Source organism: Danio aesculapii, chromosome 5 (genome assembly GCF_903798145.1).
Source record: "Danio aesculapii chromosome 5, fDanAes4.1, whole genome shotgun sequence".
NCBI classification, from domain to species: Eukaryota; Metazoa; Chordata; class Actinopteri; order Cypriniformes; family Danionidae; genus Danio; species Danio aesculapii.
The window spans coordinates 42,789,102-42,861,190 of NC_079439.1; the positions used below are offsets into that span (position 1 = coordinate 42,789,102).

The 72,089-nt window shown below is 37.4% G+C and overlaps 1 protein-coding gene across 2 annotated transcripts; it reads left to right on the forward strand.

Annotated features, from left to right (window-relative positions):
• Nucleotides 1-589: 589 nt before the first annotated feature.
• Nucleotides 590-38,229, forward strand: npr3 (natriuretic peptide receptor 3). 2 transcript variants are annotated; one of them, XM_056458262.1, is made up of 8 exons: nt 590-1,625; nt 12,926-13,048; nt 13,469-13,644; nt 27,802-27,937; nt 30,441-30,535; nt 33,038-33,149; nt 34,061-34,148; nt 36,452-38,229. In XM_056458262.1, the coding sequence occupies exons 1-8, from the start codon at nt 956-958 to the stop codon at nt 36,561-36,563; spliced, it is 1,512 nt and encodes a 503-aa protein (XP_056314237.1). In that variant the 5' UTR covers nt 590-955; the 3' UTR covers nt 36,564-38,229. The 2 variants fall into 2 exon arrangements, with proteins under 2 accessions (XP_056314237.1, XP_056314238.1); XM_056458263.1 differs by having other exon boundaries at nt 34,064-34,148.
• The last annotated feature ends 33,860 nt before the right edge of the window (nt 38,230-72,089 follow it).

Consider the following 72,089-nt stretch of genomic DNA (forward strand, 5'->3'; position numbering starts at 1 on the left):
AATGGCCTTAGTCATACTTGCCCACTAATACATCTGTGACCTTTAGTTTCTACTATATATTCCCCCTTGATATCAGTCTCATCTCACAGTAAACTTTCTTCTAGGCTTCAAGAACCTTTTCAGTAGTAACCCCTATTTTGGGAAATTTCTACTTTTCTAATATTTCTAGTTTGCTTTTTAGTTGCTCATTTTAAAATGTAAACTTTGTATTTTTCTGCTTTTATTGCTAATTAAACGGATGTTTTCCTTTTATTGTTGGATTAATGTCTCTGTTGCATTGAATAGTATGCAATCGCATAATTAATAATTAACAGCAATGTTATATTGCACAACTCTGCATCAGGAAGTTTTTTTTAAATATGTTTCATAATTTAATAATTATATAAGCGCGTAATATTATATAAGCATCATTAATTAGCTAAAATCGTAATGTGAGGACTGTACCTTGACCGCTTGATCCAAACTGAAGTTGTGGGCTGTCATGATTTGGGGCACTGTCGCTTTAAGGAGGGGGCGGGTAGCGCAGTGATGACGCAGGAATAATAATGAAAGGATGCTTGAAAATTCCTCCTAGACTGCAGCATGTGTGGTGACCAGCCGAGCCGCACACTTCACACATCCTACCAAGAGTAATTACACAGGCAAGCGGACAGTTAGACAGAGACCCAGAGAAGACTCCAAACAGGGGAAGAGAAAGAGAGAGAGAAGGGCTCTGGACACACTTGCAGGAGAGACACACACACGACACAACTCACTCATAAACTGAAAGAGTGGGATTTTACCACACTAAGTTCAATTAAGGATACGTCTTAATTTATATAGCAATCAACTTGGGAGAGAGGGAGAGAGAGGGAGAGAGAGAGAGAGAGAGAGAGAGAGAGAGAGGGGGAGAAACTTTCAACAGCTTTGACAGAAAAAGACACCCTGTCAGTTACTTCGTGCATTGGTGTTAAAGATGTCATGTTTCATGCCACTCTGTCTGTCCATTTGGGCAGTGCTCATGATGCCTGGCAGGACAAGTGCACTGAATGACAACATCACCGTGATGGTTATGTTGCCTCGCAACAACACATACCTGTTCTCGTACACGAGAGTTTTTCCGGCTATTGAGTACGCGAGAAAAGCCCTCAGAAAAGCAGACGCGTATGCGGGACTGAGATTCGATGTGCGCCATGAGAACTCCGCGTGCGGGATGGACGCTCTCTACGCGCTCGTGGACCGGCAGAAAGACGAGCGTCCCGACCTGGTCATCGGTCCGGTGTGCGAGTACGCGGCTTCGTCGGTCACGAGGGTGGCATCGCACTGGAACATCCCGGTGATCTCGGCAGGTGCTCTGGCCACGGGCTTCAACGTCAAAACCCCCGAGTACTCGCATCTGACACGAATCGCACCAACATACCTGAAGATGGCTGAGACCTTTCAGGCGATATTCGGACATTTCGGCTGGAGAACCGCTTATTTGATTTACGACGATGATAAAGATGAGAGAAACTGTTACTTTACGATGGAGGGAGTTTTTACGGTGCTCTCTGAGTACCACATCTCAACAGATTTTGCCGTGTTGAACTCCAACGAGGAGAAGGTAGACCCCGACGGGATCATCACCTCCATCTATGGGAGCGAAGGTAAAGTCCGTCATTAGTTCCCGTTTCATGGCAAGCCACATTAACATTTATTTCCTACGAACCTTTTTGATCAGTTACTTTTTCGTTAGGCATTCGTATTTAATACTGGTAAACTTATGTATGTAGACTATTTAATAGGCTACTTAGTCAAACATATTAAGTATATTGTATGTTTTGTTCAATGGATTGTTTGGAGATGAGATCTGTTTGATTTCAATCACTTGCTTTACAGCTGTTGCTGGAACCTCTTACAGTTTTAAAAATGTTTACTATTCAGATTTGTTTCAATCCCATATTCTCTAAATATTAGCTAAAATAAATCAAATGAAATGGCTTGCCATAAAAAACTAAAGTTTATTTTGTATTTGTTAAAAGAACAATCTCACAGAGAATCTTGTTTTCCAGGAGGTGTTAGTTTGCACAAGTGGAATAGATGGCAGTTTGTGGAGCTATTATCTTTCATTTACCAGCCTAGACCCTAACTTTTAGACTACACCAGTGGTAGTAATCCACATTGATGGGGATAAATCAATATAACTCCTTTCCATAGCAAATGACTGATGTATTAGGAACATGGGAGTGGGTGTGGGTTTTGGGATAAAATCTGTCATAGAACCTCTATGATATTCAAAGCAGAGTAATATTTTTTCCTTTCCTTTGACATTTTACATTCCTGGTTACCTGTCAAACACTATTAAGGGTACATACCTGACCTGTAGAGAATATTAGCTTGAAAACCATTCTGAAAATTCAGTGTAGTCAGATATTTTTCACCAGCCGCTTGTTTTCTGCAGTAAGCTGTGACTCAACTCGGGTATTTGCAGGTCAAGAGGGTGGATTTTGCAAAGTATCGCCCCGAGTCAACACATTTCCTAATGTTATTAAGCCACTTTTATTATTAAACTGGAAATTAATCGTTTCTCTAAGTGTTTTTTAACAGTACATGGCAATTCATGTAAGGGAACACCATTATATGTTAGGGAAGGTTACATTCAGAAAATATAGAAAGATGTCAAAAGAGGCTATGTAAGTGGTGTTTTAATCCCCCTCTGATCTCCTTGGGGTTCCAGTCAATGCAGACAGGCAAGAGGTCAGTTGAAAAGAAAGAAAGCTTGTGGAAAAAATGATCAGAATTTTGACAGACGGTCAACACTGAGCAAGAGCTGTTGGAATTTTGGGGGGCAATTGTGGGCTTTAGCACTCCTCTAGACATCCTCCAGCACTTTTTAACAGCTTTTCTCATGGCGAGTAAAGTCATGCGCTGTCTGCCTGGCTGATTCTTAATAACCAGAGAGGATACACCCTCCCCAGAGCTCACAGCTACTATTGCTGTTGGACACATTGTGGCGCTAAAAGATATGCCTGCTGTCAAAACTATGAACTGTCTGCTGTTTTAGCCTGCTTTCAAACATCATATCCGTCTGCCCCAAATCTGTGGCATTTCACAGTAAGTCTGACTGTGCACCTCCTTACTGATCCTGTTTCATAAACAGTGCATTTCTCACATTCTTAGCAAGGATGTTGTCGATTTTAGAAAATATACAGATATGCCTCAATACAGGGGCCCTGCACAAGGCCTAGTCCCCTGTATCGCTTTCCTAAGACAGTCCTGTGTGCTGAAACGAACATCTTAAGTTTCTTAAGCTGAAGCATATTGCCTGAACGCTGGTCATTAAAGGAATGTTCCACCAATTCTCAAAATGTCAGTATGGAATGACTGAAACGGGGTAGGAGGTTAATGCTGTCTTGGGGCTGTTTTAACACCAACAATGTCAGGGTTACAGCTCTCGAGGCCTTTTTATATCATTCTTTCCCTTTTCAATTAGTTCACAGCAGCTAGAGGTCCTCAACATGTTGTGATCCTCAGCAGCAGCTGTAAAGGTACAAGTATGGAATGCCCTTCGTATGATGACACGTATCTCCTTTGATCTGTGCATGCAGAGGTGGGAAAGTGGAATCTCAGTGATGGGATGCATTTTTCAGGCCACCACCCAAACACTCAGGGCAAAACCTGACAGCTGTTTTAAGGCTTTTCTGAAATCTAACAATGAAGTTCACATTTATATTCACAGAATCCACCCAAAAGTGTGATTTCTCTGCATAATTCAGAGTATTTTAAAAGAAAAGTCTGAAACAGATGAAAATAATATACGCAAATTTTGTATAACTTGCTGTGCTGCAAGTCTCATGCAAGCAACTTTTCAAATCCACCTATAGTAATGGAGTACTGGTTTTTTGTTGGGCAAAATGACAGGTGACAACAGAGTCACATACAATCATATTTATTGTTTCTTAAACTTCAGTGAAGGGTCAGTTGCAGAGCTTGCTAAACTATATCCATATCATTGGATTCTTTCTTGCTGTTTGTCATTTTTGTTGTGTGTGTATGCAGATTGTTAATAAAAGCAAAGGGCACAGCACATCTTTAAAGTCCCTGTCCAATCAGAAGTAAAGTTATTCAGGCGTTACAGTAGTAGTTATTTATATGTATTGTTATTTATAAACACTGACAAAATTAAAATGTGAAATTTGAAATTTTGAACATGACATGGCACCTTAAAATGGAAGTGAAGCACTCAGTCAAGTTTACATTATTTTGTAAATTGGTTTCCACTTTAATGAAAATATAGTAAACAAACTCAATTAATGTAACCTTTTAAAAAAAACAGCATGTTTTACTATAGATTTTAGACCTAGGGTGGCACCATCTTGGAATGTCGCTGTGTCTGACATCACAGGATTGGTTTCGTTCCCTCAGCTGAACAGATACAGTGGAAGTAATGGACTGAACATGGAGCCTAGACAGCGTAATTTAACACTATGCGTGAAGTTGTGGGTTTGGAGATGTGTGTCTAATATATTCAAAAATATTTATATGTTTTCTATTTTAGATATTTTCATTAAAGTGGAAACCAGTTTACAAAATAATGTACACTTGACTGACTGCTTCACTTCCATTTAAAGAGGCCTTTCACATATCTCGTCTATGCAGCACTTCCTTAACAATTTCAATGAACTTTTGAGCTCGCTTACCCATGGTGTCTGCTGTTGCTAAGCAACCATAAACCTTGCAGACACTAGCTATGTTTCCATCCACCTACTTTTATGTGCATTTTGCTTATGCGCATTAAAAAAAATGGATGGAACCGATGGAAACGCCATGAAGTGCATACATTTCGAAAATGCGCATAAAAAATGTATGCGCATAACAGAGTAGGATAAACTTTTTAATCGATAAACTTTTTTATTCGAAAAGATGCGCATAAACTACGATGGAAACACTTTTACCGCACAAATTTCAGTATGCACATTTAAAAAGGTCATGTGATTTTGTGATAAGAGATCATGTGATAATAAAAATGTGTGTGAATGGATAAACCAGCAGGCTGAGCACACTGTAAACCATCTGAACTGTTGTTTTGGTCATTCTAAAACGACTTACTGTTTAAGTATTAGTGTTATTATATTATTAATGACCTCCAGAATCAAGAGTGTCTGTGCTCCGCGTCTGACACCTTCAAATGCACTGCGCGTTCACTGCGTGTCAGGATCGCAAGTCATTTATTAGATGAAGAAGAGATTGACACAGCATCTCCCACCGCAGCAAATTCAGTTTTTACTGTTGATATTTGGCGCCAGTTAATCAGGAAGTGACGATTTTGTTTGCTTTGACTTGTTGGATGAAAACGCTGCTTTATTCACACGTCTTTAATGCGATAATCCAGTTTTGGGCCATCTCGCGTGTACATAAACCACATGCAAAAGAGCAGTGACTGAACAAGAGTTGTCCACTGCACCCACTGTTGCATTAAAAACGGATGGATCTCCCATGCTAACATTTTCATCAAAAGAGATTTCAGATTTGAAGCTTACTGAATCTTAAAATGTAATGCACAATTATGGGTCGAATGTGCTTTTTGCGTTGAGAGGTGCACCTTTTGAATGGTTTCGTGTGTTTGCCCTTGCACGCCGTGTGCTCGCAGTTGAAGAAAAAGTAAACTCTTACGTCAGTCGCGTTTTTTTCATTCTCCAATCAAATGAAAGCAGAGGCGGTGTTTCCGTTGAGGTGACAGCAGTGTTTGTGTTGTCAAGAGGACTACAAAGACTTTTGAAGATAGAGAAGAGAGTAGTGGGTTATTGTTTTGAGTTATCCGGAGATCTATGACTTTACAAATGTTGAATAATATCAATATCAACAGCAACACTCGCGCACAGTAGCGCAGCTGATTCAGTCATTGCCTAGTGAGATAAAAAGCGCCACTGCAGTGCGTCAACAAAAAAGCCATTGTGGTGCGCCTCTTGTTTTCGGAACGTAAAAGCGTGTTTGGTGTGATTGGCCCCTTAATAGTTTTTTTTTTGTTTTAAAAGAGGATTGAGCATAACCTTTGAAAGTTTAACAAACAGTTTTATCTTTCATTATTCTATCTATGTTGTACTTTTGTATCACAAGAAATTTTCAGTTATGTAGCTGATTGTGACAAAACACTTCTAGTTAAAAAAAATACAAAATACAAAAACCAAGCTGTGTGAATTTGTTGCTCATTCCTGTTGTACTGACCTAATATCAAATCATGACCCTAAAACCGAGGTATGTACCGAACCATGACTGTACTGTTACACCCCTACTAAACAGATGGAAAAAGCCATCACTACTCCCATAACATCACTTGAAACAGGAGTACTGCCGCCCATGTTGAAAAACTTGTGTCCAAACACTGTACAGTTTCAAATGCCAAAATCAATATTATTCTAGCGATGAATGGCTCTGTATTTACTTGCATTGTATTGCTTGCATTTGGCATTGCTACCAAAATAGATGTCTAACCAGTAATAATATATAATTTTTTAGGAGCGTGTGATTACTACTAAAGTAGCCATTTTCAAAAAATGTAATTTGGACAACTTTTTTTTTTCTGCTAGAAAAAACAAATACATTTTTAAAGACGTTTTTACAAAGTTGTAACCAGCTTGCTGTAGCTCTATAGTCATAAAAGTTAGTGTTTATATTAGCATAAATTATACACATAGCCACTGTATAAATTAGCATATATTTTGAATGCTAAATGGTGCAGCCTGTTCCATGAGGTAGATTGCTGTCATCAAAATCAGTATTCTAGGCATGGACACTTCATTGTTTTGTTTTGATGGGCTCATGAAAAGTAGAATAGCTGTGTGTACTGTACTAGTGAGTATTTATACAGTACAGATGCCAAAAGTGCACGCATCTAGGTTTTAAACTGATTTTCTATGTATACACAGTATTTTTAATACCCACTGCCATTCACTTCAGATGCATTATTTATTTCCCAGTTGTCATTTTAACTTCAAAATGCATGCTGCAACAGTGTTTGTCAGCTGAATTGGTCAATGACACAATCATGTAAGCAAGTTGATTTATGTGGCTGCTTATAATATCAGCATTCATCGTTATCTACTCTCTCACACAGTTTATCATAATAAGATTCCAGCACAGATTGCCAAATAGTTTTTGTTTGCCTGCAGTCATCTTTAGAGGACGTCATTGGGACATTCTCCAGCGCCCGTGACGGCTGATTTGATTCAGTGGTCATTGCGTTGCCCTTGTTTTTGTTGTTGTCAGTCTTGGTCAGGCCAGTTTTTAACCTGTTGCATAAAGCTGTGGCCTGCCGGTTGGCATAGCTGAGGCAAACATAATAAAATACAGATAAGTTTAATGGCGCAGCCCAGTCTGCAAACGATCGCTGATTTAAAATGATGTTTTAGTGCCTGTTTCTTGAAAGACTGTGGACTGACTATGCTTTGGGCTCGATATCAGGTACTAAAATCTAATTTTGAATGTTAGAGATAATAAGGTTGGCCAACTTTAAATCGTCCATCTTAAAAAATACTTAGGCCACAGTTTAAAGGGCCTATATTTATAAATGTTTATTTTATGATAAAGTCAGATTTTAGCTTAGCTTAATTTAAACTATAATCTCACAAAGCTAGATCTATGCTCACTGGCCACTTTATTAGGTACACCTGTCCAACTGCTTGTTAACACAAATTTCTAATCAGCCAATCACATGGCAGCAACTCAATGCATTTAGGCATGTAGACATGGTCAAGATGATCTGCTGCAGTTCAAACCGAGCATCAGAATGGGGTAGAAAGGTGACTTAAGTGACTTTGAACATGGCATGGTTGTTGGTGCCAGACAAGCTGGTCTGAGTATTTCAGAAAATGTTGATCTACTGGGATTTTCACGCACAACCATTTCTAGGGTTTACAGAGAATGGTCTGAAAAGAAGAAAATATTCAGTGAGCGGCAGTTCTGTGGGTACAAATGCCTTGTTGATGCCAGAGGTCAGAGGAGAATGGCCAGACTGGTTCTAGCTGATAGAAAGGCAACAGTAACTCAAATAACCACTCGTTGCAACTGAAGTATTAAAAAGAGCATCTCTGAATGCACAACACATCCACTCTTGAGGCAGATGAGCTACAGCAGCAGAAGACCACACTGGGTGCCACTTCTGTCAGCTAAGAACAGGAAACTGAGGCTACAATTCGCACAGGCTCACCAAAATTGGACAATGGAAGATTGGAAAAACGTTGCCTGGTCTGATGAGTCTTCATTTCTGCTGTGACATTCAGATGGTAGCGTCAGAATTTGAGATCAACAACATGAGAGCATGGATCCATCCTGCTTTGTATGAACGATTCAGGCTGGAGAGGCTTGTGTAATGGTGTGGGGGATATTTTCTTGGCACACTTTGGGCCCATTAGTACCAATTGAACATTGTGTCAACGCCACAGCCTACCTGAGTATTGTTGCTGACCATACCCATCCCTTTATGACCACAGTGTACCCATCTTCTGATGGCTACTTCCAGCAGGATAACGCACCATGTCCTAAAATGCAGGATGACAATGAGTTCACTGTACTAAAATGGCCTCCACAGTCACCAGTTCTCTATCCAATAGAGCACCTTTGGTATGTGGTGGAGCGGGAGATTCGCATCATAGATGTGCAGCTCACAAATCTGCAGTAACAGCTTAATGCTATCATGTCAATATGAAGCAAAATCCCTGAGGAATATTTCAAGTACCTTGTTGAATCTATGCCACGAAGGATTAAGGCAGTTCTGAAAGGGGGTCCTACCTGGTACTAGTAAGGTGTACCTAAAAAAGTGGCCGGTGATGTGTATGTAGTCTATAGATTCAAGTGTATTATTCAAACCGTTATAAGAGTTTAATTACATTTCCAATTTACATTTAATAGTCATTTTTAATGACAGCCATCCATATCACTATGATCAGATGCTTTCCATCTTCTGCTGTTTCCTCACAGTAGGGGAACATTTTGAGAAAATGTATTTTTAAACACTGCTTCTGTTCTAAATTAAAAGAACTAATTAAAGAAAACATTGATTTTCCCAGTAGAGGCTGTTTGTTTACATCAGTGTTCCAGCCCTGTGTGAGAGTCAATATTGCATAATTCATAACATAAAATACCAAGTTATTATTATCTGCATCTAAAATATAGCTTTTGCCTTTGATGCGCACTCTCATTTGTTCGTAGATATAATACTAGACGACACATTCCCATTTGTTTAACTTATATAATCTTTTTAAACATCTTATGTCCAAGCTAAACATAAACATCGACATCTCCTCACCAGGGCAGGATGTTAGACGTTAACACTCCTTATTGAGGATGGCGTATGATGTTTTGACAGTGAATGACGTGAGCACCAAAGCACAAACTGGCAGTGCCGTGGCCCTCGGGGAGTGAATTGACCAAGCCAGAGATATGTCATTATACTACTGCTTATTTTGCATTCTGTGCCATGCTGCCAGAGTTGGACAGAGAAGCGAGACAGTAAACCCTTATGCTCGGTAGCGATATAGCATGAGTTTGCACAGCGATATTATTTCCATGTGCACGTTCACACTATGCTTCCATACAGACCCCCAGGTGCATTAAATGCGGCGCAACCAACGGTAAGTGTGCCATGTGTTGCCCCTTTGCATTCCTCAGCTCATTTGTAACTAGTGTCAGTGGGAAAATCCAGATTTTTGAAATATTGCTGGCTGGAGTTGTACCCCATGGAATCACCGGAGAGCCAACACAGGGACTGTAGTGTGCTGCGCGCTCTGTAATTAAAGGGTGCTATAGTGCAGGAGTACTGAGGTGAAGTTTGTCCCACTCAGCTGAGGATATTTCAAGCGGCGCATTACACTGACTGAGCTGTGGGGAAAGTTCCAATCCTCTGAATCTTCCTATTTATGGGACACTTTGCGACTTTAAAAAAAAAAAACTCTGTTTGCTTGCTTGTTTGTTTATTTATTTTTGACCCCCTTGCTCCATGGGAAAATATTTTATGCCTCAGACTGTGTTTCTGTAGACCGGGTCAAAAAGAAGTGATCCTATGGTGCTTATGGGCCTGTGCTTACATAATTGAATCAATGCCACATGTTCTTGTAAAGCTGGCCCATAGTGTAAAGGTCAAGATTGATCTTAAATGAACAGCCCTGAGCTCGTTCTCAGAATCAAGACGATAATACTTTAATGTGCATGTTGGATTCATGGCTTGTAAAAATCTTACAAGAATTGAGTCCTTTATTTTGTCTGCCATAAAGAAAATTGGCATATGCATGGAAATGATTGATTCTGGTTGTGGTGCACTTGGTATTGGCTACATGCACAGCTAGTGTTTTTCAGCCAATGATAAACTTCTGATGAAAGCTTAATGTGACTATTTTCAATTTTACAAGGATGTCTTTACAGCATCAATGTTGTAATGTAATTAAAATGCATTCAGTTATATAGACTTAAGTATTCATTTAGTTGTTCAAGCGTAAAACGAGATGAAAAGACTGTAACCGCTAGCGCTGTCAGGATCAGCAGGCGATCGCAGAAACTCCATTGGACATACTGAGGTAAAATAAATAGTCAAATTTTAAAGACATGGCAGGGGCAAATGAAATTTAACGCAGTGCTTTATTTCCAGTCTAAGACCCACTTCATATCTATCAGGCAGTGAAGTTCATTGATTCTTAAAGAAATCAGACCTTAAACATGGCCATTTTATAATGGAAAGAAATGTAAATGACAAGTCCATGTGCATATACCCCATTATCATACAGACAACCGAAAAGTAATGGATCTATGTTTTTCAAGTCTTAACTAGTCATCTTGAAGTCAGCACAATCTGGAAGTCACTAAGACTTTAGTTTCAGTATGTTGATGCATTTCCAACTGAAACGGTGTATTGAGTAGGGGGCGGGGCTTTCTTTTCGAGCATCATTCCCTTGATCTAACGGTGAGAGTGGCGTGTTTAAGATTATTTAATTAAAGCCATAAAACTGATGTCAACAAAGAAGAACTGCCACTCCAAATGTAGAAGCAAATGGTCAGACTTTGATTACCAAAACAAACATCTTTTTCCAGCGAATTAATTGTTCGTCTAAAGAATAGCAATGTGCACTAAATAAACGTTCATTCATTCATTTTCTTTTCGGCTTAGTCCCTTTATTTATCCAGGGTCGCCACAGCGAAATGAACTGCCAACTTATCCAGCACATGTTTTACGCAGCGGATGCCCTTCTAGCTGCAACCCATCTCTGGGAAACACCCATACTCATTCACACTCATACACTACAGACAATTTAGCCTACCCAATTCACCTATAGTGCATGTCTTTGGACTGTGGGGGAAACCGGTGCACCCGGAGGAAACCCACGCGAATGAGGGGAGAACATGCATGCTCCACACTGAAACGCCAACTGACCCAGCGGAGGCTCAAACCAGCGACCTTCTTGCTGTGAGGCGACAGCACTATCTACTGCGCCACCCCCTAATGCAAAAGATATAAATCTAAAAGCTTTGTAAAGTGACAATGTTGCAAAACCTTCATGTCGGCTACTAAATAAACAATGTTAACAAAATTAACAATGTAAATTTTGATTTCGCATACACTGTAACAAATACTGGGATCCACAGAATTCTCTCATGTTGTTGCAACATAAATTAATTAAAGTAACTTAATTGTTTTTACAAATTTAAGTGGATTGAACATTAACCAATTATGCTGTCCCCAAAAAACTCAAGAATTATGTTGATTCAGCTCATTGTATACAAGTAGTTTGAACAAGCAGCAAAAATCTTTTTTTGAGTGTAGACTTAACATTTTATCAGCTTTGAAGTTGTTCATTATGAATGACGTTGTATGAAATTCATTTCTGATATTTTATATTAATATACTTTTCTTGAAGTAAAAAGCAGGAGAGTGTACATTACATTCAGTCTGGTTTTATGTCCTTCTCAGGAATATTTTTTTAAATGACACTTGTCTACTTGTACTGTACAGAGAGTACAATCTAATTTTATTCGTCCAATGCTTGTACTTAATGTTTTGTCGACATATACTTAAAAGTACAATTAATTAAGATTTGTAGCTGTACTCTTTTGATTGAGTAGCCTATTCTATTTCTTTTTTGCATAGTTTTACACATTGTCTAATAAATGTACATGGCCATGTTTATTTAGTGACTAGTCAGCTTTGGGTGGAATAGCTTAAGTAAATAAAATGTGTGGAACTGTACCAAAAGAAATTCCATGTGTAAAATATTTATTCTTTAATGTTTTTTTACAAGTGATAGTAAACCGAAATTAAATTTAAAACCTGTCGAAATATGTTACTTATATACATATTAAAAGTTAATTCAGAAAATCCCATTTAAGATACATCAACATCTTGAAGGTGTTTCTGTTTTTGAAAATGGTTTTATTAGATATGTGCATAGACTGAAATCATACACATTTAAAAGTGTAATCCAACAAAAAAAGAATTAACTGCATGGAATAAAACTTGGGATACTCCATCCAAAGGATCCACCATTTGAATCTTTCATCACAAGGGAAATGAAGGACACATTTAGAGGCTGCATTTGAAGCCTTTTGACTCAGCAAAAGGAACCAGTTTGAAAGAATCATTTGTACGAGAACTGAACTGGTTGTGATGTATGGTTTTGATTCAGCAAAAAGAATTGACTCGAATCGACTCTTTCTCTCTGGAATCATAATTCACTGGTTGTACTCTATACAATTGATTGTTTTTTGATTTTTCTTTTAAATTCAAATAGTTTTTTTAAATTGCAATGTTCTGTCCTTGCCGTAATCATTAACCATCAGCAAAACCACTCAGTAATACCATTTTTGCTCATTACTTTCTCCCCCACTGTAGGCATAATTGCTTTTTTGACATTTAAATGTGAACCAGGTCCTAAAGTAACTGTTTTAAATGACAAGTACCATTCTGTTCCTTATTGTTTTGCAGTGGTGATCATGTGCTCTAAGGCGGACATAGTACGAGATCTCATGCTGGCAGCACATCGGCGAAAATTAACCAGCGACAGCCACATCTTCTTCAACATCGAGCTCTTCAACTCCTCGTCCTATGGTAAAGCCCCACCGCTGTACACACCGTTAAGTGCACTGATTACAAAGCTTATCTGTATTCCCAAGATGAGCCATAGTGAGACGAGATTGTCCTATGACCCTGTAGCACAACGAAGCTATCTGAAGTGAACTGAGAGAGGCCCAGCTATCCTGCTTGATAGAGATTACATTCAAGAGACATTTGGCTCAACACAATAGAGCCTGGATATTGTCAGGCGCACAAGTTCAGGATGTTCCACTGATGTTCCTGTGCATATCTAAAAGGCCCATTGTCACAGAAGTAATCGAGTAGATATTTCAGCCACGGTCTTTCAGGGTAGATACAGGCAAACGTGCTTATCATGAGAGGCATTCTTTTCTCATTATGTGAACATGATTTTTTTTACATAAAAAAAAAACGCACATTTTTTTCTTTTTACAGGGGATGGATCCTGGAGGAGAAGAGACAAATATGATGATGAAGCCAGGGCTGCCTACAGCTTTCTCAACACTGTAACGCTGCTCAGGTCCACCAAGCCAGAGTTTGAGGACTTCTCCATAGAAATGAAAAAATCATTACAGCAGTCCAACATCCCTATTTGTGAAGATTGCAGTGCTGTACGTGAGTCTTTGAAAGAAAATTACTGAATATACTAAAAGTACATATTCTTTAATCAAACTAGAAAAGTCAAATACTGTCAAATTTAAAAGGGAAATGAAAATCAGACTTTTATTGGATTTCAGATTATTTCGGTCTGGTATTGTATAAGTGATAATTGAAAATATATTGATACTATATTAAGAAAAATGCTATTTTAACATAATTAATGGATTTCCTATAACATTAAAGGTGCAGCATGTAAGTTTGACACCCAGTGGTTGAACTAGGTAATGCATTCCTAGATCAAAACAAACGCAAGCACTGGTTGCCAGACTGAAGACAAACAGGAGTGAATCTGACTAGAGCCTAAAGGCTGATTTAAGTGTTGTTCTAAATAAAAGCAACAGCACGCGATTGAAGGAATATTCTCCATATTAATAGGAGTTTTTGTCTTAACCAATACCTCAAATTGATAAATTAGAAATGGCTTATATTTCTTGCAGCAGAACAACAGAAAACTGACAATGATCACCTTAGGTACACCTCATGTGCTTTATTCAGTGTTAAATGCTAATAATGTGAGTTTGAACGCCATTTTACATGACATTTATTGCCATACTACTGAAAGCAGCAGCAGATAGTTCACCTCAGATCTTGAAAATAAAATAAACAGTTTGAAATTGAACTTCAGAGTTGTGACTCAAAACCAACACATATCAGTGATTCAGCATCTACATTTAATAATGTTAAAGAGGTTTAATATGTATAAATTAGATTATAAACCTTACCATTTCATGAGTGAGTGCATATTCTGAATGGCTGTATTTAATTTCTGGTTTCAAACAAACCAAATTGTTTATAACGGCCTACAATGTAACCTGCTCACCAAATGTTTACGTTATATTTATATTATTTGCTAATTAATAACCTCACATGGAACTCTGAATCTGGTCTTATTTCGGAGTCTGCTACTGTCCACCGGATGTCGCAATTCAGTCACGGGTGCATGCTTTGAGAGCCTTTCTGAACAAATGAATGAAATACGCTGTTTTCAAACAAGGCAACCCAGGGTGCTGAAATACAATTGGCTAAAGTGGCATTGGGCAGGTTAAAAGAACCAAAACAAAGACAGGGTGCTGGCACGTAACACACATTTTTAAAGCAGAATATCTGACTTTAGCATTGTTTTTCAGATGAACAAGAATGTTTACTTAGCATCTTTCTTAAATATCTGCAAAAATATTATGGTATTTTTATGCTTTAGAAGAGTCAAAAACTTACATACAGCACATTTAAATTGATTAGTAATGAAAATGCAAAATAACAACTACAGTAACTGCATGATTTAGTTTATACAATGCTGGGGCACAATTAACCCTGTATGAGTTTTAGTGTCATATATATATATATACATATATATCTCGCATGATAAACAATATACAAAAATGAGTGCAGTATTATCAAATTAATTAAACAACACATCATGTAATTGATTAGATTTAAAAATATACAAATAGTTTTTGATAAATGAAATATATGTTTATGTAATGCAAAAGATTCAATAATTCATTTTCTTTTCGGCTTAGTCCCTTTATTAATCCGGGGTCGCAACAGCGGAATTAACCACCAACTTATCCAGCATATGTTTTACGCAGCGGGTGCCCTTCCAGCTGCAACCCATCACTGGGAAACACCCATACACTTTCATTCACACACATACACTACGGTCAATTTAGCTTACCCAATTCACCTATAGTGCATGTCTTTGGACTGTGGGGGAAACCGGAGCACCCGAAGGAAACCCATGCGAACACAGGGAGAACATGCAAACTCCACACGGAAACACCAACTGACGAGGCTCGAACCAACGACGTTCTTGCTGTGAGGCGAAAGCACTACCTACTGCGCCACTGCGTCACCCCCTAATGCAAAAGATATAAATCTAAAAGCTTTGTAAAGTGACAATGTTGCAAAACCTTCATGTATATTTTCCTATCCACCTTTTTAATTGTTCTCTATTAACAATATACATCCAAATCAGCCAGTCAATCAATCAAATGCCTTCTTACAGTCCCCTCCATTTGTGGACTGCAATAGTCAGAGAGCAACCAATTCATTTATTCAGCCAGTTTAACGTCAGAATACAGATTATAAGTGCTTTTGAATGGGGTTCCTTGGCTTTCCATACAGGCCCCATATTTTGGTCAGACTCTTTGTCCCCATCATTTCAGCTTCTTTTGAGAAGCCGTCAGAGCTTTTCTAAAGAAGACAGCAGGAACTGTCTTTCTGAAACAAACAATAGTGCACAAATCGAAGTGCCAAGGTTAATAACCTCAGTGGGGGCCCTACCACTTTTGACTGGCTCAATTGCTGTATCAATAGGGGCCACAAAAGACTGGAGCTGGACCTTTGTGGGGGTCCATCACTATGTAGAATAAAACATACTCAGACAAAGGCCCTTCTCGTTCCAAATATGAATGTCAAGGTTTCAGTGTGCCGAGTACAATTATTTAATTGTACGAGTACACTTCCAAAGCCATACCTGATAGAAGCAAAGGCTAATGTGATGTTTCACAAACTTGGCCTTCTCCTTGTAGCTGCCGCATGTATCTGACAGCGGTGTTCATGCTGAATTAATGAGTTGGATGAAGAATGCTCACTTTATTCATTAAGGAAGGTGATACATTTTTGGAATTGGCTTGGAGTGAGTGGTGTTCTTATGAGCATCCACACAGACTTTTAGCAATTCATACTGGCTGCCAGGAAATGCAGCCATACTCATTTGCAAAAGAACCCCCCATTTGCAGAACGTAAATCTGCTGGATAAACGACAGTTTCCACTGTTAACATTCTAGAGGTCGACTGTAGAATCCATCTACAAAGTAAGACCTTTGAAAGATTGGTGAAATATGGATATTGAAAAACTGCTGTTTTAGATCCAAAGGCTCTGTCAACTGTATGATCTTAGCGACTCTAAAATGAGCAAGTCTGTCAAAAATGCTAAGTATTTTTATGCACCGATGACCAGTAGGTGGGTGTGTTGGATTACCACAGTCATTAAAGAACATCTTTTATGTATTACACTATGAAGTCTTTTATGTTATGTCATGTTCAATTGGATTTCTCCAAAAGTTTCCAGTTAGAAAAATGCTTTGAAATGATCCTAAAAGCAGACTGCATTCTTCAGCATTATTAACCGTTTACCAGCTGAGAAAAGATAAGTTAACCGAAAATATTATTTTATGGCACTTAGTAATAGATGTCATCTGTTGGCACCTTCTGTTACTTATTTTCCTCTTCGCTGTGCATCAGGTTATCAAATTCATGCACGACAAATCTGAGGCTCAATTAATCTCCAGAAGTTTTAATCACACAGATTTAGCATTTCTAAAATTCCAGTCTCCTCAGGACTGTATAATCCAATCATAACTTCTTGTATCAGGTAAATGGTTCAAGTGGAGGGTCAAGTTTCAACTTATAAGGTTTTAATGCTTGCTAACGTACATTTCTGTCGGTACTTGAGCAGAACTGCTTCAAAGTTCTAAAAACCTGAGAAGTAGAATCAGTGAAGCGACTGGGCATATAGATGTTCAAACTCAATGCACTGCATATGAAATTATGGCCACCCATGATTGCCTCTTTCCTTTTCTTCTTGACAACTCTTATCTAGAACATGATAGGCAGTCAACCGTGTTGCTGACCATTAAGGGCCCCTAAAACCATCTCACAGGATCTGAACACACTGTGTCCGATTGGCTACACTGAGACAAACAAAGGAAGTCTCAGACCTATTACAGACCGTTTGTTCTGCTTCAGTCAACTCCATTGATCAACAATGAACGGTTTCGCTGTTTTTCAGAACAGACACTTCACACACAAGTTTGACTGAACCTGCAAATACAACCGTTGAAATGCAAAAACTTTATTACTTTTCTCTATATAATTATAGAGAAATATATAATTATATATAATTCTCTATATGATTCATTGTAATTAATTAATTAAGAATGCAATATGAAGGACTAAACATAAAGCCACTAAAATCTATTCACCTTATTCTCCGCGTATGTGTGGGCGCAGACATTTGAATCATTTTGGCTCGAGACTTCCGGTCTCATTTACTTCCATTAATTTTTAAACCTTAAAGAGCCCATATTATACATGAAATAGGGTCATATTTAGGTTGTAAGGGTCTCCAACAACAGTCTAATATGCATGCAAGGTCAAAAAACACTTTGATGGTCTTATAATATGCATTTATTTTTACCTAATTATCCCAGCGACTCCCATTTGAATCGTTCAGCGATTCATTTGTTCTCAAACCCCTCCTCAGCGCGAAGCTAATCTGCGCTGATTGGACCGATGACAGCCTGCTGCGATTGGTCGACATGGACAAGGCTTCAGCACGAGGCAGAGTGAAATGCCCAGCTGCTAATCTACAATATAAAAGTAGTCACAGTGCACACGCGCTTCATAGTGGATTTTGGCTGCCAGTGGGTGAATGTAAACACAGACGATGGACTAGAAAATACTGACGACTAACTATTTTATTGAGCAAAAAGTCCAAGAACTGGCGAGGAGATCTCCTAGCCTCCTAGTCACAGTCTTCTTGCTCTTTTCACACACACACACACACACACACACACACACACACACACACACACACACACACACACACACACACAGACACAGACACAGACACACAGACACACAGACACAGGGCCTGCGCGTCCATAGAGGACCGGCTGAATAGAGAGGGCGCGGCGCTCAGTTATATCCGCGAGTAGCCGTGCGTTACACACACGAGACGACACAGACACACACACACACACGCACACACACAGGGCCGGCGCGTCCATAGAGGAGCGGCGCTCAGTTATATCCGCGAATAGCCGTGCGTTACACACACGAGAAGACACAGACACACACACACACAGGGCCGGCGCGTCCATAGAGGAGCGGCGCTCAGTTATATCCGCGAATAGCCGTGCGTTACACACACGAGGAGACGGAGACACAGACAGACACACGCACACACACACACACACACAGGGCCGGCGCGTCCATAGAGGAGCGGCGCTCAGTTATATCCGCGAATAGCCGTGCGTTACACACACGAGGAGACACAGACACACACACACACACACACAGGGCCGGCGCGTCCATAGAGGAGCGGCGCTCAGTTATATCCGCGAATAGCCGTGCGTTACACACACGAGGAGACAATAACATTGAGCTGAAATATTTTGAAACTTGTCCGTTGCATGTGTGTAAACAGCTGACGATCCGTAATCAAAGCGGCACGCGTCGCGTTTTCAACGTGGCTTTACACGCGATATGAGAATATAAAGAGTTAACCTGATACAGTACACGCAGTTACAAGTAACAAAACACAACTAAATACATAATTTGCAAGCTAGAGTAAACGAGGCAACAATTTTAATCGCACTTACTTACACTTGTGAAATGGGGGTAGAAACTGATTCATGATGCACTGATCCATGTTCTGACAGTCTATACTGATCCTTCCTTTAACAAACTGATGAAGTCTTCTTTGAAAGCATATAGTTTTCAGAAGCACTCAGAACTGCTCAAGGCTGAGATATATTGCTGATGTTTCATCTTTGATTTGACTGTCCATAATATCCATCTGCACAGCGTGACTTCATTGACCGGTGTCTGTCTGTGTGTGTCTCTGTGTGTGAGACTTTTTTTCTGTTAGTGGGCGGGGCCGCAGGTTTCAAATCTCCCGGGTTTGCGCGCCCAACTACTTGTGTTTCGTAGCTGCGTCATCGCGAAACACCTAATGACTCGTTATCAAGACGACTCGTTTGAAGCACTATGAGTCGACTCTTTTATAGATGAATCAATAATTTTAAACACTGTACACTTACAGATTTAAGCCTTAGCTGGATAATTCACTTCACTTAGAGCTGTGTTACACACTGCATGGAAGGGCATTTTCAAAAACCCATAATATGGGCTCTTTAAAAACAGCTCGTTCTGCTGCTTGGTGTTGCAAACTGATCTTTTCTTATTGTATTATTCTACTTTGTCTGTATTGTCATGCAAACACTTGTTTGTAGAGTAAGTAGTTTGACCGTTTTCTTCCGTTTATTATTCCTAGTCATTTCTCCCATAGGCAACTGAATCAGAAGTTCTAAAACAATCGCAAAAACGAGCGCACTTCCACATTGAAGAATAAGGTCAATAATTGAGGAATTTCAGACTTTAAGAAATGTAAATGTTTATTTTAATTTATTTGCCTTCTAAGTTTATATATTTATGTGAAGTTCAGTTATTTAATTCATCAATTTATTTCTGTTGTCATTTTTTTATGGTGTTTCTTCATTTCTTTATCCAGTATGATAAAAGATCTATGTATTTTGAATAATTTTTTGTAGTAAATCTTCCATTTTTTTATTGTTTTAAGAAATATTCAGTAGGTTTATTTATTCCATTGTTATTTTTGCATTATATATATATGTATGTATGTATATATATATGTATATATATATATGTTGAATTTTTAATTTAGTTTTACTTTAAAAGTTACAACATATTTAATTCAAAATATTTCCATAGTAATAAGCTAAAATAAATTTTATTTCAGATATTTTTTATTTTAAATAGAAAGTTCACCCAAAAATTCTGCCATCATTTATTCACCCTTGTTACAAACCTTTATGAGTTTCTTTCTTCTGTTGAACACAGAATAAAGGTTTGGAACCACTTGAGTGAGAGTAAATGGTGAGTAAAGTTTTCTTTCAGGGTTAAACTATTTCTTTAAGTAACAAAAACAATTTTAATTTTACCATTTTAGTTTATGGTGCGTCTTGCTGCCTCACTTGTTGTTTTAAGTAGTGCAGTAAAGATAAAAGGGATAGTTTACCTAAATATGACAATTTGCTGTTAATTTACTCACCCTCCCATCAGTCCGTTCGAGATGTTTTTTCTTCAGTGGAATATTTAAGAAGATTTTTAGCTGATACTTGTTCTTGGTGATCGATAAAATGCAAGTCATTCATTCGTTCATTCATTTTCCTTCGGCTTAGTCTGTATTTCAGAGATCGCCACAGCAAAACAAACCACCAACTATTGCAGCACATATTTTATTTTATTTCCACCTCAACCCAGTACTGGGAAACACCCATACACACTCATTCGCATACACACTCATAGACTACGGCCAATTTAGTTTATTCAATTCACCAATAGCTATGGACTGTTGGGGAAACCGGAGTACCCGGAGGAAACCCACGCGAACACGGGGAGAACATGCAAACTCTACACAGAAAGGGCAACTGACCAAGTCAGGACTCGAACCAGCGACTTTCTTGCTGTAAGGCGAAAGTGCTAACCACTGAGCCACCGCCCAAAATGCAAGTCAAATCTTTAAAAAAAAAACAAATGCAGATTAATTGATTAAAATGAATATCCATGGCTACTTATGATTAAAGAAGTTAGGTGTCTGTGTAAAAAAATTAACATTATTCCCAACCTTATTTTTAAGCGCTGATTAAGTTTTGGCAAACAATCCTGAGTACCTGTGCAAATGTCTGGAGTGGAGTTTCCTAATGGCAAATGACAACGTGCCGGTAGCTGTTGACTTGCATTTCAAATCACCAAGAACCACACTGTAAAAATTATATGATCAATTAGATATATATATATACATATGTTTTTAGGTTATTGTAACTTATTAAACTAAGTTAATCATGTTCATGTATTTTATAAGTTACACAAGCTGTTTTAAGTCAGTTTAACATAATATAAGTTCAATGGAGTCATGAGGTTAATTTGATTCAGCTTAAAAATTTAAGGCAACTAGTGTTTTTTTACAGTGCATGGTTTCAGCTAAAAAAAAGTTTAGTTACACAGAAGACAAAAACGTCACCTACCAAATATTCAGTTTTTTGCAAACTACCTTTATTATTAAGCAACATTATTGTAGTGAAGGATTTCATGCGAGGTCATCACAGAATATATAATTCAGCTAGCAATTGGACTTTGATTTTCATCATCTGAAGAGGTTTTACCACTCAACATAAAGGCTTCATCATGTAAGGTTTCGAGTGGGCTTCAATCAAAGATAACAAGTCCTGCTTCAGCCACTGAATCCTAAATGGCTAGAATCACTTCACATTCAACAGATGATGATGTCCCCACATGTGCTCACCTTTTATTCTATCATTGCAGCCCATTTGCAATCATTGCAAACCCTACATATACAAATAAGTGAAAGACTTAAATGTTTATATATTTATGAGTAAATACAGTTTATTTAAAAAGGAGTGAAATAAACATTATTCCCGGGTCTTTATTCGTTTTTCGGTCACACTTTATAATAAGATTTCATTAGTTAATATTAGCTAATGTATTTACTAACATTAACTAATTATGAACAATGCTTGTACAGCATATATTTATCATAGTTCAACATTTACTGATGCATTTTACCATCCAAACTTATGCTTGTTAACACTAGTTAATGCACCGTGAGTTAACATGAATCATCAATGAACTGTATTTTCATTAACTAACATGAACAAATACTGTAATAAATGTATTGTTCATTGTTTGTTCATGTTAGTAAATGCATTAACTAATACAACCTTATTATAAAGTGTTACCTGTTTTTCTAGCAGTAGATGGAAAAGCTCTGTTCTGGGCTTTCTGTCATTGCAGTATTGCCTAGTAGTGACAGTGAGACTTCAGTGGGTCATTTTTCACCAGGGTGAGGAAACTGACATGCGGTTGCACCTTTTCATGCCAGAGCCTGAAGTTAATCAGCCCAAATAAACAGAAACAGGCTGATTGGTAAAAACAGTGAGTCCAGTGAGCCCTGAGGATGAGTTACTGTACATTCAAGTCTAGCGTGCTGGTTTAGTCACAGCCGAGATCAGTGTGAATTAGTGATTATACAGTTCTCCCTCTCACCTCCATCTAAACATGAAATAGTTTACCTCAGAAATGTTTATATTGTTGAATAAAAAATTAGTTACATCGATAACAAATTTTGGTCAATAGAGATTTTTACTAATGGCTGATTCTGATACCAGAATCTCTTGCATATTTTTTTAAACATCACAACCTTTCAGTTTTCAGTCAAAAACAACCCCAAGTACTTCACATAAGAGTCAATCAGCTGTGGAAGGTGTAATTTTCTCATTACAATTTGTTCACACATTTGCATTTAAACAGAAAATAATACATGAAAATTTGTACACACAGTATTAGGGCTGGGCAATATAAAAAAAAAATCACGATATATATATATATTTTTTTTTTTTATTTTATTTGTTTATTTATTTTCCAATCCATTTAGGAATATTAGTATTTTTTTATTTAACCACTTTATTTTAATTGGCCAATATTACTTGTCAGATAGTCCAATACAAAAAAAAAATTTAAACAAAATATCTCATCTCTTTATAACTTCTTAAACTTGATAAATAACATGATATAAAGTGCATGCAATATTAAACCGTAAATACTGAACAAAGCAAACTTTAAGGTAGATCTACATCTGTAAGGTGTGAATAATAATGATACAGTAAAAAAACTCTGAAAAACCTCAAACTCTGTAAACAAAACAAATTATGATAATCAAATCTAAGCTTATCAAGTAAAGGAACTTACTAAGTTACACGCCTCCATCGGAAATGACAAATTTACACCCTAAGCTTATTGAAATTACTTCTAAGATGAACGCTCGGCAGCCACATTTTAATAAAACTTCAGCGCGTCATACAGAAACTTCATATCGAATGTTTTTTTATTGATATTGACAATGGTGTTCGGTCAATAAATATCGATACCGATTTAATCGCCCAGCCCTAGTACATATGACCGCTTTAATTGAATTAAATTATCACATTCCAGATATTACGATTTGCACTGGTTCTCTGTCCACAACAACATACTCCTTAGCAAATGTTAGTCTATCCTTTTCATTTTTTCTGCTGCCTAGTGGTTTGGTCACCCATATTGGGCTTTCAATCCAGATTCTCTTAGGGCCAGAATACACCATGTCGATGGTCGGACATTGGGTAATGTTAGGCCAATGGTGAACATCTATCAAGCTAGTCTGCTTGGTGTGTTCCACGTGTCTCCTTATGCCAGACTCACATCAATGGGAGTTTGACTAATTAAGCATGTAGAATTGACACTGGCATCTTTGGGGCCATCAGCACGAGATAGCAATATGATTGGCTGTTCAGTTATGGTTCAGAAAGCAAATTGCAACACACAGACAAAAAAAATGGAAGAGACAAAACCAAGCAAGCAATCAAAGTCAAGAGGGAGAACTCAGGGCCCTATCATACATGCGGCGCAACACAGCACCAGACGCATAGAATGTGATTTGTTGCTATTTTCAGATCAGCAAAACTGTCATTTTCACATTTTGTGCCACATTGTTTAAGTAGCAAATCCATTTGCACCGCTTTGTGGACTCATGAGCATGCTGCTCTAAAGAGGAGGTGTGTTGAAGTCATTTAAAGAGCAATTTAATTATGCACCTATACAAGTCCAAAACAGCTACACATTGCTTAATATACACAGGATGTAGAGCAATACACGAATATCTTACATATGAGAAATAAAAAAGGATTAAAATGTTAAAAATATATATTTTCTACATAAATATAAAACGCACTACCTCCATCCCTTCTTCACCTCGGGGAGCTTTGGAATATGGCTCTGTCGTAGTCAGTTCATTCATGACAATTTGCATTTGTATAATGTTATTATTATTAGCAGTATAATTTATTAAATGCATATTTATATTTGTTTTAATAAAAACAAGTTTAGATTTGTCCACCTGTCAGGTTTTGGAGACGTATACATCACCATATGGGGAATAGGAATAGGACTTGTGTTTGGATATAACATTTTGTTATTATTGTTCATTTAGTCGTTTGCTGGAAGTTGAACTGAATTTAGAAATAGTTTTGAAACAAATCTTTCCGCTTAACAAACAAAATTCCGAAATTAAATGTGTAGGCTAATGGATGTCTTCAGTGGAGAGAGTTACCACTGTTTCCTTATCCACAAAAGTAAAGGAGTAAAGTAAAGAGTAAAAGTAAAGAGAAATGAAATAAGCCGAATTGAGAAATTCTTTCTTTCGTTTAATGCACATTAGGCTCAAAACACACCCATAAGTCATTAAGAGAATAAGCATAACCCTGTTAGACCATGCGGCAGCACAAACACCGTATTTTTCTGTCTTTAAAATAGCAAAAGTGGATTCAGACACGCCCTTTTGCTTTTGTGCCATGCCCTTTACACTTTGCGCTTAGATGCCAGCTGTCATTGCATTTCTCAAACATTTGCAAAGTATATGGATTGGATGGATATGGAAAAGTACATCCTCTCAAACACAGCAGATGTTTATCACCACTATTTTTTTGATGTTGGTTTGGTGTGTCCCGGGCTTTAACATCGAGACAAAATATTAGCCAGTTCAGCACTAAACAAGTAATCAATTCCTGCTGCACTGTTGAACCATCCGACATTATCCTCTTGTGCCATTTGCTTTAGTGGACCACTCTTTTTGGGAAACTTGAATGAGTTTGACACTGTAAAGATGCAATATTCTAGAAATCATGGTTTTTGCATGACCATATTCTCTTTTCGTGGCTAAAAGGTACAACCCTTTGACCTTCATCCAAACAAATAAAACTATCGGAGGGTTTCAGTCTCTTTAGAACAACTCACCATCTTTCATATAAACTCAAATCATTGGCTTCCTGTTAAATAGAGTTCATGCAATGATAAAAGAAATGAGTTACAACCGAGTGTCACATTAACACCAACAAAAGAAATGTGTGGGACGTCAGCAATATGAACAAAACGAAGTGAAGAAACAGTGAAACCTTACAACGAATTTATTTATTTTGTTACATAAGAAATCATTTTATCGTTAAAAGGCGGTGCAACTTTGAGAGAAAATCCTAAATCTCAACGTGGGTGACAGACCTAGAGCCCTCTCTTTTGACTCCTGAGTTAAAACAATAGAAATTTAATCAAAATCTCCTCTATATCCCTTTCATATTGCATTCTTGAGCCGAGATGGCATCAGTTTTACACAAACTGTTAGCAATAATGCCTGATCTTAAATATCAGCGGGGTTTGTTTCGCAATGAGAAAGCATGATATTTTTTGCATAAGGAATGTTCAGTCCGATACATTGTGTTGCTGATTCACAAGCTGTGCTCTGTATGAAAACACGGCAGGGTTTGTTATGCTCCGAATGCTTGGAGATTTCACCTCTGTTCACGCTTCCAAAAATGAATATGTATATAAACAGTCATATGACTATATCAGCTTTTCCTGCTGTTTCACTCTTATTAGGCAGTTGAGGGTGAATGTAAATATACAGTAATCTTGGCAACCGGTTATCGAATCTCCCCGTGGGCTGCAGACTGACTAAGCCCCAGGTTTTACTATTGTTTGCCTTGGGCTGCGCACATGCTGCAAACGGCTCTGCGGCAGGAACGGACCATTAATCCGTATCATAACATGAGCATCTATTAGTTCGTGCTTTTCAGTATTCATGGCAGCTGGGTAGTTAGTTTTTAATTGGTTAACATTTCATTAAACAACACAGCGCTGTTCATGGGTCCATCTTATTCACTGTTCGTGTCCTGAAGACAGTGTATGCACTTGTTCATTTATTTTTCAGCTTAACTCAAATTTTCAGGGCCAAATGAAAAATAGGTGCATGTGTACTGTATAAGTAACATAAAATAATGAAGACAAATACGTATTTTTCATTAGATTTGTTATAGCAAGCATCTAATATATAAATATTTAAGTAAATGTATTTATTTCAGTGATACTTTAGTGTTTTTCATCAAAAGTTTAATTCTTTTTTTAGTTTCTATTTTTATTTTAATCAGAGTTCACCATTTTGTATTTTATTTTTATATTTTTTTGGTATTATAGCATAGTTTAACTGCAAGTTAAAATATATTTTCTTCCAAATATTTTTTTGTTTTAAGCTGAAAATATTTCCTGTTATAAGCTGAAATAAATTAACTAAAATATTAATTTGATATATTTCATTTTATTTCAGTTTATATTCATTTTAAGTAACAAAAATATATATAAATAATAATTTTATGATTTAGTTCAAATAATGTTGATTTATTTTTATATTTACACTACCGGTCAAAAGTTTGGGGTCAGTTTTTTTTTTTTTTTGCATGTTTTTTTTTTTAAGAAAATGATTTATTAACTGTAAAGAAAATTGTTAAATATTTATAAAAATTTTAAATAACTGCTTTCTTATTGTATGTAGTTTGAAATGAAATTATGACTCCAGTCATTACTGCTTTTATTAATTTTTATTACTATAATAATAATTTTAAAGATTGATTTTTTTGGCTTTTTTTATTAGATAGGACAGTATTTAGACAAGAAGTTCGAAAGAGAGAAGGGGGGGGGTAAGCAAATGTCCTCGAGCTGGGTTTCAAACTCGGGACGCCCTGACATGCTACTGCACCATTTGTCAACGTGCTAACCACTAGGCTATTGCGCCGACCTACTATGATAATAATAATAATAATAATAATAATAATAATAATAATAATAATAATAATAATAATAATAATAATAACAACAACAACAACAACAACAACAACAATGATAATGATAATAATAATAATAATCATCATCATCATCATCATTAATATTAGAGTGATTTCTGAAGGATCATGTGACTATGAAGACTGGAGTAATGAAGCTAAACAATCATCTTAAATCACTGTAATAAATTATTAAATTAAATTATAAACTCTTTTTGAACAGTTATTTTATAGCGTAATAACATTTCACAATTTTACAATTTGTACTGTATTTATGATGAAATAAATACAGCCTTGGTAACCAGGATAAGCTTATTTTAAAGCCTTTAAAAGTCTTACTGGCCCCAAATTTTTGACCATTTATGAAAAATATTAATTACTTATTCCTTATGAATATTTAAATAAATTAAACATTTTATATTCCAAACACCATTGTGTTACTGTTTCTTCCTTCAGTATTATAATGCAAGATTTAAGCCTGGAAAAGCTTGTGTTTCTCTGACGCAAGCATTATTAATTACAAAATCTCTGCCTTTGCCTTTTGTTCCTCAGACCTTACTCTTTTATTTCATTTTATTTCAGGTCAACATGTTTATGGAGGGATTCCATGATGCTTTGCTTCTATATGCAATTGCCTTGCGTGAAGTGAAAAGTAAAGGTCTGACGAAAAAGAATGGACTGGAAATCACACACAGCATGTGGAACAGAACATTTGAAGGTAAATCAATAAATCTAGTATTTTTTAGTCTCAAAATCAGACAGCAAAGTGTGGACACCAGATTTTATTTACATTTATAACACATCTAAAATGAAAATAAGCAATTGTATCAAAGTTGGTAATGGTAAACAGTTGGCAATGGTAAACAGATGGCAATGGTAAACAGTGGCTGCAAGCTCATCAGTAATCAAATGAAAGCACCTAATTAGCATGTCTGGATGATGTGTCAGCCAGACAGTGTCAGAACATGATGAACAAACAAACATTACATCCCTCCAGTTATTCAGGCTGATTTTGTGTGTGTGTGTGCATCCTGGGTGAAGGTGTAGCAATAAAAGAATGTACATAATGAATAAGTGTATTGATATCCCAGTGCAAATGAATCAAAATGCATTTAAATGGCTAAACACATGGTTTAACATTGCTAACATTGAAGAGATTTGAAGCATTATTATTGTGATTGTAATATGAACCTCTTTATTTAGCACTAGAACTACAGTACAGAGACAGTCATTTTGACAGTCCTTCAAAAATGTTGTGTTTTAATAACTTTGTTAAAATAAAACACTATTGCACACTAACTTTTTCTAAATGTACACTACCAGTCAAAAGTTTGGGGTCAATAGGATTTTTAAATGTTTTAAAATAAGCTTATCCTGCTTACCATGGCAGCATTTATTTAATCTAAAATACAGTACAATTTGTAAAAATTGTGAAATGTTATTGCGCTATAAAATAACTGTTCAAAAGTAGTTTATCATTTAATATTAATCATTTATTCCAGTGATTTTAAAGATGAATTTTTTGCTTCATTACTCAAGTTTTCAGTTACATAATCATTCAGAAATCACTCTAATATTAATTATTATTATTAGTATTATTATTATTAATGGTAACAATAATAAAAGCAATAATGGCTAAAGTAATAATTTCATTTCAAACTACATACAATAAGAAAGCAGTTATTAAAATGTAAAAAAAAAAATAACAATAATTTTACATTTAATAAATGTAATGAACAGAATAATTTTCTTAAAAAAAACATGAAAAAAAATGACCCTAAACTTTTGACCGGTAGTGTATATCCTTCATTCTAATGTTGTTTTATTCAAATGACAAAAATCCAAAGAGTTTTGGGTATTTGTACCTTGAATGGTCATAATGGTGAAATCGACTGCATACATTTTAGCATCTGCTACTTTTTCCTGTGCCTTTGAATATGTTACAAAACCATACATTTCTGTTGACAAAAACATCAGTCTTTCAAACTTTTAAAAACAACATTTGGCAAGGGGAAGGTGCTTCAAGGTGCATTAAACTAAATCACTCTAAGCTGCTTTTAAAACTGATGTTGATCAAAGAATGCAGAAAAAAAGATTATTACAATTTCCACAAAATGTTAAGCAGTAAAAATTTTGAACATTAAGAAATTTCTTACTACTTATGTACTATTACCATTTCACAATAATAATAATAATAATAATAATAATAATAATAATAATAATTAGGTTATTCTGTTTAGAAATTAAGATTTCTGAAGGATCATAAAAAAAAAACTAAAAAATTTGCATAAAATGTTTTCAGGAATATAATTTAACCAATATTTAACAATTTGGTCCATTTTTTTTCTTACAATGCAAGTTAAAGGATTAAATAAAGAGTTAATGTTCAGAACTGAAGTATATTTTTCTTTTGTAATAATATTTCATGATATTACAGTTGCTGTTTTTGATTCCAAATTTCTTTGGCATTTCCCAGTGATGGGTTGCAGCTGGAGGGGAATCCGCTGCGTAAAACGTATGCTGGATAAGTTGGCGGTTCATTCCACTGTGGCGACCCCAGATTAATAATAGGACTAAGCCGAAAGAAAATAAATGAATGAATGAATTTCTTTGGCATTCCTATTTTTTGAATGGTAATGTATTTTGTAAAGAATTTTGTTAACACTGGTAACATTTTGTCCTTTAACATTTAAACATCCTATTAAATTTTGCACACTAAGTTCATTACTAAAAAAACAGTAATGCATATTTTGTGGGAAAAAAAGCAAGTTGGAATCTTAAGACTGACCAAGTCCCATTTGATTCCCATTATTGTAGTCATGAACAGAGGTCTCGCCAGTGTTCTTGCCACTGTAATTCATTAAACTTCCCTTACAAAATAAGGGCTCAGACATGTCTGCCGCCCAGACCCGTCTCAATGACCACAGCAAGACAACTAAACGTGAAATAACAATGTTCCACTCAGCCAGAATCATCAGGAACAGGGTCATGTTTTCCTGTTAAATGAAATAATATTTTAAAAATCTCAAGAATTCAGCAACACAGATGTACAGATGAAATTACCATTTCTGCAGTCAAAGCCAACAAAAACGGCAGGAGGCGGATGAGATTTCCTGTTGTATTGCCCACCCGGAATTTGTCGACTCTTGCCGGTGTTTTCCTTGGAATGTCTGACTCTTCAAACTAATTAATTTTCTCATTCCTCACATTCCGTTATACAGGCATTGCTGGCCAGGTGTCTCTGGATGCCAATGGCGACCGGAATGGGGATTTCTCTGTTGTGAGGATGACCGATCCAGAGTCAGGAAAACATGAGGTATTTAACAAAAACCTCTGGACCATTCAGTCATTTGAAACTAAGGCCCTGTTTACACTAATACCTTTTAGTTTTAAAATGGTGTTTTGGAATGAAAACGATCCATGTCCACACTGGCGTTTCTGCAAAGTTCTCCGTCCACACTACACCACTGAAAACGCACATCACGTGACCGCACACACAGTTAGCGGGTGCTTTGAGCACACCTCCCCAGATGAGAGCAGCGCACGTCGGACAGTTCATCAAGAATCTTCCGCTGGATCTCATCTCGCTATAGTTGTTAAACGTGATATTGAAGTCATCTTGTCTCTATCTAACGACTCTTTGGTCTTTTAAATCTATTACTTGTTCTAAGGTAATGTGTTTTGTCTGAGCGCAAAGATAAGTTAATATATAAATGTAACTACATACACTGATTCTGTATATTGATCGCTTGCCTTTATTTCCTATAATGTATAAAATTATTATACATTATACTTGTATAATGGCCATTATTGATTATTAAAACTGATATTCAGCGAAAGAGAGGGTATGTTTCGTATTTTGCATGAAACCAGGCAGTTATGTTATAGGCTTTGTTTTGTTATAAATATGCATACAGTGAAGATGACAGTCATATAAATATGTAGCTATATGGTGCATCAACATTTTTGGTGTCTGTTAAGTTGTTTATATCAAAATAAAAATAGGCAGTCCGTTATGTCATATTGTTATTTTATTGTTAAGATGAAACAATGTAGCAGGGTAATCGAATGAGGTTATAAAGTACACTGTTCCCTTTGAAGATTTACCCGATGTGTCCTTGGGAGTTTGTTTTCCATATCAAACTTGCGAAGTCTGAACTCAAGAAAAGGATGCTAGACTGAACTTTGTGCACCTAATATTGAGGAAAAAGATACAATCAGATAGACACAACGCCTTCATTTTCAGATGTGTGTTTTCTAGGGCTTCAACAACGAATCAATTAAATCGATATAAATCGATTACTACAAGCGTTGGCAATTTCATAATCCATTCATTGTGTCGCACGACACAGGGACGTTTGATTATTAAAAAAACACTATTTCAGTGCGGAATGGAGTGAACACGGTCTCTCTCGCACATTGATACAAAGTTTGGCGCCTCATAGACAGGGATGAGGAGAAAGGGAGTTCAACAGCAGGGTCCTACTTTTGTTCCATTTTGAAGTGAGGACCGTAAAGTCCCTGGTGCTGATGTTTTACTCGTTATCCAGCTTGACAAGCATGACAAGTTAGCGTTAGCTCATTTACCTTTACAGCGGCAACTGAAAAAAAATCAAACTGAGCTTTGGCGCGGTGTCTGGCCTTAAACCAGAGAGAGCTCGCGCTGAGCAGAGCTTTCAGTAAGGGACCGTCGGAAAAGTTCTTTTTTTTTTTTCAAAAACAAAACCAACTTAACCCCACTGAGAAAGACATGTCATATTATCACAATTATGCAGCGTTTTAATGCCTAATGCTTAATTTATGTTTGAGACATGTAAATACACACACGCACTATAGTAAAACAATACATTTAGAGTTTGTCAAACACACAAGGAAGTCTAACAATCCATTCAAATATAATTTGTGTTTTATTCATATCAGATGCACATTACACATAGTGAAAGTAACTATAAAGTTGAATTTACTCTTCTCCAAGTTCACCAGCCACTTACTTGCATGTATTTGGGGAGTAACTGGTGAATTTACATGCTGAATCCTGCGTGTTCTGCTTTTTATGAATGAGGCAAACGTGGTTAGTAAACATGGCGACGACCATCTCATGTTATAGATCACTATCACTTACACGTTTGTGTGAACTGGTAAAACTTCTGTTTGATATTATATCTCATTAAGATTATTTTTCTTACTCAATTCACAAATAATTTTACTTGTTTTAAGCAAACAATCACTTAATTTTGAGGTGGCTTTTTTATTTTTTCAGAAAACAAGACATAATTTCTTATGCTATTTCATGTGTCTAGTATGCATCTTGATTTAAAAATATTTAGATATTTGGATTGAAAACAGGATAAAAACTACTTAGTTTTTAATTTTATTATTATTATTATTTATTTTTTTATTTTTATTATTATTATTATTATAATTATAACAGCTCAGGGATGAGCTTTTTTGAATAAACGGTTGGAAATTAAATGATTTTTTTTTTATCCGATTGATCTATTAATCAGAAATATAATCAACAAATTATTTAATTATTAAAATAATCGGTAGTTGCAGCCCTAGCATTTTCCCCTATTCACACTGACACGAAACAGCAGCATTTTAAAACAAAAACGGCCTCTTGAGAATTTCCAAAATGCTTTGTTTTCAGAGCTAGAAAACTCCAGGACAGTGTGGATGGAAGGCATAACCGTAGCAAAACTTATGCGTTTTAAAACAAAAACGTATTAGTGTAAACAGTGCCTAAGTTGTTTAGTCAGAATTGAGGAGAGAGTCAAAACAGCTAATCACCATAATAAATGTCTTTTTATACCATCAGACTGTCATGAACTACTTTGGCACTAATGGAAGTTTCCAGATCTTGCCGGGTTTCAAGAGGGAATGGTTCTCCTTGCGAACAATACCACCTCCAAAACCTCTCGACCCATCATGTAAATTACCTCTGCTACTTTAAGACTGACTCTTGTTTGTTTGTTTTTATTTCTGTAACAGCATGGATTTAGACCCATCTGAGTCCATCTGGATATAGATGGTCTTAGTTAAGATTAATAGCCCATTTCCACCGAGTGGTATGGTTTGGTACTCTACACTACAATACAAATTTGTTTCCATTTCCACTGTTAAAGGTACCAATATGCCATTTCCTAGAGGTGTACAAGTACAGTAATGTAGCAAAAGGGCAAAGCTAGACTGAATGATATTGGTTTACAGAGAATTGTCACCAGCGCATGCAACAAGACAAATGGAACGTCAACCAGGAAGTGGACGCCACCCTCTCTATTCTGCCGCCCTAGGTAGGCCGCCTAGGTCGCCTCTATGGACGCACTGGCCCTGATCATAATACAATACATTACAATACATAATACAAGACTTCATGAAGCAATGAACCATACCCAACCCCAAACTCAAACAAACTGCCATATGCTAAGAAGAAAAAACAGGATCTGCTGTATGTCCTCTATTGTTGTTTAAGGAGCTGTACACATGTTGTGTCTAAACGTGTGGAAATCGTAAAAGGCCCGGTTCATCTGCCTAAAAAGATCAAAAGATGCCATATGTGAACAGTCAATGATGTTGATTACAACTTTCTGGCATACACAATGACTACCATTTAAGTGTATTGTTCCCATGGGAAATGCAAGCCTCGTCAGGGTAACCCTTACTGTATTGTACAGAAAAATACCGCTCAGTGGAAAGACATTATGCCTTATAGTGTACATGCCTTGCCAAGAACGTCATTTTCACATTACTTAATTAATACTTTTAATAATAATTTATGATAACTCCTGGATTTTATAGATAGAGAGCTTTCCTTATAAATGGTTTTATTTTCTCTCCTAAGCAGGTGGACTAGGTGTATCAGCGGTGACTGGGATAATAGTAGGGGGGATTCTGGGAACAGCTCTTCTCCTGGCATTCTACTTCTTTAGGTAAACACAGAAAACACTCTTTTTTCATGAGATAAACATGTATTAAGTATAAAATGATAATGTGTTTGAGAATTATAGGTGCAGTAGGTGATCCGCCTAAATGCTAACCGGTTAGCATAATTTGTTTGAAACACAATCCCTCCCCTGCCGTCCAAAGTCACACCTCCTGAAATCACAAACGTGCACATTAAAGATGACAGTAGACAACTCACTAGATCATGTCATTCGCCAGTTAGAAAACTTTATAGTACTTTATAACACTACAATTCTAGACAAAAAACATATTTCATGCATGCAAAGATCGCTGATCTCACTCTCTCACACGCTTTGTCCTAAAGTGACTACTGTATGCTTAGTGGTTGGCCAGCGGGGTGCAGGAATTACACTTATTTACACTTATTACACTCAATGCCAAGTTCACAGAGCGCTGACGGTGTGTCAAACATTGAGTATGTTTACATGGGCAACAATACTTTAATACGATTTTAATATGATTAAAACAATACTCTGATTAAGAGTCTACCATGTAAACAGAGATTTTTGATTACCTTAATGCGACTAAAGTCATAACTGAACTAAACAGTATTGGAATTAAGACATGTGGAGTGCATATATTAGTGGCATTACTGAAGTAAACACTGCAATCCAACTATTGCTGTCATGTAGGACTTTTCGCCATATTTACAGACAAGATCCAAGACACAGGCGGCTGTCAGTAAAGGACCACACACAAAACACACACAAAACACGCACGCACACACACACCGCGAAATGCGGAAGTGTTTTTTCTTTACGTTTGGCGAGCGTTATTACATTCTATAACACTCTTACCAGTCCTTGCCGAACTGCAGTTAAAGTCAGGCATCCTGCTGATTTGATTCAGAAGGGCACTTTTTTGTCAGACGGCTCACCGGTCAGGTATACATCTGTGCTAAAATATCAAGGTGAAAGTTATCATAGCTTGCGTAGAATCGACCCAGCTACCAACCCAACTTTGAGAATAGATTAACGGCGATTTTTTTATCGCGCGATAAGCGTCTCGCATTAACGCAGCACTAAAAAATACATATAAATACATTTAGATCATTACCTTTAATAATTACTAGTGGAATGTGAAGAGACTTTCAACCAGCACAAAAAAATGTTTCTGAAGACAATCACCTACAGCACCCTTAAGGGCCAGATTTACTAACAGTTTGTGATAGCGCAAACCTTCTTTTGGCATTAAAATAACTGTCAGTATTCCAATAGAGTAAAACATTTGCAATGCAAAGGCGTAAACTGTTTTTTGCAGCTAAGAGTTTCTCATTCTGACACAAAATCTATTAATAGATTGTACATACATTTATCAAGCAACAGGGTGAGCTTGAGATTTAATGCCTGTGATGTCTGAAAATCATCCCCACTGCTCATTCACAACCCGATAGTTATTTGCACTGCTCTTTGTAGACTTTGTTGGTAATTAGGTGTTCTTTAATTTTTGTGCATTGTGAGTACATTTTGAACTGTATGTCTGGCCCTATATCTGCTTTATTTTAGAAACTTCTGCCCAAAAAAGCAACTAATGTCTGTTTGATTATAAATAGTAACGTTAATGCTTGACATTGAAATTGCATTTACACTTGGAATTAATATTGTCAATCTGATCACAAATGAACTACACTAAATACAGGTGTACTGCACTCAATATATAGGTGTTTCAGAAATTTGAGCTTTTTTCCTTTGACCACTTCCAGAGGCAGTTGATTTGGTTGAATACATTCAAAAAAGTTTTATTTTTTAATTTTTTTTATTTACCATTTATAGTAGCTGATTTCCATTGTTGCCTTCACCCTTGTACTTATAAATCATTGCGTAAATAGTTATTGTTGTCTTTTGTAGTGCTGTTGTTGTTCTGTCTCTGTTTCTTTCTGACTATAAAACAAACAATGGGCCACTTCAGTGTAGATTCAAAGAAATCAGAGATTGAAAGTGCTCAAACATTGTATGCACGATTCGTAAAATTTGGCTTTGTGCATATAGCAATCAGTATTCTTCTTCCTGTGCCCATGATTTTAATTATCAGCTCAGGCATGTAAGTGGCACCAAAATGAGACACTGAAATCTACATTCTGATTCAGTTTAGTCCATAATAGACAGTCAAGAATAACAATGGGTCTCAATACCCAGCCCTGTGCGTAAGCTGCACAACATGGGTGTACTGAGATCTCCCGCAAAAAAAAGAGATTGTGATGAAAATGCATGTTAATACAGAGTGAAGCCAGGGCGCTACATTCACGATACTGTTCTTCACGGCTCCTCAGGAAGAACTACAGAATAACCATTGAGCGGAGAACACTTCGAGAAGAGTGTGACATCGGGAAACACCGTCAGCTGCGGGAAGACTCCATCAGATCCAACTTTTCAGCAGCGTAGTCTGAAAGTCGTAAGTCGACTTCTGGGGTGATCACATTCGGGGAAGGTGCATCTCAAATTGGTCTGTGGGCTCACCAAACACCGTCCCAGGACCCACCCAGAACTATTTATAGACATGCTGTAGTGTTTTGGTTTTTTCCATGTAAATATCTCTTGCTCTTCAATTCGTAAACTCAGGAAAGTTGAATTATTGGAGGAGAAGTGCTCACATGAAAAAGGGTCTTTTTTAATTTAGCTACAGACCATTTTTCCTGCCAAACTCGTCTTGAGGAAGCCTGTCAGTTTTGTAGAGATAATGGGTGCGATCAGCTGCTTGGTCGTTGGGGAGAAGCGGTTACATGATATTGAGGACTGTACGAATGATACTCAGAACTTAAGCTTTCTTTAAGCGCAACACTCTCCCCAGTGATCATGGTGTCACATTAACTTCCTCTTCTTGCTTTTAGAGAATGTCCAGTAGAACACACTGATAAACATCCAGTCTTTCTTCATTCTTTCTTCTAGACTTGGTCAGGAGGCACTGATGAATCCAAAACTGATGTGAACTTTAAAACAATGTTCCGCTGTTTCGACGCATATCTAGCAGGCCTTCCTGTATCCAATTTGGCTCCGTGCTGAAACACTGAACTGTTTTTATTTATTATTATAAATGCAGATTTCATTCATAGGTTTTAGTCCCACTAATTATAACACAACCATATAGAAATTCCACTCTCATTCTTATTTTGATTTACACTGCCATATACAGACGCTGCTGGGCGCCTCAAATGTTGTATGACTGGTTGCGGGAATGGTTTCAAGACTCAATCGATAAAACTGACTGTTTTAAAACTAAACCAACTTATTCTGTCCTTTCATATTAGTATGTTTGACTTTTTTAAACTCATCATGCTTTTAAAAATCGTCAATGTCCACTATAGGCCTCCTCCAACATTGCAGTTTTGTAAAGCCTGATTTTTACTGTTAAACACTTTTTGAATCCTAGATAGAGATTGTAAGCAGAGATGACTGTGCTCAAATCATGCCTGACTCTCCATTCTGCATTGGTGAAGGTGAACTGCAGAGGCAAGCAAATTCTTTGGTTTAAAAATACAAAAAGGAGGTTGTTAGGATGTTATGTAATAGAAATATAGTTACGCCACAAAACGATTTTATACACAACAGAAGCCGGTCTACCTGTCAGCGAAAGATTTTGAAAAGCTATGTTCAATTTATATTGCACATGTACATTTTTTTGTCTTTAGATTGTCTTTGTCAGGAGGTGGTTATCAATAATCTATCAGTTTAATAGCATATAAAGTATATTTTTAACATTTGTGATGATACAGTAATGATGATGAGATGTAAATGTGAGGTGTCACATTTAAGACCATCTCTATGTTTTGTGTGTCAAAAAAAAATCTAGGATTTTATTCAAGCTTGGTGGCAATTGTATACTGATGTAAGTAAATGTATCAACATAAGATTTGATGTTATTTATTGATATTTTTGTAGAGGTTTCATTTTTCTTAGTGTTGATTTTAACATTGTTTCTTGTGTGAAATATATCAGAATCTTTTTTGTAAACAGTATATCTGCCTTGTCAGAGCAAATTTTACCTGATAAGTATATTTACAAGGCTTTGTAAACACTCAGAAGAACTGTAACTTATTTAGATTGATACATATTGACCAATTAAAAAGAAAATCTATGAAATTAAATTGTCTCTCTGTCTTTGCGACTAGTGGCTCTTAAGACTTGCACACGGAATTCTGGGTAGGCTGACCTTAAAAATCACCATGAAATTAAACTTCTTATTGCATTACTTTGTACTATATATGATTATATTATAAACGATTTATCCATGGACATTATGCGTTCTCATTATCTGTAATCAAAATAACTTCCCCTTCCTCTTGCAACAATATCTCATCTCCGTAATGATGTGTTTACTAGTGCAAGGGCGGAACAAGCTGTCAATCTGATGGGATTGACCAATAGCAATCCCGAATGCAAGTCAACACCTCTTGACAAAATCAAGGCCTCCTCTATTGTTATTTGTTTAATTAAATTTCAATACGATGTACTGTAGAAGAAAGAATGACCAAGCATATCTTGTTTTTGTGATTTGACTTTAAAATACTGAAGCATGAGTGTGGACATGTTTTCTGTGAGCTGGTGTCCATTCAGTGGAGCCAGTAGATTGTCATAGCAGTGGTCTGAAATTCCTCATAGATCTCCAAGAGGGTGTGTACAAATCATCCCAGACTGCAGAGACACTATGTGAACACAGGTCATGAAGCCAAAGCAAACACAACCCACTTCCCTGGTTGCTCATCACTACAGGTGTCTCTCCCACACAGCGTTTTTTCCATTACTAGTCCATCTGAACTACTCCTTCAGGGACAATTGAAAGGGTTTGCTCACTTCCATAATGAACATTTCCAGATTTACAGTTTACTCGCCCCCTGGTCATTCAAAATGTTCTTTCCTTCTCGAGGAGTTGAAAAGAAATTACGGTTTTTGAGTAAAACATTTCTTTTAGATTAGTCGACTTCTATGGCGCTCAATAGTTTGAGGTTTCTTTTTTTTTTCTTTTTTAAAAAGCACACTTGTTCACACTAGACACCTTGGTCATTAGGTGTTGATTATTAGAGCCAGTCAAAGCTGCTTTAAAACTGCAGTTTGGATGATCAAATTATTGAACATTATCTGTATCTATATGGAGAAGTCTATAGGGAGAAAAATCTCAGAATGCTTTCCTTTAAAAACACTGAAAAACAAAGACATGACCATCTTTGATGACAAAGAGGTAAATTATCAGCAATTGTTTATTATGCCAGTGAACTAAATATTAAAGGGCCACGAAACCCCCCGCTCAGCATGGTGTTTTTACAGCTCTAGTTTGAAAAAAGTCAGGAAAGTGGGTGTGTCCAGCTTTGTTTAGGAGGGAGTGTCAAGTGGCGAAAGAGGGAAGGGTTTGCACGAAAAGGGAGTTTGATTACGTGCACAACAGCTGATTTTCACACCAGCAACACAAACGCAGGCAAGATAGACAGTGATTCGGAGAGTAGCATTTACAGCGGATCTGAGAGCTGTGTGGAAGTGGAGGATTTTCAGTCCATAATATTGTAGTGATGTTACTGTAAACTTAGTAACTCATTTTGACTAAGGTATGTCTTTAAAAACTGATAGAGTACTGCTGATGATATTAACTGACTCTGCCATCTGAACAAACATAAACTAAGCACATTGATCACACGCTTACCAAATCCATAGACACAGGACAATGAACACAAACTGTAACTGCGTCTTTTTTTAAAAGAAGACGAGGGGCAAATATGGATTTCACCATTTCCAGATGCGAAAAGCTCTCGGGTAAAAAATGCTCCTTATAAAAATATTTTTGTTGCATGTTAGCAGACCACTGTAATCCACACATGTGGGACCACACGTGAGCTGTGCTCTCATCATAGGGAAATGGAAACATAACCTTCGCTGCGGCACATAATGTATATGAACACAACACTGATGACCCATGACTCCAAACAATTCTTCCACTACTTGTTTTAATTACGGTTGGCAACACAGTGTGAAATCTCTCTGAACACTGTAACAGGTAAAAACAGTTTTCGAAGCTATATCATGCATATTAACGGAGTTGCATCTCGTTCACAATCGCGTTGATTGGTTCGAACCAAGTCTTTCTCATGAAAAAACAGATGTGCTGAAAACTCAATGACGTCACATTGTACCGGCCGGTACAGACATCCAGTCTCCATGCTGGAATTTGCAAAATGATATCATCACCGTGACTGTGCTTCAAAATTTATTTTCAAAACGGAAGAATGAATTTGCTCTAAACAAAGGAAAAACAATACATTTTCACTTGCTAGCTAAATATATGCATCCTAATAGTGTTTTTATCAACATAGGACATATATATCAACATATATGTCAACATCTCAAAAAATGTGTTTTGATGTTTTGTGACTCTTTAAATGCAGAGTGACAGTTCGCTAAAAATGAACCCTCATTTTCATTCTTTCATTTGTTGGACATAAAAAGTGGATTTCATTTTGAGGTAAACTGTCCCTCCTACATTTTGAACCCACCAAACACTCTTCAAATTACCATAAAATGGTGAACCAACAATTTAAAGTCTACTAGAGTACAATGTGAGATCAAACAGACTCCAAAGACCCATGAAATCCCAGCTGATGCAAAGTCATTCTTTGACCTCACATCTGGCAGTGGAAAGTACATGGAAAAATTCCTTGAATGTTTCTTAATCAAAAGACTGGAGGCTCTGAAGCCGAACCTGTTGACTAAGCAGATGCCCTTAAACAGAAGAAAATGTACCTGTCTGTAATATGTAAATGCACTAGACCTCCAAATCTCAATATGCAGCTGAAACTGAGAATGCATTGCTTTTCCTTTTCCACATCTTGTTACATGGCCCTAGTCTTCAAACAAGCAAAACAAATCTATTTTCAGCACTTCGATGCAATGCTCTTTTCTTTTCATTGCAGAAGGTTCCTGTAATCTGCCTTTCAAGTATTTTCAAGGGGAATCCATTATTCAGTGCCTCAGCCATTATGACTACTGTAGTAGGAGTGATACTTAAATTGCTATTTATAGTGATCTGAGCAGCTCAGGCTCATGAAAAATGTGTAGACTGTCTCTACATTTTAGCAGAAATTACATTACGATGCTTCTTGCAGAAACAATGGGGAGTGTGTAGCGCTAATAAGTGTGTTATTTTAAACACAAATGTGGAAATGTTGTATTATGATCAACATGGCTATGCGTTTTTTCGTGGAACATGGACTTGTTTCACAGGATTGTGCTCAATATATCAGGTGAGCTACCAAACAAGTTTAGTACATCAGAAAAAAACAAAATATATTTATGTAATGCATTATCATTGCATATTCATTTACAAGACATGCACTGTGGTAAGTGCTTAATGATCATAATACAGCTGAAACTAATAATCTTACCTTTTATTATAATTTGTGTGAAATAATTTAGAGCTCAAGTTTTGAAAGTTTTCTCCATAGGGTAATTGATTTTAAGGGTAATATATACATCATTAAATCAGAATCATAAAGAGCTTTATTGCCAGGTATGTTCACACATAAGAGGAATTTGTTTTCGTGACAGAGCTTCTACAGTGCAACAGAATTACAGAGACAGCACAAAAAAACAGATAATAAATATATTTTAAAAAAAAAGAAGTAGTGAAGGCAAATATACAAACTGATAAGTTTGTGTACAGGTATATTACTATATACAACGTTATATGTGCAGCTGTTATGTGCAAATTGGCACGTAAAGTGGGTTGTTAAGTAAGTGTATATGTGTATAAAAGTGTATGGCAAGTAGTGATGTTGGTTCCACAATAATTATCGTCAAGTGTTCATGAGATGGATTGCCTGAGGGAAGAAACTGTTTCTGTGTCGGTCTGTTCTGGTGCGCAGTGCTCTGTAGCGTCGACCAGAAGGTAAAAGTTCAGAGTAGTTCAGGCAGTGTGTTGGGTGTGAGGGGTCCAGAGTGATTTTGGCAGCCCTTCTGCTCGCTCTGGATAAGTACAGTTCTTGGGGAGTAGGAAGGGTTGTACCAGTGATTCGCTCAGAAGTCCGAACTATTCGACGTAGTCTTTGGAGATCGTATTTAGAAGCTGAGCTAAACCAGACAGTTATTGATGTGCAGATGACTAATTCAATGATGGAGGTGTAGAACTGTTTCAGCAGCTCCTTTGGGAGGTTGAACTTAAAGACAAACCTGTTGTGAGCTATAAGGCTGTAAACAGATTGCATGTGCTTTGTAAAACAATAATGTTTCATAGCACCTGAATCTGCTGCTTTAAACAAATCATCCACCTGCCACCCACCTGCACATATAATTTTCTCTGATATACTGTAGATATCTGTATCAAAACCCGATTGTTACATTATTAGCCTATATAATGTTTTTTGTTTTAAGCATGATTTTGAATCAATCGATTCAGTGATGTTAGAGTTAATTTGTGTATCTATGAAAAATATCATATGAATATTTATTTACAAATAAAACAATTGGCCTTACCCATATTTGCCCATTGTTGACCAAAAACTGGGATTATTCCTTCCTTCAGACTTTTATGGGCATATTGTTGTAATTGAAACTACATCGCTGTTTCTCAATTAGAATGCAGAGAAGATCTTGGTTACTGTTGTCACCCTCATTCCATGATGGAGGGAACAGAGACATTTTGTTGAAACAACATCATGGTGAATCACCAGATGACTAGTCATTCTAAGAGTAAGAAAAATGGTCAATGAATGCCTATGAATTGGCAAGCAAAGCTCCTCACATGTGCAGCCTCTCATAATCAGCTGAGTGTATAAGCAGCACCCAGAGGAGATCTAGCCAGGCTTTACCACTGAGGGACCAAGCGCACTTAGCATTCAGCTGCTGATTCAGCAACCGTGGAACTGAAATAATCTCTCCGTTCCCTCCTTCAGTGAACAAGGGTACAACAGTAACTGAGAGGGTATTTGGTGTCACCCAGCCAACAGCTTGTGATTTCTGTTACAGAGGTGCCAGGTGCTAACGCCCAAAAGGAGACGACACTCCATGTTGAGTGTGCTCTCACGCCTGGGGGACACGGCTGGAACTGGCATAGGTATGCGAGGGATATGACATTCACTAACCAGTGAACCAACCTCTGATGGGATGTGGTACTTCCCTTCTGTCAACCACTGTAACAGAGCTGTTGAGATCGTAAGCTCTGAGTGTGGTCCACATAAAGCGCATTTTGGGCATAAATGTCACATAAAGAGCTAGGTCTGTCTCTTTCACAGGCAGTGCTTGTTGGTTCCCTGCCTAGTCCCTAAAGGGAGTGGTAGGAACCTTGCTGAGCCGGGTCTCAAGATAACATGACAGTCACCCTGCCCAAATTCTAGGCATGATTTGGTGACCGAAAATGCCTCCACATCCTGACCCTCTTGGACCAGGCAAATGTAACCAGCAGAGCTGTCTTTATGTACAGACTTCTAAATGACAGTGAGCAAGTTGAGTTTGGCTCAATAGATCCTTCTGCAATCCCACAAGAAGTACTTAGAAATCCCAAGAGAGCATAAGAGGCGGGTTAAATTCAGCTGCCTAGCACCTCTGAGAAACCAGATGACCAGGTTCCCAGTGTGTTCCAACTTGACAGATCAGTTGTGCGTTCCTTCCTTTAGGAAAATTTAGAGGTTTCTGAACATTTATTTGCTGCCATCACCGCTCAACATGACGCGTTAGATGGCGGCAAATAAACGTTCAGAAACCTCTAAAATTTTCCTAAAGGAAGGAACGCACAACTGATCTGGCAAGATCAGTTAGAAGCACACCATTCAATAAATAGACTTCACTTGAGGGCGTAGGCATGCTTTGTTAAGGAATATGTCTTTGTGTATAATCAACCGATCTGTAGACTGAGCTAAAATGAGCTAGTTGTTGAGATATTTGAATTTGTCTCACAGATACCTGTGAGACAAAGTGGTGCTTGGGCATCCCCCACAAGTTTGTAAAAAACCCATGGGGACAGACAGAAGAGGAGGACTTTGCACTTCCATGTCTGTCGAGGGAACATCAAGACTTGAAAATATGCATGCTTAACGTATATGGTTGCAACAAAAAATAGCTCATACTTTTGCAAGTGCGAGCTGCGATTTTAACTGCTCAACAGTCTAGTGTTGTCACAATACCAAAATTTTGACTTCGATACAATTCCTTAAATTAAATACCTCGATGCCAATACTGAATCCATACACCTGTGAGGGTGACTCTAAGGAGCTCATTGAATTCAAGTTCATTGTAAAATTTTCTCACTACAAAATATTTCACAATCAACTGTTGTTATTATTATTACTATTATAACAAAGTGAAAGCATTTAGGAATAATGACAACTGAAACACGAAGTGGTATGCCACAAAGTCACGGTGTCAGCAGATGCTGAGGTGCACAGTGAACTGAAGTCACAAACTTTCTGCAGAGTCATTGGTTCCAACCTCCAAACTTCATGTAGCCTTCAGATTAACTCAAGGGCAGGCATAGAGAGCTTTATAGAATGGTTTTCCAAAGCTGAACAGCTGTATCAAGATCAATAAATGCAATGCAAAGCATGGGATATACTGTTGTAAAGCAGGCCACCAGTGGACACTAGAGCAGAGGAAACGTTCTCTCTGGAGTGACCAATCATCCGTCTCTGTCCGGGAATCTGATAGTCTGGGTTTGCAGATTGCCAGGAGAATGGTAATAGTGTACCAAGGGTAAATTTTGGTAGAGAGGGATTATGGTGTGGTCTCTTATTAAGTACAATAAATTCTTAATGCTTCAGCATACCTCATGCTCATGCATACCTCATACCTCATGGTACCTACTTTGTGAAAACAATTTGTGTATGCCCCCAACCTGCACAAGTGCATAAAGCAAGCTCCATATAGACATGTGAGACTGCATTCGGTGTGGTGGAACTGAAATTACCTGCACAATCCTGACCTCAATCTGACTGAATTCCTTTGGGGTGAAATAGAGTGGAGACTGTGAGCGAGACCTTGTCCAACATCAGTGCTCGACCTCACAAATGTGCTTCTAGAAGTGATGATCCCCTCCATCGATCGAGGACTTCCAGGACAACACACACTTAATACACAAACACACTTCATTAAACATGTTTAAATAGACATCACCTATATGCAATAAAATTGTAGGTAAACTGTGTATATAATAATGTTAACTTAATCTGATTGTAATGCAATAATTTGCACCTTTTGTAAAGCTGCTTTGAAACAATAATTTTTGTAAAAAGAGCTATACAAATAAACTCGAATTGAACTGAATATATATATATATATATATATATATATATATATATATATATATATATATATATATATATATATATATATATATATATATATATATATATAAATATATATATATATGCTTTTACTGCGTCTAATGTTCATTTTATCTGACAACAGCAGTGAAATTGAACTGCAAATAAATGTTTTTTGTGATTTTGCAAAAAATTTGGTTTGGGACATATTTTTTTAAATGATTTTGGAAAGCATTCATGAGATTATCTCAAATTAATAATACATTTAATAAGAAGAGAGCATTCATCACAATAATATAGCTTGTTTGGTCCAGGAAATTACTTTTAAAAAATCATCTGAGCCACTGGTAAATAAAAAAGTTTATATTGAAATATCTGTGGTTAAATTCATGCTGTTTACAAAACAGTTTTTTTGTCACAGTATATAAACTACTTTGAATGATTTGTACAGCCATATGATGTAGTTACAACATTTTCCAGTAGAGGCTAACTGGACCATGCTTACCAGAAAACCTTGATTTCTCTGTAATATCTACATTTTTTGGCATGGATTTTGTTTTATATGGTATTCCTAATAGTATGTAAAGTAGTATGTAAACCATGACTTAGTTGTATGTGGGTATTATAATAGTTTGTGACCTTACACTAATATTGTTGTTTTATATCCCACACCCAATCTACAGCCAGAACAAATAGATTTCCTTAAAATGCATTACATACTAATGAGAACTTTGAACAGTTCTTTTGTGAAATGCTACTGATGAGGCTTGAACTAAATTGTCTACAAGTAAATGCAATAAAAATATTTTTAATGCCCCTGTATAAGAATTCATTCAACTTTAAACATGCATACTGGGTATACTGGTTTGCAGAGAGAACTCCAGACCAAGATCCAGTGTTTAAAAGTTTATTAGCAGGAAAATAGCATAGTTTTGCTTTTTATATAATATTGTATATAAATATTGTAATTCTCACAGGATTATGGGTGACATACCAGAGTTCAAAAGAAGACAAACTGTTTCCACCAAAACTGTTTGTCAGAAGCTCCACCAGGTCAACAGTGGTAAATATTTGAAGTGAATTAAAAAGGTTCATCAAAGTTGTCCTAAGGCATCTATGGAATTTCATGCCTTATCACTTTAAATGGCACCCAGGCATGATTGTTTGTCACAAGATGTGAAATTGCTTTCATGAAGACCAGAGTTCATCAAAAAAAAAAAAAAACTGTTTGTTCAGTACTTCTGTGATTCACCTGAAGTCACAATGGACTTAAAATGCTTCTTAAGCATTGTTGCCTGTCAATCAGGAGTGTAGTGTCTTTAGAGTGCCTCAAGCAGCCAGCACAATTGTCATAATGGTGATGTAAATGATACTGCACTTTAGTGACTTTGTGTGAAATGTCAGAGTTTGCCATTCCTCAAGCAATGCTGTTTGGAACTCCACACGGGTTCCTGGAGGAACCTGGCATGCTTGCACACTTGACTGTAGCTGACCCCAAATGTGTTCAATGTGGTTCAAGTCAGGTGACCGGGCTGGCCACTCCATCCTCCTATCACCAGCCTTGCTCGATGTGGGGGTTCACGGTCATCAAAAAACACAAATTCTGGCCATATTGCACCAGCATAGAGTTGGCCTCAGAATTTTATCCCTATACCTTTGGCCTATCAGGCTGCTATTTTTGATGACGACAAGCTCTGTTCTTCGACCTATGTAGATGCCTCCTCAAACCATAACTGATCATCCACCAAAACGATCATGCTGTAAAACATTTTGTGGCAAATTTCTCTCTCCAGGACGACACCAGACCCTCCTATGCCTGTCTAGGAAACTCACACAGAATCAGGACTCATTTGTGAAAAGCACTGTACCCCACCGATTCATTGTCCACCTGCAGTGCTACCTGGCCCACTGCAGACATGCTACTTTGTGTGCTCTGGAAAGAGGCACATTCATAGCTGGTCTTCTGGCTCTCAAGCCAACTTCATGAAGTCTTCTCCTCACAGTCTGAGTGAATACTCGCACCCCAATTGCATCCTGAAGGTCATTTTGCAGACTGACTGCAGTCATGAAACTATATCTTTGGGCATGCAGGGTCATGGATCTGTCCTGATTTGTTGTTGTTACCTGTTGTCTGTCTCCACCATGCATTCTAATCCCACTGCCAGACCTTCTGAACTGTTCCAAGCTCTGAAAATGACACTTTGAGATGTTCCCACTGCCTCTGTAACTCCCTGCTGAGTCATGACTGCTTGCAGCATCTTAATGGCCCTGTTGAGATCAGAATCCTGCAGTCTAACTAAATTTGCCATTCTATATGCTTTCTGACCTCAAGTGAAGCTTTCAGAGCCTTAACTGATGAGCTCTTTTCAATTACAGACACCTGTGACAGGTCAATTGGTACCTAATAACAAGCAATCATGTCTGATGATCATCAAAAGCCATTAAAGGTGCGGTCACACTTGACTTTTCTTCCCATAGACTTCCATTCATACGCACGCGAATGCGTCAGACCGGAAACGCGGGGTCATGCGTCAAGTTTCGCATGTTGCTGCAGTGCAAAGTTCAAGCTTGGTGAACTCTAACCTGCTAAATCGCATCACTTGACTGCGTGAGAGCAATTGAGGATCAAAACAGGACCTCTCTGGGCAAAAATGTAAAACATGGAGCAATCGCTCGCTTTTTTAAATGTCTAATAAGCTTGTTTGATCCCGCCCCTTTTCGCAGCGCCGCACGACAGAATTTCGCACACACAAAGCCCGGTGTGACCGTAGCTTAAGGGTGACATTTCATTAATAGCAACATTAATGACGTGTTTTGCATAATTTTTGAAAGAAACACATTTTAGTTTTAGAACAACTTTGATGAAAAGTTTTGAAGTTTTACTTTAAATGTTGACTAGTGTACATGGCTGGTCGGCTATAGCCAACCTTTGGTCACTCGTGCCAATACCAAACGTTGGTTTCAATGGTGCTAGCAGCGAAAATCTTGGGCTGTGGGCAATGTGAAGTATTGTTTTCTGATGAGTCCACCATCATTGTCTTTCCCACATCTGAGTTACGGTGTGGGGAAGCCCCAAAGAGACATACTACCCAGACTGTTGCATGCCCAGAGTGAACTGCCATAGGATGATAATGCACCAATACACACAGCAAAACTGGTGACAGAGTGGTTTGACGAAAAATAAAAGTAAAGTCAAACTTCTCCCATGGCCTGCACATTCACCATATCTATATATTATTGAGCTACTCAACCAAGTCAGGAAACATTGTCTTCAGGTAGTGACCTGGACAATGTTCTGCAAGAAGAATAGCTCAAAATCCCTCACATTTGTATCTGTCATTGTCAAGACGAACTGATGCTATACTGACAGCAAAAGGATGCCCTACACCAGGGGTGCTTAACCGTGTTCCTGGAGATATACCTTGCTGCAGAATTCAGCTCCAACCCTTATCAAACAAAACTATCAAAGGAGGATCTGAAGGAGCACTTGGTGATTAAAGACAGGTGTGTTTGATCAAGGTTGCTGCTGATCTCTGCAGGAAGGTAGCACCCCTGCCCCACACCATATTAATGAATTACTGTGGTCTAAAAACCAGGTGTTTCAGTTTCATTGTCCTATCCCTATACACACACACACACACACACACACACACACACACACACACACAATTTCATTATTAAAATGAAACATATTGTAGTGCATTTTTAAATACCAAAACAACTCCCCTTCAGCTTTGTGACTGGCATTGAGATATTCGCTAGTTTACTGCAACTTAGGTAATAATTGAACCTTCTTATTCATAAACTAAGAACAAAACCAAGCATTGCTGAAAGTATAATAACAAAGCAGAGACTTTACTATGTCCACTACAAAAGTTGACCACACTGTAAAAAACAAGCTCCACAAATTGTATATACATTACACACTCAAAATATTAGAGTCCTGAAGTGACTGTGGAAGATAATCTTTATAGCACCCTTTACATAACATTTTTTATCAGAGTACCAAACTTCAGCGCTCAGTGGAATGCTCTCCCTTATTGCACAATTGCATGTGATGTTGGATAAATATTATTATCCAGGCGGGATGTTGTGGGATGCTTTCATTAAATTTACTCAGTGGTCAGATTAGCATCTTTGCTGTTACAAACAATACAGCTCTCTGAAACAGCCTCAGTATCAACACTGCTCATTGCTCTTCCAGTCCTCGCAGACTGCTTATGACCCCTGTGGCCTTAATATGTCCTCTTAGAGACGTCAGAGTTTCCTTATCAGTTGTGATTCTTTGTCCCAGAACCCCCCTTTGAAGCAATTTCAGTCTTCCTTCCTCCTTGATGCAGGGTTTCCTTCTTCATCAGTCTTGTTCAGCTCTGATCAATTTTGCTTTCCTGCTACTCTGCTGTGCAGAACTGTTGATGTTCAAGAACTTCACACTTTCTATAAGGTTTGTCTTCTTGAACATTTTGTCTGATATAAAAAAAATGTTTGCAAACTAATCCTCTCTGGTTAATCTGTAAATCAATAGCAAACAGTCTGTGTAGAAAGATAAGACGTTATGCATGAATATGCAAACCTGAATGTGCTCAGAAAAAAATTGTAACAGCAAGCTTGGTTAGAGTAGTCAGAAGCATGCAGCATTATGTAATGCAAACGTTTAAATACTGCTTGCTATCCTGTTTCCATAGCAATAGAGGCAACTGAACAGTTCATCTCAGTCTTTTTTATTTTCTCATCAGAATGACTTGAGGATCTGTTGAAGTGGAGTAGTGCAATCTCACTGCAAGAAACAAGTGCCAATACTTCAAACCTAAAAACAGCATTGGCAAATCGGCCACATGATTAAATGTATTTATAAATATCGGGAGCTACTGATAACAGTGTCAAGTTTGCAATAACATTCAATAGATTTGTATTCTTTCTCAAACACAGCACTGTTAATTCAGTGTGTGTTTGTAGAAAACACTTTTGCACTTAAATCATTTATAATCAAGTGAACACATTGTGTTAAACTGACAGTATAAGTGGTGGCATAGAGCGAACTATACTGTTAGCTAGCTACAGCAACTGAGAGACTAGCAACAACTAAAAAGATAAAAAATTGTAAGATCCCACCCCCCATGTCACCAAAATAAAAAAATCAATCAAATCAAATGCAATTACCTGTCTAAGAGAAAAACTGGAATAGTGGCAATATTTTTAGACCCTTTGATACTGGATATGAAGGTACTGTAGCTGCTCTTTGCCTTCGAGTCTTGCTTTTGACTTTGCACTATGCAGTTCTGTGTTTTTTAGATGTCTAAACATAAATGGCTTGACTAAAGCAAGGCAATGACAGACATCTAAGAATAGCCCAAAACTATAGTCATTAAATAGACAGATTAGGCATTAGGCAGCCTTCAGTAGTAATTCATTCCAGTCTTTTTGATGACTAGATTTGGGATACTCTTAGATGTCTATTAGATTTTCACTGACAGTCCAAATGTAGCCTTTTTTTAACCAAGCAGTCTATGTTTAGAAAAAGTTTGCTGTGTTCATTTATGAGCATTTCATTGCATCATTCACTCAGTTTATTTGTTCACAGCACAATTTACTGAGGAAAAAAACAAGTGACTGGTTTAGGGGTCAAGTAATTGAAGCATTCACTCAGCTAATTCAATCACAATGCAGATTGATTCCGAAAATAAAACAAGTGACTGTTTTTAGAAACAAGTCATTAGATCATTCAAACAAACAAAATGAACCAATGTTACTTTTGTTTATTCAAATGTTTGAAAGTTTGCTAAATTGTTATTTTTACATAAGAAATAATGTATCAAAACAGCAACGTCCCACCAATACCCCAGTCTGGGTCTGAATTGGTTTTGAATGATTGGTTTTGTAAAAATGTGCAGACAGCGGTATGATGGTTTACTTTATTAACCGCTTAATTTGCAGTTTGTTTAATTCTTTTTTCAAGCACAGACTTCACTGGACAAAGAATGAAATTATAAAAGCTGAAGCTCCTATTACACAACCAAAGGAAACGTTTTTACATGAATTTGGCCTGTGTCCAAAAGATCTGGATGCGCGTCAAACCACGATGGTTCTCAGCTGTGTTTTAGTCTTCCATTCCCTCTAGGTACACCCAGCACAGCAACTGGACAGACTTTCAGAAATACAGGCCACACGAGACGTATTTGTAGTTTTAAGAATTAGCCCTGTAAGGTTATGGGCAAGAAACAGGAGCAAATAGTCATTAGGCTCAAAAAAGATCCTGATTTCAAGTAGTAGATTTTAGCTAACCATTTGAAATGTGTTAGGTCTCTTAACATAGACTAACATAACATAAATTTAGGATGGCTGTACATACAGCCCAAGTTACTTTTTTAGACTGATCTTTAATATTCATATTATACCCCATTTTTGTGCATATTGACAGTATCTAATCAAACATCAACAAAAAAAATTATATTTATATATTTCCAAAGGTGAAGTAAATAGTGTCTACCCTATTAGTGGCATAGAATTATAAAAATCAACAATATTTTCCACAACTATTGCAAACGCAGTTTATACTCACAACACCTGTTCATGTTAAACATACTCTTAAGATTATCCTTGTCCTTCCTAAATTTTCTTATTTTATATGAGGCTTTAAAGGGGTGGTCCACTACGATATCATATTTTAAACTTTAGTTGATGTGTAATGTAGCTGTGTGAACATAAAAAACATCTCTGAATGTAAGATGCTCTAAGTTCAATGCAAAGGGAGACATTGGATTTTACTGAGTTAGCTTAGCAAAGCCTACAGCGAGCAAAGTTTGGAGACTACAAAAAATACATCCAGGTTAATGAAGTCATAAACCCTTCAGGTTATGCGCATACACCCCGCGCAGCAAAGGGGCATGGTCAGAGGTACTGTAACGTTATAGCAGAAGTGCTTACAGTTTAATCTTAAATATGCTCCAGAGAATTAAAAAAATATATAGCTCTAGCATTTGAACAAAGCACAGCTTCCAGAATCTCTCCCAGTTCAGTGCTGGATTCAGCTAAAAATTCCTCAAAGGAGGAGCAGCTCCAACCATAATAGAAGAAGCTGTGGATTGTGAGTCACAACCTGTAAGTATTTTTATTTGTTAAAGCTGATCTAGTACATGCACAGTTTCTAGCGCTAACGGTATGTTGTAGAAAGGATGTAATCAAGGATGTAAACAACATGAAAATCTATTTGGCAACAATTTAGCTACAAATTCATAGTTATCCATCAAACCCCTGTAAACAGCCACAGTCTTCACCAGTGTTGCAGTGTCTCTTTATGCAGACGCTTTCAGTGCGTTCTACATCTCAAATAACAAACTCACAAAAGATATGTGAACGTTTCATGTTACTTACACATGCTTATAACTCGAATTTATGTAAAAGACAAGGTTCAGCTGTGTCCTTTTCATTTTCTGTCTGATTCAGGCTCACACTGACATGGCTACACTAACTGACTGCATATACACAGCAGAGGCACAGCACGTGCTGTTGACGCGGAGCTGATCTGCGAATCACAGCAGATTATGTTAGATGACCAATCAGAGCCTCTTGAGGGTGGGGTATTTGGAGTTTTCATGTTAGCTGAGTAGCAGAATATAATCAAAGTAAGATGTATGAAAAAATAACTTTCTTTGTACCCCAGAACACAACCAAACATTAAAAATACACTCTGGACCACCCCTTTAACGTGTGGCAAAATGTTGAATTGCTGAGAAGAAACTCAATTGAAACCCAAAATTCAATCAAATTTTTCCATCTTTCTCCACCAATGTTTATCCTTGTTTTAGCACACTATCTATTCAGATTCTGTCTTGAAATTTTTGGTTGCAAATCTGTAAGAAAATTTTAATTTCTTTTCCCATTAGTAAATGAGAAAATAAACAGCAATCAACATTATGAAAATGCGTGTGGACACTACAACCAGAGTTTTCACCCCATGATGTCTGTGTGAGCACTGTTTTCTCCTTTCTTATTGGGCAACACAGATGGGTTCACACCAAATGCAAAAGACGTGAATGGGGCAAATCTGTTCGTTTGCAGCAAACCTATCACTTATTTTGCATTGTTCGACTGTGGGATGGTAATCTGCCTCTGTTCTCACGTTTGCATTGCATTGTATACAATTTACTCACACAAATACTTAATTTCCTGCTTGGTGTGAACTCAGCATATACGGATCACTATATTAGTCTGTTGGTTCGGCGTGCCCTTAACATGCATCACAGTCCGTTTTATTCTATTTTCATGTGGACAGAGATTTAAAAAAAACAAAAAAACTTAAGTTTATAAAAATACCCAGCCGGGACTCGAACCAGCAACCTTCTTGCTGTGCTAACAAATGGGACACCATGTTGTCATTATGTACTTTTTTTAAAATCAAATATTAAAAAATATAAGCGTTATAGGGATGGGATGGATCATTAAAAAATAACTATTTGGTTCTCTTGTCACAGTACAGAACTGAGCGGTTCATGTGTGTTTTTTACCCAATTATTTGACAGGGAAGTGAGTGTTTTGGTATCAGACAGGAATATTTGATTCCACAGTATGGATTCTCTCTCTCTTTCCCTCTCTCTGTCATGTTTCACACTGAGCACAGGTGCATTCTGGCCACTTGAAACAGTTTGTTGGTGTGTTACTTTAAGACTGTTATTCTGTGTAACATTAAGGCTGAAATTAGAATACATAGCCTTGAGAATAATGTTTTTTAATAGTGTAAACTGTAGAATATTAGCCTATGTATTTTATGCTGATGTAATGATGAATATAATATTTCTAAAAGGTATTTAAGCGTGACAAAAGGGGATTTATTTTAACAATGTAAAACAAAATAAATAAATAAATAAATAAATAACCGTGACCAGAGAACTGGATAGGAACATTTATACTTACATTATCCAAAATGTTTCAAAGAATGTTACACTTTTCAAATCTTTTCAATTAACGGTATTTATTTACTGTACATTGCCAAAGACTTTACGAGATCTTGTATACAGTGTGAATCAACAACAAAAAAATATATATATATATTAACAGCTGCAAACCATAAAGAAATACTGTGTAACAACGCATGTGCAAAAACAAGTTAGCTGCTTGTCAGATGCCACAAACTACTACTTCCGCATTTGTCCACCAGCCTGCATTGTCATCATTTGTCATGTTGCCATAAAGGCGGAAACAGAAGGTACGGTGGATAAGACAGGCAACACTGGACATGGTCTGTGTCCTTGGTAAAAATTGGCATTTATAAATAGTTAGAAATATTTATAGTTAGAAATATTAGTATAGTTAGAAGTATTATTATGTTATAGAAATATAGTTAGAAATATTTGGTGTATGTACTCAACTGAACAAACAAAATAACACTAAATTCTATGCTAAGATTTTGTTTACCAATTTTTGTGGTTAACACAAAGGTGGCATCCCTAAGCAAATTTTGAGCTTTTTGTTTTAATGATAAAAAAATGGATAAAAGGTCAACCAAACAGTCACAATGGCAGTTAAAAGATCAATTTATATGTGACCAATCAGGGGTGTCAAATGGTGCATCCCAATCAGCTCCATAGCTGCTGAGGTCATTCATCAGTAGGTTGTGTGCATGGAATGGGGCACAGATTAGCTTTGTTTACAACACATTGGGATACTGAGCGTGACATGAGAATGTCATCATTGTACAGCATCAAAAGTAGAATTTATAAAAAGCAGCAGAGCTTATTATCTTTATCTATTAATTCTATTAAGTTTTTAAAAACTACATAAGTTAAGCTAAAAAGTTGATTGTTTCATTTATTAGCAACATTTCTGTTTTCTAGATTGTTTTCTAGATTGTGTTTAATGATTTGTGTCACGTGATTCTTTTTCATGCTTCAGAAATTCTGTTAAGGGTGCAAAGTGCATATCCACACCAAGATTTTTTTTTGTGCATTGTGGGACTTTTTAGGGCAGGAAGGTTTCAGTGCAATGGAGGAATTTTGTGTTTGTGGGTGCACTCACACTAGGCTATCCGAACCATGCACAGGCACATTTCCGGTTCGTTTGACAAGTGTGAGTGCTCCGAATCGGGCCCAGTTGTGGTTCAGTTGGCCGGCCCTGGCCCGGTTGCAAGAGGTGTGCCAGAGCGTGGTTCGGTTGGGCTTTGGCACAGTACGCTTGTTGTGTAAGTGCAAATCGCACCTGAGCCCGAAACTGAAGACACGACGTCACTTTTAAGGGACTGTTTCATATGGATTTATTAATCATTCTTCTTGTTCAATGAACGCAAACTGCATGTCAGCTGCACCTTCAGCAAACCTCCTAATAGGTGCAGCACGATCACTTTTATAATAATTTATGAGCATCAAAACTTGTGGATCTGTTCGGAATACTTGTCTGTGTGTCACTGCATCCCAAATGGCTAAAATGATACAACTAAAGCAATCTTTACTGTGCTGAGCGAGAGCGCTTCTCTTCCTGTTAAACTGAACAGTTGCATCATCGATCACGTAGGCGTGCTCTGGTTCGGAAGGCAAAATGTGAGTGCAGGCCGTCGAGGTAGAGAGGAGGGGGGACAATCGCAATTTGGCTAGATGTGTTAAGAAAAATCTAGCAAAAATTTATAAACAATTATAATGGTTGAAATGTTGCCAGTATATAAAACAAACAAATTATTTTATGATGTACTTTTAAAATATTTTAAAATGAATATATGAAAATTATCATTTCTCCAGTTGTTATTAAATTCCAGTTTTGATGATGTACAATGAGGACGCTCTCATGCCACACTCATTGTGCCCCAATGTGTAGTGAACCAAGCTCATTGCTGTCCTTACCAGTGCTCGAATTCATGCATATGATCTACTAATGAATGACCTTACAAGCGAGGGCACTGATTGAGACGCAGCATTATGCCACGGTCACACTTAAGTTTGAGCATGCAAAATTCTGTAGTACAGCTCTGCAAAAAGGGGCAGGATTAAACAAGATGATTAGACATTTAAAAAAGCGATTGGTCCATAATTAAAATTTCTGTACAGAGAGGTCATGTTTTGATTTTTGATTGGTCTTACGCTGTCACGTGATGCGATTTCGCAGGTCAGAGTTCACTAAACTTGAACTCCAGCGAACTGCGAAACTTGTTGCACGGGCTTGCATTTCTGAAGCATTTGTGTGTGTATGAATGGAAGTCTATGGGGAGAAAAGTCCAGTATGACCGTGGCTTTAGTTTCCAAAAGGCCAAGGCACAGCAGAGTTTACATTCAACACTAATTAAGTATACCTGATCCAGCTAATCAAGGCATTTGAAGACTTATAAAAGGTATGTGTTCTGTAGCAGGGCTGACAATAAACTTTGCAGAGCTGCGGCCTTGCAGGAACCGAGTTTAACATTTTTACTATTATAAAGAATGCATGAATCCCTTATTTAAAATAGGTAAAGATGTTAACTAGGCTGTAACACTCTACATATTTAATATAACTGATTATACGGGCTTCTCAAAGTCATATGATGCATTGATAAATCAAGTATTAATTTGTTACACTCCAAATATTGATCCTCTTGATTAACATTAAAATAATAAAAGCATGTTTAGGATATCTCAATCGTGGTTGGACATGAACTGATTTTGTTGCGTGTAAACTGTAGATGTGTTTGTTGACGTTGCTGGGTAACGAATTTAGACAAGTTGGGCAGTTGAAAAACAGTCAAGGCCTCAATAAAACAATCCAATGCACTGCATTAAAAGCAAATGTTTTTTTAAAAATTCGACAGATCAAAGAACATGGTATGACTCACATTCAACGCACTGCATGGACATGTTTTCATTTGTAAAACACAAAAATTCAGATGGCTTATTTTCTCAGGGAAAGGACTTCAGACAAGGAAAAGAAAACACGGGAATTATATTCATAGCAGAGTAATTCGATTTATGCACAAATGTTCCATAGAGAGTCATGCAATTCGTGTCTCGGTACTCAGCTCGGGCTGTTTTTGAGCTTTTGAAAATGTTCCTTTAAAACATGATCTTAATTCAGAGCAACCAGCACGCCACACCATCAGACATCTCGTGGGTACAGCAAGTCCAATGTCAAACTCCATTTGCTTCAGATCATTTGAGATTTTCATTGAAGAATGCCCTATTGCTCTCCTAAAATACTTGAGAGTGAAGCCTGGGGGGAAAAAGACCAAGCTTTAACATCTAAAAGCAAATAACATCTGACTTTAAAACTGCATTATGGGATGAAAATCCACAAAAGTACTCAGACTTTAAGAATGTGTCTGATCCACCCTGTTTTATTGCCAGGCTGTGCTTTTTGTAGATTGAAGTTCTGGAAGGTTTACCTGACACATTCCCACGATGGCCATGGTTTGGATTTTTATTAAAAGTGCATGGGAAACGCCTGCATGGGAGTGGTCAAGATTGTTCAATTAAATTACATCCATACCGTTCTTTGTCCCCAATTATTAATATTTATAGCAGGGGTAACACTGCTCCAGCCTTGATTGCACACAGTCCTGTGTAAATTAAATAAAGTGTCACTACTGTGTTTGTTCCTGGTCTTGCTTAAAAGTCATTTATTTCTCTTCAGAACAGTCTGTGCACTTTAATTCGGATCTTTGGTTATGCACCATTGTTATATTTTAGACTACTCACAAGTCATCTCTGAGAAACTTATCAAAACTTTAAAAACTTTTCCTGATAATTTTATGACAGAAACACACTGTTTGACTGCATGATCAAGTCTTCCTGCTTTATTGATTGTCCAAACACACTGGAACAGACTGAAGAAATAAATTTTTTCTATAACTTGCATGTTTGATCTGAATTGATATTTTTCATGTAATATATAATTTTTGTCATTCAGCAATTGCATTAAAAGAATTTGAGTGTCATGTCATTTTTTATACTAATATATATACATATATCATTAAATTTTTTATCTTTCCATCTTTTTACACCCAACCACACTCACACACAATCTATCTCAAAAGTGAATGACATGCCAGCAGAGGTCTCCTACACTTCATTACATAAACAGTAAACTGTTAACTTTGTCAAAATACATAACAAAGAACAGTTTTGACATTATATTTACTGAATAAAACAGCTATTATTGAGCAATACGCATTAAATGAAAAATGTCTTTATTTAAAATAATGATTTTATAATTGTGATGTCAAAATACATTGACTTTTACTATATATATTCTACTATAAACAATCTCTCATACAGTAGGTAAGGCTCTCATACTCAAAGTCTTCTAGAAATAGATTAATCTAAATTTGTGTTTGTTTTGACTAACTAGGAGTCCATTTACTTTCAGCCAAAAATGTTGTTTTGCGTTGCCTTTTTTAAAACAATATTTTAATCTCACCATCTGTTTATTGACAATTTAAAGGTCACAAATCATCCTCTTGAGCTTTATCATATGCTTTTAATAATAATAGGGACAAAACATCTGTGACCATCATGCAATGAACAATGCTCTCGGAATCTTTTGGTTGTAGTTGTTGTTCACGCATACATGTTTAGAAACTGTCACCGTAATTTCAGAGTAAATGGATGATTGGTGCTGAAACAGCATCGTATTGATATACACAATATTTAGTTCAGAATAGTCTTTTTGTTTATACCCTGATAAAAAAAAAAATCTAGAGAACAAACCAAAACTATGGAAAATATGTGTATAGCTGGCATAAAAATGTACTTGTGTGATCTGGGACCCCCCACTCTGTCCAATTAAAATATTTGTAAATAAAGATTTTTGCAGTTCCTAAGGGGGTAGACAACTATCACCCATCCAGTCTGCACAGGAAATAGACAACAACTGAGAAATGTATAATATCACTGTAGGGCTTGGCGGCATATCAAGTTTTAGGAATATATTAATATCTTTTTTCAATGGATTGAATTATTGGATTGGACAATACCGTTATGTTTCCCAGAGATGGGTTGCAGCTGGAAGGGCATCCGCTGCGTAAAACATGTGCTGGATAAGTTGGCAGTTCATTCCGCTGTGACGATCCCAAATTAATAAAAGGTACTAATCAGAATAGAAAAATAATGAATGAATACCGTTATAATCTATATGGTTTGTGTGACCGCCTCATGGTCTTTTGATGATTCCACCCCTGCTCTCCTATTATATCTGTATCATCAGCAGAGCATATAAAAGCCCCTCAAAAAAATAAAAATAAAAATGTAAAAGATTTTTTCATTGAAGACTTTTTTTTTTCATGACAGTGATAATATGAGTGCAGTGATTCCAAATAAATGTCCAATAATAATAAATAAGCTTGAAATATCTCTCCATCTTGAAAAATTTGTTTACATTATTTGCAAATCTGTTTGCATGTTCTCAAAGACATCCTAGATTTATATTATATAATTTAGATGCGTTCTTTTTTTGTAATTAATAGTATAATTATAATTTACATGTTTACAGCAAGTTTTTTTTACAGCCATATATTTTCAAATGGGAAAGAAAACCTTTCTTTGTATGTTTAATCAAGGAGATATGAACATCTCTCATGGGGCTGTGACTTGCAAATAAAATATAATTCACTTTATTCAGAATACTGGGATATATATCTCATATATTGCCTTTTAACCCAAAAATACAGATATATGAATTTTGGTCAATATTAGTCAGTTCTATATCACTGCTTTACTTTAAAAAGAGAAAGAGAGAGAGAAAACCCTTCAAACCCTTTAAACGATCTTAGTTACAATGTTCTGGTATTGTGCCCTTGAGCAAAGCACTTAACCCCAGTTCACTCTGGTGGAAATGGTCCTTTCACTAAATGTACTGTAAAATGCTTTGGATAAAACATGTCTGCTGAATGACATGTTGCTGAACTGATGATAGGTATGTTGTTTATTGACCTGGGTTGCAAGTAATAAGATATGTCATGTTCAGAGCAAGGATGAGGCTCTGAATGGTCCATCAAAAAAGAACCTGCACTGACACGACCAAATTTTTCTTCTAGAATGTGATGTCTACGGTTATACAAGTGACCAATGAGAGATCTTGATAGACAGAAAAATTGTAATTAGTCATAAGGGCAAACCGCAGTGTTATTCCATTAAATGTCAACAAAAGTTCACAGTTGAATGTAATGATTTCACATGAAGGCTGTAGGAATTTTCAACTGTGTCAATTCTTTAAAGAGTTCCTATAGACCAATTATCAAACTACATCACACATGACGTCACACGGGTCCCTGGTTGCAAAAAAAGACATGTTGCAATAATAAACATGTCGTGTTGTGCTGTAGGATGCCAAATTCGAGGAAGTCCAAAAATTGAAAACTTAACTTTTACAGTACACCACACTGCTTTAATGGCAACTGCAGACGTCTTTGGCTAAAAGGGAGCTGAATGTAGTGACGACCTAATTAAAAATGCTCAAATCTGCAGTTCTCATGTTATATAAGATAAGCTCACGCTATGCCGAATCATACACATTACTCGTTTTTGATTGCAGAAAGGATTTCAGCAAAAACAATTACATATGGTTAATTAAACTGTTAATTAAACATTAACGCTGTTTATTTGACTGTGAACAATGTTGTACTTTGATGGTCATTGGCTGCTAATATGATTTCGCTATTTAGAGTTTGCAAATAATACTTTTATGAAATTATATTATTAAGGAGAAAGTCTGAATGTGCGAGTATAAAACCAACTTTACCTTTTTGTGTAAGTTTACATACCCTGCCGTACAGGTGTAGTTCACTGTCAGAATGCAGTCGTTATGCTTGTTGATGATTAATTACCCAAGCCTTGTACGTCTTCTTTCCTTGTCTTTGGCTAGGCACAACCTCGGTTTGTAGCACTACATAGTGTTGAATCTGGTAATCATGGAACATTAATTTTTTTTGACCACACTGAACAACATTGTTAGCATCCAAAGACTTGTAGGCCTTTAACTTCTCTCTTGTAAAATCACTTGCAGTTTCAATTAGATAATTGTATATTTCGGGCTGGATGCTTGGTCATTTCTTCTAATACAATATCCATTGGGAGGGTGCTATCGCAAATGGACCTGTCAGATGAATGTCACTCACTTTAACGTTTGCGAATCACTGTGCTTATCACTGGGCGACAAGCTGTTATAATATGCTGAAAGCATTATGTAAATAATACATATAATATGTAATCAATATAACTTATCTCTAATACAACAACAAACTCTGTACCGCATCGGATGTCATTCCCTCGCTGTAAATGCTAGCACTCCCGTTTTTTTCCTGCCACCTCCCTGCGCGCATATCCTGAATGTTTACAAACATGGTAATTGGTCTATTTTGCATTATAAAAGGTCATATTTTGGTTTTGTGGGTATCCAACAACAGGCTGATGTGCATGCAAGGTCAAAAAACACTTTCATTGTTTTATAATATGGATTTACTTTTACGTTATTATCCCAAAGACTCCCATACGATTTGTTTAGCCATTCATTTGTTCCCATACCCCTTCTTTTCAATACGCTAATCTGCAGTGATTGGTCTGATGACCCAGTCTGTTGTGATTTGTCGAGTGCATTCAGTGCGAGATGGTGTACTTTCAAAAGTTACTGTCAAGATCTGACAAAGTCCTATACATATTTTCATCAAAATATCTTTGCTGATCTTTCCTTTGACAAATGACTGGCAAATCCCACCTTCCAGGGTAGCTTATTGCATTAATCATCAGAATGTTCACTCATTAATGTTCACTCATCTTCAGTCATGATCAATCCCACAGACACCTGCACTCCGCTAGTGTTCGAAGGAAAGGGTGCATTCACATTTTTATGGATCTGGCACTTCATATTTGGTATCATTTTGTGTCAGTGTCGATAAGAACAGGCAAAAAAATTCAGATGAATGATGAATCATTAAATTGTGTTGCACATTGCATGGAAGGAACTCAAAACATGAGGACTCAAGTGTCTTGGTTGTACTTGTCCCGGAGTGGAGCTGGAGAGCAAGAATGTGGCCAGGGAAGAGTCACAGGAGGGAGGAACCAGAAAGGGGGCAGAAGCAGGATCCATATGAACCATGTTGCAGCCAGGAAGATGACCCAGGGTGAAGTCGAGGAGTGGCTGATGACTGCAGGGGGCCAACCGAGCCTGCAGCGCAGCCAGATGAGTGAAATCCAGAGGCATAGGCACTAGGCAGGGCAATGACTGACAAGGCGGAGCCGGAGGGACGAGGGAGCCTCGTAGAGCTGGTGGGCTGATGGCACACGGAGGAGACAAAAGAGGAATAAGTCAACGAGGAGCATTTTGCAGTTCAGAACTGGAGATGATGACGCCGGGCGATACCTACATGATGGCAAAGCAGGCAGGAAGGTTCGCAGCAAGACCTTCCCTTCTAAAGCTTGAGGGTGAGCAGCTGCTCTTGACACTGGAGCTGAATTTGTTAGGGACCAACAAGACTTGGGGACTGTCTGGAAACAGAAATGACAAGGGACAGAAATGACAAGTCAATGAGCAGCAATTCAGTGTGCAAAAACAGCTCGCCCTTAGCAGTGGGGAGGTGGGTGGGACTCTTACTCGGCCAGTTGAGGTCCACCAGGACTCCCACTTTAGGCGATGTTGCCAGCTCACACACCTGGCCAGATGGTCTGTTGAGCTCAGCGGTAAGTGGCTCTGTCACTCCAGATGGTTCGCACTACGGGTTGTTCTCCGTCTGTCGTGGACTTTGGCAAGTGCTCCCAGCAGGTGGTGTAGGGCTGGTCACTGGATCAGAAATAGCACTGATGAGGTCTTCCTTCACACAGATGGTGAACAATGATCCGTTTCTCACCAGTGTCCACTCCACATAGGCAGAAAAAATTGCCTTGAGGACCATCTTCAGACGACAGTGTTCTGCAGGAGGTGTTTAGGCTGGTGTTGTAGAACACGCAGAGCACATCATCCAGATAGCTGGTGTTATTTGCTTTGGACAGATAAAGTCTGGTATGGTCCTCGAGGCTCAGTTTCCTCTACTCCAGCAGGAGGAGAAGGAATTCGGGGCGGTAGATATGGTCCATTGAAAGCACAAGGGGATGGGAAAGAAAACACTGGGGCAAAAAAGACGAGGGAAATAACGCAGCAACTTTTCTGTTTAGGTCCGTTAATCTGTCACATTCTCACTCCATAAAGTAATGCAATGAATCGCAGGAGTTATCAAAATATACACGTATTATTTACAAAGACACTAGAACATCAACACACAGGAATCAAGGTGTGATGACAAATCTTGACACTTCGATACCGGACCAGGAACAAACTAAACACAGGGACTTAAATGCAAAGCACATAATAAAACTAAATAGACACAGGTGTGAGACACAGGTGTAAACACTGAAACATTAATAAACAGCAAGAAAATGGAACAAAAGAATCACAGCACATGGGGAAGTCACATGACAAACACGGAAGCACATGGAGCACACCAAAACACTGGACATGTGACAACAACACGTGAATCGTGACATAGAGACAGCCCACATAACTTTTAGCAAAAGAACCAGTGAACTACCTGAGAAGTGGTGAGATGAAAGGTGAGATGTGCTAACTAAAATTGCATAGCCTGGACACCAGGTAAACAATTAAATCATATTTCTGTCTCATATAATTTCAGAAATGCATTACAGTTTTGTCTTATTCAAGATGCCACAATTTATGCAAGTTTGTGAATTATGTGGGAATAATTAATATGTAGCATTTTAATTATATTCAAATGATTTGAACTTTCCGTCACATAAAGGCTATAGCTTCTATTTATTTTTTAAAAAATCATTATCTAATTATTCATGAAACTATTCACTATTTCCCTAGGATATGTACAAATTGATAGGGGGTGATACTGAAAGTTTCTTAGAGAAGTGGGGCTGGCTTTGTAAAGGGTCAATTGGTAAATTTTTAAAGTTAAAGGGTTAAAAGTGTTAGAAATTGGTATAGAGCAAGAAGCAAAGTTTAATTTGTGATTATGAATGTGCTATTACTTTTACAGGCAGGTTAATAAAGATAATATATAGAATGTACATTTCAGATCCAAATTTGTCCAGCCATGTTTTCTCAAACTTTCATACTCATGGCGGTGGTCTGAACTTCTTGCAGGTTTCATAGAGCAATGGCTGCCAAGAGGTCATCTGAGTGACACAAAGCAACCAATCGTAATTCTTGTTCAGTATCATGTTTAAGGGTGTAAAAATGTGATCTGATAATCCAAAACTTGACACACATGATAACCTAAATGCAACAGAAAATAAATGAGTTTTAAGAGTAGACTTTTTAAGAGAACCCTAACTCAGAAAAAGTGGAAGCTGATCTTAATTTAGTAGAAGTTTGTTTCACAGTGTGTGACAGGACAGATTTTAAATGGTATCTGTAAAAGGAGTTTAGTTTCTGATATTAGACTTCTTGTGGAAGAATATAAGTGGAGCAGATTAGACAGACTATGAGGAGCTAGATGGTTTAATGATTTGTGAAATTTAAGGAAGCAAATTTAAGGCAACTATCTACCAGCACAACTACATTTAGTATGTATGGAGAGATGGACTAATGCTGTGATTTAGTGGCGAGATGACAAGGTGTTACCAGGTCCGAGGTGTTAAAAAATGACGTATGATTTATCAGAGTTCAAGGAAAGAAAGTTGTTGTAATATATTTTCCGTTTCATATGCCAAGTAGGCCTACAGTATAATGAGGTTTGAGTTTGCATGAAATTGTTTATTTGAGCCATTTTCATCAAATGATTTATTTCTCCCTTGTCGGATGCCTCTCAGATCCATATGTCTTGGTCTCAGACAGATGTGCCCTAAAGAAGATGCTGTTAAACTTTTCTTAAAAAAAAAAAAATGGTGTCTGCAACCATTTCACTGGCTTTAAAAACACACATTAGTCATTGTTTTGTACAAATGTTACTGTGAACTATCAAAAGACTTGTTTTCCACAGATATATCAATGTTAAAGGGAGGTGCTATTCCGTGAGATCCCTGAACTGGGAATGCTCAGAAGTGAGTTTCAGTCAGGACAGCCTGTCATTTTCAACGTTTGAGTTGGATTCAAAAGAGGCGATTGAAAGATGGTTACAGATGCAATGTGGTTGTAATTCGCACAGCCTGGGTTTGGTCATGTCTGAGAATGGCCTTTATCACACACAGTATTCAAAGCCCTCGCATGCCAGGCATGCCCTTCCAAATGTGGTCCAACTATTTCTTGGAGGACTGTGGGTAATTTTGATACCTTTAATCAACTATGTTGCAATTTAACCCTGTCTTGACTTTCTCAACTGATTTTATCAAATCTCAAAACATGGACTTGAAATAGATTTGCACACAACCTTTTCTAGTTCTTCTGTATGAAAGCAAAACCATATGTTTCTCACATTTCAACCTGGAGCTATTTCACTTTACAACAAATGTGCTCGACTAGACAAACCATTTCATGCACTGTGTATCAAATCATTACACTTGCAAACTTTAATATCAAGAGCTTATCAAATTGCTATTATCAAGATATTTACTTTTGATCAGTCAAAATGTGCTACATAGCTTGTATGAATGAAAGTTATGTTTTGTGATTTTTACCCAAACTGTATTGCTTGAGTTAGTCCAGTTTTACAAAAGTGGGTACTTTTGCCAGTAGTTGCAGAAACTATAAAAAGGTGCATCTATTAAAGTTTTTTTAGATGTTAGTTTCAGTTTGTTAGATTAAGGGATATCTATTAGCTAGTGTACGCCAAAACAGTTACAAAATTTCCATTTAGATATAATAAAACTGATATAAACATCCAAAGCTTGAAATTTGTTACTTCTGCCTAAGTATATTAACAATTACCCCATATTTCTCAGCAAAACTCCAATCAATCGAATGCTCTCAAGCATCTGACATGCCTTGCAACCTTCAAGACAATTCTCATTTGTTTTTTATTAGATGTGCTTGATCTCAACCACTCTCACCTGAAGAGCTGTTATAAAAACAAAATGTTCTCCTCACTAAATGTGTGTGCACCTGGATGGGTTAAATGCAGAGAACCAATAACAAGTATTGGTAAAACCATACTTAACAAGGCTTACTTCACTTCAGTAATGAATGTGAGGGTGGCATGGGTTCCAGGTTCATGAGGAGAGAAAATACAGGGCAAATGAGATGTGCAGTGCAGGAACCAAAGGTGAAGCTACAAGGGTAAGAGAACAGGTAAAAATCCAGAGCCAGTGCAGAGCTGGTGAGACAGAAAACCATGATGGAGCAAAAGAACACTTCTGTGGGTCTGAGGACCACCACAATGAAGCCAGCAGGGCAGAAAGTGTAATTTATATTATATAAAAATAATTATATAACAAAAATTATTAATATTAATATACATTTAAATATTTAAAAATATATACATGTATGTGTTAGCATTTGTATTTGCATAATAAATAAATACAGTACACATACTGTCACAATCAGGCCAGGTCTCCCTACTCCGAATCATGCTGATCTTCATCACCTGCTTTCTAATAAGCCCCACACCTGATCATAACAGCCAGGATGAGCAGTAACAACCCATTCCAAGCCCTAGTGAACTTGCTCAAACTGGTCTTGCAGGCACCATCACCACCCAGCACTTTCACGGGAATCCTTCTTTGACTGTCAATGGCAGGCCCATGGCCCGGCCAGCACCCTATTCAGTGTTTAAAATGCAACCTTTACTATACTCTACTAATGCATCAAAATTGTTTTCATGATCTCTTTGCTTACAGGCAAAGCCCTGCAATGGGCTGAAACCCTATGGACTCAAAAAGGTGCGTGACTCTGTCGCTAACACAGTTCACCCAACATTTCCAGGAGGCATTTGGTCGCTCTGCTGAGCAAGCCTTTGTGGATGAACAGTTGTACCATCTGAAACAACAGTAATTCAAGAGTATTCACTTAAATATCACACCCTTGCAACAGACAGCCTGTGGAATAAAAGAGCCCTGATGACTAGGCTGAACAGAGGTCTATGTCTCTGTTTTGGAAAAGCGGGGCATTTTTGTACTATACGAGGAAATCATTGATTTGTTGGTTTTGGGGGTGGGGGGTCTACTGCAGATATCATCCTATGGCAAACCTAGTTGGTAAAACACAATCCTGTGCTCTCTTAGTAACTGGGGAAAATTTGAAGTTGGGAAAGAACTGTTTCTCCTATTTTTCTCCTGTTTTCCTGAGCTTCCTTTGAAGAAAATTTTTTACCTCTAACTCCTTGTGTCTGTGTAAAACATCTGTAGAAAATCCCGTTAGTCAATCCTCAGAGAAGATCCCTCACTGCTATAAGGAGTTCCAGGATATATTCTGCCTCGAGAGAGCCACCCAGCTTCCCTCTCATTGGCCATGGAAGCCAATGCTGGAAGATGCTGTCTTAATCCCTAGCAAGCAAGGTGGGCTGTCTTTTTTACCCAGTTTAACTTCTCCTATCTGCCTGGCTGTAAAAACACAAAAGCCGATGCCCTTTCCCGTCTCCATAGTTCAGATGATGCTTCTCAGGACCCCAAACCCATTATTTAACAGATAAGTTAATTATCAGTTCCATCGGATGGGAGATCCCTCCAGCCTCTTCAGAAGAGCCACTAGTAATCCTGCCAGGCTGTCCCCCTGGTCTCCTGTGTGTTCCACCAAATCAACGCACCCCCTGATTTGCTCCTCTCACTCCTTACTGGGCACTGGCCACCTTGGGACCAACAAAACTCTCTCATTGCTCAAAGACCGTGTCTGGTGACCTGGAATGGCACAGGACATGAGAAGTTTCATGCAGGGGTGCAAGGACTGTGCAATGGCTGAAATGCCAATTCCAAATCACCCCAGGTTACATCTAGAAGTTGATTTCATGACTGATCTTCCCAGCTCCGGAGGTAATACGTGTATCTTTTTCATTGTGGACAAATTTTCTGAATTCTGTAAATTGATTCCCCTACCCGGCTTACCCTCTGCCATGGTAACCGTGGAATTGATGTTTAATCACTGTGGGGTTGATTTTTAATTAGACTCTTAGATGTGACTGACAGACTGTCCTCGGGATACCACCCCCAAACAAACATAGACTGAAAGAAAAATCCAGGAAGTAGGGTGACTCCTGCGATGGTCACCAGAACACCTGGAACCAGTTCCTGGGCTGGGCCAAGTATGCGCAAAATCCTCTGCGTCAACCTGAAACTGTACTCACGCCCTTTCAGTGCATATTCTGGTAACAACCTACTCTGTTTCCCTGGTCAGGTAAACCATTCGATGTTCCTGGTGTTGACCACTAGTTCCGGGAAAGCGAGGAGGTCTGAGACTCTGCTCATCATCACCTTCAGGGGACTGTACGGAGGCATAAAACAGCAGCCAATCTATGATGTTCCAACACTCCAGAATACCAATCCGGACAGAAGATATGGCTCTCCACCAGAAATAGGTGCCCTGTCGCAAACTGAGTCCCAGATTCATTGGTCCCTTCACCATCATGGAAATGATCAACCCGTCACCTACCGTTTGCACCTACCCCCAGATTACAGAATTTACCCCACGTTTTATGTCTTATTATTTAAACCTTCTAACCCTCCTGTCTCCACAGAACCTGGCCCAGTAGAGGAACCCCCTCATCTGATTCTTGTCGAGGAAGGTTCAATTTATCAGGTCCAAGAAGTGCTGAATTCTAGATGGCGTGGGGAAAAATGGAATATCTGATTGACTGGGAGGGGTATGGTCCCGAAGAGAGATCATGGGTTCCGAGGGATGACATTATAGACACAGTTCTGCTAGAATACATCGACTCTGCGGAAGACCTCGACAGCGTGCTTCGAGGGAAACTTTTATTTCGTATACAAGACTAACCATTAAACAGCACTACCACATATTATTAATTTTACTACTACTACTAATAATAATAATAATAATAATAATAATAATAATAATAATAAACAAGCAATCATAAAAATTATTTTTTTAAAAATGTACAACCCCACATCAGAAAAAAGTTGAGACTGCAAATGTAAATAAAAAAGAAAGTAGTAATTTCCAAATTTACTTTACTCATTGCAGACAACATGAACACAAAATAACTTCATTTTTTGTCTCGTCAATTTCATTTCATTTGTAAATATACATTCCTGTCAATCAGACCTGCAACACATTTCAAATAAAGATGGGACAGTAGCAATTAAGGGCTAGTAATCAGGTAAATTGGTTAAATAATTATGTAATTTGAAACTGGTGATGTCAACAGGTGATTGTATTTATGATTTGGTACAAAAGCAGCATCCAAGAAAGGTCTAGTCATTTAGGAGCAAAGATAGGCCGAGGATCGCCAGTTTGTCAACAAATACATGCAAAAAATTTAAAAATGTTAAAAAAAATATTAATCAAAAAACAATAGGAAGCCATTTGGATATTTCATATCCAACATTATTAAAAGATTCAAGGAATCTGGAGAAATTTCAGTGCATAAAGGACAAGGGCACAGACCTAAGCTAAACAACTGTGATCTCTGATCCATCAGGTGGCAGTGCATAAAGACTTGTCACTCATCTAAAAGAAATATCACCACAATGGAAATGTGTACTGTGGTCAGATAAATCAGTATTTCAGGTACTTTTTGGGAGAAATGGACGCTGTGTGCTCTGGCCCAAAAAACAAAATGATCATCCACATTGCAAAATATTTACTGGCAAAATGTCCAAAAGTCAGGGTCTATCATGGTCAAGTGCCCTTGGCAAAGGTAACTTGCACTACTGTTATGGCACCATTAATGCTGAAAAGTACATAAAGATTTTGGAGCACAATACACTGCCTTCAAGAAGTCATCTGTTCCAAGGACACCCATACATATTTTAACAAGACAATGTTAAACCACATTCTGCACACATTACAAAGTCCAGGCTGTGGAGGAAGAGCATACAGGTACTTGACTGGCCTGTCTGCAGTCCTGACCTATCTCCAATAGAGAATGTGTAAAGCGCAAAATGCAACAACGAAGACCCTGCTTTTCATACTGTCCCAACCTTTTTTATTTGGGGTTGTACATTTCAACAAGAATCATGATTCATCTAAGCTATGCATCAGTTTTGCATGCAAAGTAGAAAGATGCTTAAAGTTTCTGTTAAAAAGATAATAATAACAATTAGTAGAATGAATAACTTGAAAAATGACAATTATAAAAGAAAAGTCTTTACAGTATGTAAAAATCTGCATCTTTAGCTGTACTGTTACTTTTCTTTCAGCCTACTGACTTTAAGGTTAATTTGCATGACAAATTTATACCATTTTTATTCTATCTCTGAAGAGGGTCAATACTAACAACATGTCCTGGAAAGGCACCAAAATATGACAGGGCTTTCTCAAAGATTTGTTCAAGCCTATTTTGATCAAGCCTTATGTACAGTTTAAACTTGTTTATAGAAGTGCAATAATTTGGCCGACATCATCCAATACATTTCCACTCTTGGTACAGCTAGACGGCTCTTTTAAAACAGAATTTCAGAAAAACCATAACAGGTGTATTTGTAGAGGCAAATCTGGCTATCATCTTATTTCCACAGGGATGTGTGGCCCAGATTTTTCCAGCCTCTTCATCATGGTCTGCACGCAAAAGTCAAATCCCCTTATATCGAAAAGAATCTTGAGAGTAGTAAAATGAGAGGTCAGACACTCAGTCTGATATCTGAGAGTCTGCTCATTGGCTCCGAAGATTAGCTGCCCAATAACTGGCACATGCATCCCTTTGGGCCAAATGTGTCACTTCAGATTTCAGTTTTTCCATTTGACAGCACTTTAATCTTCCCTTTTAAGCATACTGCCGCATTTTTTACAAGGACTGCTTGGAAACACATTTATCTGCACTTTTAATAAAATAAATCAGTGGGTTTACTTGGGGAAAAAAACTTTTTGTTTTAAAAAAAAAAATGTTAAATGATTAATTCTGTTATTGGCCAAAAGCTGACCAAACATTATTATTGTCCCAATACTGTTTTCTTTCTCTTTTTTTTGGTCCAAATGATCTTTAAATAGGAAGGAATGCAAAACTTCCTTTGACTGACAGAAATAGACACTACTTTCTGGCCCGAGGTGAAACTATGCCAACCTCAAATTCCCTTTTGATTGCGTACAGGTGCCAGAGACTTTGGCCTGTGAGCCATCCTGCTCGAACACGATCAGAACCAGAGGAATAAAGATTAGAGATAAAAGCGTTTTTTGGAAGCTCTTGTTACAAACAATCCCCTCAGTGCCCCTTAAAACTATCAAGCCTGATGATACCAATTAAAACTTGGGTATAACTTGTGATTTCACTTGTATATGTATTTTTAAAGCCGCACACTTGACAAAGATGCCAATGATGAAAAAATAAATCTCAGTATGAACTGAAGGAAGTGAATATGGTGAATGTTAATTGAAAAATTTGCTCAGCACAATGTTTGATTGCCCCCAGCTGGACGGTTCATTGATTGTTTCTGATCAACTGTGTTATGAGGACACCCAAGCGGTGTGAGAAGTTTAAACTGACATTTCAATGTTAGTGTTTGTCGACTGTGTGTTACGTATAGGAAACATGCTATTAAAGATACCATTACCACAGATTAGCACTAAAGACCATCTAGAGACTGTTTATTTTCAGTCATACATCACAATGCAATTCGCTTCAGTTTATTTCAAGCTTTTTGATAATTGAGAAATCTGGCTGAGACTCTAAATGTTGAAGTCTGCTAAAACA

Coding starts and splice junctions, on each gene's coding strand:
- npr3 (XM_056458262.1), top strand. CDS start 956: ATGTCATGTTTCATGCCACTCTGTCTGTCCATTTGGGCAGTGCTCATG. Junction 13,049..13,468: donor CTTCAACTCCTCGTCCTATG/GTAAAGCCCCAC, acceptor TTCTTTTTACAG/GGGATGGATCCTGGAGGAGA. Junction 30,536..33,037: donor CAGAGTCAGGAAAACATGAG/GTATTTAACAAA, acceptor TTATACCATCAG/ACTGTCATGAACTACTTTGG.